Raw genomic sequence first — 70,630 nt, forward strand, 5'->3', positions numbered from 1 at the left:
GGGGCCAATCAAGATTTGACCTACCGCCTTCCCCCTGCCTTCATCAGTCTGGAGAGCTCCCTCACACCCCTGAACCTTTGCTCGGGTAGGGCTCCCTGGAAGCCTTCCCTCCTCTGCCTAGTGGGATTATGACCACCTAAACGGCCAAGGTGGTCATCTCTGTGAAACATCGCCCACTCCCAACTCCAGAACTAACCCCTCTCACGCACTCTTCTACGTTCTCCTTCAGGGCTTTCGTACGGACTATGCACATAGTTGGGTCTATGTCCTCTGATAACTTTATTGAACTACAGGTTTGTTGAATCCTTAGCAGCTATCCGGTGCTTGTCACCTACTGATGCTCAATAAATGTTTAATGACAGAATAAGTGAATGGACTCAGTTCAGTCCTCTCAGGAAGTTGGGACTCAAAGAAAGAAGGAATTAACTTGCTCCAGGTAGTAGAGCAAGTCAGTGGTGGAGCTGGGATCTGAACTCAAGCCAGGCTGAATCCTGGGTCCTACATTCTTTCCATTTCTATGTCTTCACTATGATCATCGTCATCACTGTGATCATTATTGACGTTATCACCAGCTCCACCACCATGACCTTAGGGCTACTTAAGCCTCCAATGGCTATGAGTTAGCAGGATGGATTGGAGAGGGAGACAGGGCTGCATGACCATTTAAGGAGCAGGGTGTCCTCCGAGCTTTACATGCCTTGTATCCTTTGATCTCACCTGCCCCTTATTAAATTCTGAATTCCTCGTGTCAGAGACTACTTTAATTCACCTTTGCAGCCCCAGCCCCTGGCTCGGGGGCCTGGCACCCAGCAGACCCCCTATGATGCGAGCTGAATGAATTGATTGGATGTGCTGTGTGTTTCCAAGACAACAAGCCTGTCCCATTCACCTCTGCACCCCTAGTGCCTGGCACTGCGTCCAGCACGTGGAGCACTCTGAATGGCCTCTCTGTGGTCACCAAACTCCTCATAAACCCAAAACCTTCTCTGGGGAGACCCTGGGCCTCAACTTCCTCCCTGTCTTTACTTCATCAGAAAATCACCTCCCATTTATCTCATCTTCATGGCAATTTAGCCTTCCTGGGTCACCATGTGCTTCTTGTTCTCTGCTGGAACCTGATTAGAACAGCGACTTGATCCCCTTTTAACAGCTTGTGCCCTGGCTGCTCTCCAAAGCGTGCTCCAAGCCCGTGTCAGCCTTCTATCTGCATCCTTTCTAATCCCAACAACCCAGAGGTGGGTATTAGCGTCACTTTCCAGAGGAGGAAATGGAGAAGTGCAAGCAATTTGCCTAGTAAGTGGAAGAAGTCGGACTAGAAGCACAAGTCCTGTTGATTCTTCAATCTGGACATTTTTTATTCCTCACCACCCCTAGAAATCCAAGAATTTATTTTCAATTCAACCAGCCCTTTATAAACAAGGCCCTTCTATGGGTCTAGCCTTAAGAGAAAAATATGTAACAACTTCATCCATTCTGCCTCTGTGTGTGTGTGTGTGTGTGTGTGTGTGTGTGTGAGCGCGCGCGTGCGTGCATTTGCCGCCATGCGCCAGGCACTCACACTGATAGAGGCAAGACTCATCATAATGACCCAGCAGCCACCCTTCAAGAATTCAGAGTCTAGAGGGAATGTTTTATTTTTAAATTAACATATCACAGTGTATCAGTCAAGGTCCAGTTATTTTAACAGAGAGAATTTAGTATAAAGACATGCAAGCTGGGTTAAAGTTGTTGACTTGGTGGCTGAAGAGTCAAGAAGAAAACACTTAGGAGGAGCGAGCAGGTGCCGGAGGACAAAGGGCAGAGGTTGGATTATTCACAGTAAACACTTGGAGGAGGGCACCGTGGGCCGGGGGCCCAGCCCCTGGGGAAGGGATGCTGGTTGCTGGGGCCAGTACCTGTGAGGATGTTCTGCAGGGACTGAGAAGCCTGCAAACTGGATCCAGCTGCTGCTCCAGGAAGGAGCTGCTACTGCAATAGAAGTTCGGCTGGGTGATCTCACACCCCACAGACAAAGGCTTTGGGAGAAAACAGGAAGGAGCAAGTCTCTTCTGCCATCCCAGCCCCACTCCTGCTGATGGCTGAGCAGCCTCCATCTCTGTCTTCTTTCTGTCTCCCTCTTTCTCTCGCTTTTCAAGCATGTGCACAGACCCTAACACGGGGCCAATGTGCAAAGCAGTACAGTGTAGTGTGTACAGTCCCAGCTCCAGTGCCCAGAGCTGAGAGCAGAAAGGCAGGCTTGGAGCTGAGAGGTGACACACAGGGTAGGAAAGGCTCTGCACTGGAAATCAGGGCTCCTGAATCCTTATCCCACTGTCTCTGCTAACTTGCCCCGTGGCTTGAAGTAAGTACATCACTTGACTTCTCTAAGCCTCACTTTCTTCTGCTGCAGAATAAGAAGGGTGCTCTGAACTCCTGCTTCTCAAACTGCGGTTCTCAGATCAGAAGCTTTAGAATCCCTTGGGAGTGTGTTAGAACCGTGCAGGCTCAGCTCCCACCCCAAACCCCTCCCTCCAGCACCTGACTTGGAAACTGCATCATTGCCAGACTCTCAGTGCACAGGCCGGCTTGAGAAGGGGTGCTCTGATTGTCCCTCCCAGCGAGCACAGGTCTGACTCCAATACTCATTCTGCCGTGGGAGCTGGCAAGGTGCCTAACTTCTCTCAACTTCAATTTCCTCATCTGAAAAAAAAAAAGGAGAGGGATTCCATGAAACTCACAGGACCATAGTAAGGATGAAAGGAGGTGAGACATGCAGAGGGTCCCAACACCGGCAGGGCCTCAAGATTATTTTGTAGCATCTGTTGTAGAGTCAGTGTATCAGTATGGGTAAGGACATCAGGGCAGGCTTCCTGGCAGCAATACTGAAACCGGGCCTCAGTGAATTAACAGCCTCACCACACTCCAAGGAAATTGGCATCGGAGGAAACTTTTTTTTAAAGCTGGAAATGTCAAACATTTGTTCCCTTCTCTAGAACAGACAGTGTGAACCTAGGACTGCTTTGTATTGGTTTTGTGACCTTGAAGTCATGATGACTCTTCTCCCGGGCTCAGTTCTCACATCTCTAAAATGGGATCATTTTGGGGGGAGGGTATATCTCAAACGGTAGAGCACATGCTTAGCATGCATGAGGTCCTGGGTTCAATCCTATGTACCTCCGTTTAAAAAAAACTAATAATACATAAATAGACCTAATGACCTCCCCCTCCAACAAATAAATAAGTAAAATGGGATCATTTTGCAATTTTCCCGTGGTGGACACTACTAATACAAGGAAAAGATATTTGTGTAGTCATTTATTTCTTAAAGAATGACTCCAATGCTTCTAGCCTGGGGGACTGTACTGGTGTCCCACAGTTCAGGATAGGACCTTTGGGAAGATGAACAGCCAGAACTTTGGCTTGAGTTGGAGTTTCCTGTAGGACTCCAGGCGGAGACAGCCAGTAGCAGTAGCGTTGTCTGTATGGGATGAGAATGGGGTATGTTTGTATATGCGTGCCCAGCATGTCTCTCTCGCTTGCTCAGTGTACAAATGTGATCACATCTTTGCTTTTCAAATTAACTGCTCAAGCCTCCACCTACCCTTCTTAACAAAAAGTCCAGTATCCCTCTGTTAAGAGACCTGTTTCCTTCCCAGACAGCTAAGAACTCCCTGAGGGCTCCGGGTCTCCCGGGATTGTCCGTACTTCACTGTTGTAATGATTCACCACAATCAGAAGTTGTCACTGTTCAACATCACTCCAGCTGGTGAATGAAGGCCCTTCATTTCCCCAGACAGAACCAGACGGCTAAACGCTGCTCTGGAACCACCCTCCCCTTCCCTCAGTGGATGGTCCACCAGGCCCCTGTGTCCTGCTACCCTTCGAGGCTTTTGCCCTTTCCACCAGCTCCAGGACCAGGGAAAAGATCACAGGGTCCACCTGCTGGGTGTCTCTATGTTCAGATCTAAAGGAGAAGGGGTTGGAGAGGGGCCATGTTAAAGGCCCTCCTCTCCCCAGGAGGGCTGGATTCCCATGTAAATTGGCCCATGCTCCCCTCAAATCCTCTGCTTAACAAGGGACAGACGGCTTTGCCTAAGACCCTCTTTTCCCAGAACAGTGTAGCTATGGCTGATTCTCAGTCCAGAGACGCTGCACGAAACCAAGAAGGTCAATGCCAAGGCGTCTTGCTCAGGAACTGCTTTTCTGTCTTGCGAGACTTCTGCTGCCTAAAGGGTTTGGAAGCCTCTGCATGTGGGTGATGAGTGATGTCACAGAGGCTCTCAGGTGTTGAGCATCAGGAGAGCCATGGGCCAAGGAGAGGGCCCTGAGCCCCACCAAGGCTGGGGACAGCACCAGGCTGGAGGCTGAGCAGTCAGACTAGTGGAAGGAGGGCATGAGTCACAGCCAGAGGAACAGGGTTTCAAGGAAAGAGGACCAAGAGGGCAGGGAAGAGGCCTGAAAGGGCTCCCTGGGCCAGGCAATTCTAAAGTCACTGGCGGTCTCCATGCAAGTGTGAGGTGGGGGTGCACAGGGGCCTAAGTGAGGTTGCAGTGGAACTAGGAGTGAGGAAATGAGGCAGGAGTGTGGATAATTCACCCAAGGAGCGTGTCTGTAGAAACAAGTGAGAGGTGGGGAGAGGAGGGAGGGAGGATCAGCTGTGAAGGTGGCACAGTGAAGGGGTAATTGACTTGAGCGAGGGTGGAAGGAGAGGGATTGAGGGCAAATGTGGGGAAATAACGGGAGGAGAAGGAGAGGAAAGGGAAGGGTCGGTTGGCCCTATCTTGGGTTGTCCTGTGATGCCTGCTTAAGGAGGCTGCACTTAGCCAGCAGGAAGCCCTAGAGTTGCTGGTTGCTAAACACTGATGCTCGGAGCAGGGGCTGTGCTTAGAGAAGATCCTGGGACTGGGTATTTACATGTAACCGAGCTAGAGATCTCTGGCGCTGATGGTATATCTTAAGCCAACTTAGCAAATGAATACCCATGATCTCATCAAGATATGTATTTCCACCCTCTGACTTCTCAACTCTGTCATCTCCACAACAAGCTGAGCCGTCTTCCTGTGCTGAAGAACGGTAGTACTTGCCTTAGGTGAAGGTATTCATTAACTTGGCCTGCGCTACAAAGATAAAGGTGCCAGTTTCTTTTGGGGAATCAAAATGTTCCAGATAGATTAGATATGGTGATAATTGCACAACTCTGTAAATACACTAAAAAATCATTGAGTTGTACACTTTAAACAGGCAAATTTTATCAGATGTAAATTCTATCTCATGGGGGCTGTTAAAAAAAAATCTCATGCCCAACTAATGTGCAGCCTTCTATGAAGCATCAAGCCAAGGGGAGCAATTGGTTTTCCCACCTATGATGAAAGAGGTCTGTCTTCCTGCAGAATCCAGCTCTCCCAAGCTGCCTACACACATTGCTCTCTAATGTTGACACCCTCAGCCCAGCTCTGCTAACCCATGCTCCACCAGTCCACTAGGCCAGTGCTGGGCAGAGTTTTTATTACTATGGAACAGAGTTCTGATTACAGAACACCTGATATTCACCGTGGCATCCTCACCATCCAGCAAACTGCCTAACACATGGTAGGTGCCCAGCAGATATTTATCAGATGAATGAAAGAATGACATAGCTGGAAGAAACATAAAGATTTGTGGGTTTTTTCCTCATTAAAAGTTTATTTTTAATTTTTTTATTGAAGTATAGTTAGTTTACAATGTGTCGATTTCTGATGTAAAGTATAACATTTTAGTCATATATGTACATACCTATATTCCTTTTCATATTCTTTTTTCATTATAGGTGACTACAGATATTGAATATAGTTCCCTGTGCTATACAGTATGAACTTGTTTTTAATCATTTTATATATATTAGTTAGTATCTGCAAATCTTGAACTCCCAATTTATCCCTTCCCACCCCTCTTCCTCCACTGGCAACCATAAGTTTTCTATGTCTGTGAATCTGTTTCTGTTTTGCAAATAAGTTCATTTGTATCTTTTTTTAAAGATTCCACATATGAGTGATATCATATGGTATTTTTCATGAAGATTTGTTTTTAATGTCACTAACTCTAAGAAAACTGATGCTCAGAGAGGTTCATTGAACTGAGATCACTTAGCTGAAGAGTCAGTGAGTTCAGTCTATCACGTACTTAGTGAGCACCTATATAAAGATTTATTCCGAGCACTGTGAGCAAGACCAACACGATAAAGATGAGGTCCTTGCTCTCAACAAATACAGGATCTAAACCACGCTGTGCACATATTGGAGAAGGGAAGACACACTGGAAACTGTTGAATCAGGCTCTGAGCAAAAGCGTTGTATTTCCCCAGTTTCTTTAGTCTTCATAATTTTATCCCCAATTTACAGATGAGGACATTTCATCTCAAGGACATGATACACTATGAGACGAAGATTAAGAATTTGAACCCAGATCTATCTGGTGGCAAAAATCTAAGCTCTTTTTCTGGCACTATTATAACTCAAGAAATAAAGGCCAAAGGAGTTCAAAGGATGTTGCCTGCATCTCTTGCGGAGTTGCTGAAAGTGTTTCATGAGAGAAGTAGGACTGGATCACAACCTTCGGTTTTTTTTAAATTTAAGTATAGTCCGTTTACAATGTTGTGTCAATTTCTGGTGTACAGCATAATGTTTCAGTCATACTTATACATACATATATTCATTTTCATATTCTTTTTCATTATAGGTTACTACAAGATATTGAATATAGTTCCCTGTGCTATACAGAAGAAATTTGTTTTTTTATCTATTTTGTATATAGTAGTTAATATTTGCAAATCTCAAACTGCCAATTTATCCATTCCTACCCTTGACTCCTGGTTTATTATAAGCTTATTTACTCTGCCTGTGAGTCTGTTCCTATTTTGCAGATAAGTTCATTAATGTTTTCTTGTTTTCTCTATCTCTCTCTCTCTCTTTTTTTTTTTAGATTCCACATATGAGAAATATCATATGGTATTTTTCTTTCTCTTTCGGGCTTACTTCACTTAGAATGACAGTCTCCAGGTGCATTCATTTTGCTACAAATGGCATTATTTTACTCTTTTTTATGGCTAAGTAGTATTCATTTTGTGTGTGTGTGTGTGTGTGTGTGTGTGTGTACACTGCAGCTTCTTTATCCAGTCTTGTCGAAGGACATAGATCAAAAGCTTTTACAGAAAGCCACAGGAAGGAGGGAGAGTAAGGAGATGAGCTTTGGGAAGATTAACCTATCAGCATATGTATGTAGGCTAGCTTACAAAAATGAGACCCTGGAGGGAGGGAATCAGGAAGTTAGTTGCTGAAATAATGCAGGACCAGAAATGAATGGGTGTTTGGTGGAGTTGGAAAGGAGACAGTGGTTTATATTTCTACCATGTACGTGTGTGGACTGGCTCCATCTGTGCTGTAATTATATAATTGCTGAGCACATCTATTCAGTAATAACAACAGAAATATTGGCAGAGTCCTTACTACTGGGCACTTTGCTAAGTGTTTTATAAGCACAAATTCATTACTCTTGGCAGCCTTATGCTATTATTATCCCCATTGTACAGGTGAAGAAACTGAGGCTTAGAGAGACTAGGAAACACGTATCAGGTCATATAATTAGCAATTACAGAAAATGGGACTCAACCCAGACTGGTTGACTCCACATGCTGTTACACACATGTTACATACTCAGCCCTCACAGCCATCTCTTCCTCGCTCAGCCTTCCCTAAAATAACAAGATTTTGATGGAAATTTAAGGGCAGCCTGGTACAGTGGCAAGAGCATGAGACCTGGAGTGACACAGGCCTGAATGTGGAATCCTGGCTTAGCCACTTTCAAGCTGAGTGATTTGGGGCAGGTTACTTGACCTCTCTGAACTTATTCTTTCTGTAAAATGGAGATAAACAGCCAACTTTCCATGGTTGTTGAGAAGACTGAAAATGGGGACGTATAGAATACTCTGAGGCAGCGTGTGACATGTAGTAACGTGTTCAATACATGGTGGTTGCTAAGAATAAGACTAAAGGGGCATTCACCTAAGGGCCACGAGGCTGACAATAGGACTAGAGATCAAGCCATGTGAGGGCCAGTGAAGAGCAGTGGCTGGGCTCACTTGGAGAAGGAGCTGTAATTGTCTCCTTCAAATGTAGACAGTGTTGTCAAGTGGCAAAAGGCAGGGAAGACTCAATCTGGGACCAACGAGGGTCGTCTAGGAGTTGCTAACCTTGGAACAGGCTTCTTTGCCAGGTGGTGGGATCTTGTGGTTGGAGGGTTTCCAAAGAAAATCTGTGCCACCCATCCAGAAGGGATGCTTGGCAACTGTGGTTCCCAAACTCAGGTGTGTCAGAATCACCTGGAAGACTGTTAAAGTACAGGTTGCTGGGCCCGCTTCCAGAATTTTTGCTTCTTTAGGCCTGGGGTGGGGCCTGAGCACTTGCACCTGAAATCAGTTCCCAGGTGCTGCTGCTGCTGTCGGTCCGAGTCCACCTTGGAGAACCGCTGCTCTGGAATGCAGTAGTTTCTAAATTCCGGCCCCATTTGGTGGACCCGTAACAATGTTTCCAGAAGTTGCAGTAAAGTCAGAAAAGTTATGAAATGAATCAGGTGTATCACAATGCTAAATGTGTTCAGTTTGAAAGATCCTCCTTCTTTCCGAGACGGTGACCTTCCCACTTTTCTCTGACATTAAAATTTCCTTCCTTCCATGGAAAGGTAAAGACAACAGATGGCGGTTCTTTGGTTAATTTATTTCCTGGTTTCTTTACATGTCAAAATAACAAGTTGGCAGCCCTGTAATGGTCTTCAATTTTTAAAAAATCTTTTTGGTCCGTGTACTTCTAAAATCGAGGACATGATGCTCCTGGGCATGTCAGAGGTCAGACTGAGGGGTTTCTCTAGGAGATCCCGTCCAGAGTTCAGCTCAGGAGTCTTTTATAAAGGAATTACACACCTCTTTACCTGGCTGAACAGCTGACTCGGAACATATTTGACCTTTTATTGATGCTTCAAGCGATTATGATGCCCATCTATTACGATTAAGAGCTGTCAAACCCACAACCATGCCCTCAGGGAGGCTAATTAGGAAAGGGCTGTTTGTCCCTCATTAAACCATCCAGATTGCTTCTCTGTTGTGTGTCGCAATCTGACCGCCTCTGCAATTCACTGTCACTCCATCAGCGGTTGTCATTTTTTTCCTCTACTCATTGTCCACAAAATGGCAGGCCACCAAGCTTATTAAATCAGTGGTTTCACTTTACACGTTAATTTAAGTCAGTCACCTCTGACTTTGGGACCGCTTATCTCTGCCCAGGAATGAGGGCAAAGCCTCAGTACATGATCAAAGACACTTGCCTTTTTCTGTTGGGAAATGGTAATGACAGATAATATTTAGTGGGAACTAAGCACAGGCCAGAACTTACCTAGAGCCGTTAAGTAACTTGGCCAAGGTTAATGCATGGAGGACTGGCTCAAACCAGATTCTGATTCAAACCAGAACCAAGGGAATGAAATTGTACTACTAAGCTTTACACCACCTGCCTCCAGGGGTGTTTCTGGTGAGCGGCTGGAGGTCAGAGCACAGAATAAATGAAAATTCATATATGTTATTGTTTGTATGTGATGCTTATTTAAATTTTTTTCAGGGAATATCTCTGATTTTGTTAGAAGAAACTGAAATTATTTCGATTCAAGAATCAAGCTGGGAAAGAGCTGACTTCTGAACACTGGCCCTGTGCTGGGCACTGGGCACTAGGAGACTAGGAGACAGCTCTTTCACCCCCGAGGAGCTCACAGCCCGGCTGCAAGAGCAGGAAGCAGGCCCGGGGGTTGGAGTGGGGAGCAGGAGAACGCTGTTAAAACCTTTTACTGTGCTTTGGCCTGTTGAACTACATACTTGTGGCCCTTGTCAAGGTGTGTGCTCATGCCAGCTGTGCGTACCTGGTTCACGATAGCTTTCTTAGGAGGTCAAGTGCACTTTATTCTCCTTGTCCAGCTCCCTAACCTCTCCAAACCCTGACATATCGAGGGGACATCAGTGCCTACTTTACAGAGTTGTTTTGAGGGTTGTATTAAGATGATGGGCAGACAAGTCATGCCTGATCCAACAAGTGCTCAATTCTTCTTCTTTTTCTTGTTATTATTAAGCCAGAAAAAATTTCCCTCCCTTTTATGTATTCTGCAGATCTGGACCACTCGTGAGGTATTTATCCTGTTCTACTTTGTACTGTTATGTCATGTTTAATTGTATTGTTGTATTGTATTTAAATGTAAAGCATTGAGAATTGTGCCTGACAAAGAATCACTGATAAACTGTCATCATTATGGCTGCCGTTGCTTCTTCTGCGTAAATATCTTACTGACTACACTATGATCCATGGGATGGAGGTCCTATCGGACAGTCCATCTTTCCTCTCCCAACCTGTGCCTGGCAGGGTTGGGTGCATAGCAGGCATTTGACAAATATTTTTGGAAAGCACTATTACTTACCTCATATAATTATGAAAATGCTTATGATATTCCCAGCATTTCAGTAACAGTTGTGTTTGTCCCTTTCTACAGTACTCACCTTCTGCCTTGCTCTATACTTAGTTTCTTTCATGTTTCTGTATTAATCTAAGACCTTCCCATGGCCAAGGACTGTGTCTGTATCACCTAAGACCCAGTGCAGTTTATTGTCTTGAGTTGAAGGTGGATACACAGAAAATAAGCTTCAGGGCCCCCTCACGTACATGAGTATCTCCCGAAGCCCTGGTTAATGAGTGTCCTCAATTCAAAAAGTAGAGCTTATTCACTGCAGGAGAAAGTTTGAAATGCTTTGAAACCTTACTACTCATAATTGAAAGAACCTTAATAGAGGTTTTTCTGAATTTGATAACGATCTGAAAAAATTTACATTGGCATTGACACTATCTACTTATATACCTAAAACATTTCCAAACTATCGATAATAAAAAAAGCAAATGCTGATCAGCCATGTTGGAAGAAGGACTGAATTATCATTTTATTCTGTATAAAATGATGTTATAAAGTTGCTTTCACATGAAGAAATGACAACAGAGAATATGGCCCAAAAATATTAGAAAGGTGTCTCCAGAAGTTTAAAAAAAAATACTGTTTTTCTAGATTTTGTGATATTTGTGGTATCTGTCAGCTTCTCAAAATGTATAACTTGTGATTTTTTTTCTCACTCTAAATAACTAATCATGTTGATGCTTTATAATTTTGTCTTCTTTTCCTTAAAAAGAGCATCTTGATAGGTGCTACAAAACCTGGAAATATCCTTGTTGATAAGACTGCTTTTAAAAATAAAAATCTGATTATATTACTCTGAAAATTATAATGGTTTTTCTGGCCCCCCAGATGAAGTCCAGAATCAGTACCATGGCCTGGCCCTGCCTGTCTCTCCTCCGCTCTCCTTGTTCCTTAAGCTCCAGCCACACAGGACTTCTTCCTGTGGTTCTACGGCCCTAGACCTTCCTTCTAGTAGGCTGTTTCCTCCATCTGGGCCAAGTCTCATCCCCAGTTGTTGCCTGGGTGATGTCTGTTCACTTTTCGGGTTTCAGATCAAATGCAGTTTGCTTAGGCAAACTATCCCTCCTCCCCTAGAGAAGATTTTGTTAAAATGAAGATTCTGATTCTGTAGGTCTAGGGTGGGCCCAAGAGTCTGCATTTCTGCCAAGCTCCCAGGTGATTCAGGTGCTGCCTGTCTCGGGCCCACATTTTGAGTAAGGGTCTCTGGACCTCGTGAAGGCCCTTGCTTTACTACCCTATGTTGTGTACCATGTATTATGAAGAAAATTCACTGGAACTTTGCTCATCATAACAAAAGTCTGGAAGCAATTTAAATGTCCTTCAACAGAACTGACACATGCACACACACACACCCCTATACACGTGTGTGCAAACATACACATTGGAATACAAGGAAACCATTACAAATGTCTGTAGCGTATGGTTCAGGTTTTTTTTTTTTGATGGTTCAGTTTTTATAAAGCAAATTGTAAAACTAATGCTGAGTTGATCCTGTTTGGGGAAATTATATATATATATGGTTGTGGGTCTAGAGGTATGTCTCAGAGGCTTTCATGCATATGTGAACTTTAGTTGTCTCTGGATGATGTAAAATTTGAGATGATTTTTTAGTTTCTTTTCTATGCTTTTCTGTATAGTTTGAATTGTTTAGAACATATATATGCCCCATATTTACAAAACAACAATGCTATTTTCACATAAAATACAACAAGTTATATTGTTATTAATCTCCTTCCAAGAAATATTGCTCCTGGAACAGCCATGCCTTAGTAAGGGCTAATTTGTCAGATCAATTCATAGTTTGGAAAGAAGACAACAGTGCCCAAAGGCAAAGGGTCAGGAAATGGACTCTAATAGCTTGTCCACTACACACCCCAATGATGTCCAGTCATCATTTCTTTGCACCAGACCCGGTGACCTCTGGCTCATTGTCTCAGTCAGTTCCAGCTTCAGTAACAGAATACTGTAGACTGGGTGGCTTAAGTGACAGATACATGTTTCTCACAGCATGGAGGCTGAAAGTCTGAGATGAGGGTGCTAACACAGGTTCTTAGTGAAGGCCTCCCTCTTGGCTCACAGATGGCTGCCTTCCCACTGCATCCTCACATGGCAGTGGGAAAAAGCTCTGGTCCCTTCATCTCCTGATGGGGACATTAATCCCACCATGATTAGCTCCACCCTCATGACCTCATCTAACCCTGGTTACATCCAAAAGACTCTGTCCCCTAACACCATCACGCTGGGAATTCGGGTTGTGACATAAGAATGTGAGGAACACAAATATGCAGGCCATGGCACTAATCTTTTCTCTTACTCTGCCCCCAGCCTGTAACTTTACAGTTGGCCCTCCACGTGTGCAGTTCTGAATCCGCAGATTCAACCTGCTGGAGATCATGCAGACTATTGTGAGTATTTAGTGAAAGAAATCCACGTATAAGTGGACCCATGCAGTTCAAACTCACGTTGTTCAGAGGTCAACTGTATGTGTATATATATATATATATAATGTATGCATCTCTTATGTGCTTCCATAGTACCCTATAATTCCTTATCATAGGAGTTATAGATACTTAACACATTGATTTAAAATTGCCTATTGATTTGTCCAGATCCCCCACGATGATCTGTCAGGGCAACGACTGTATCTGGTTCACTACTGTAGCCCCAGTACCTTGCATGATTCCTGCACAACAATAATCACTGAAGACTGCAGACGCAGTTAATTTCTGTCTAAAATTGATTTCTCTCCTTCCACTGGATGTTGCTGTATCTGAGGGAGCACCTGGAACTGTGGCCACTCCAGCCATCATCAGGGAAGCTAACCTGAGAAAGAGAGAGTAGGCAGAAGACAGGAAGAACCAGATCTTTCAAGATGTAATTGAACCAATGGTTTAACCAAGTCTGAGTCAACCTACACTCAGACTTCTTGCTATATGAGAAAATAAACAACATTGTTATCATAACAAAGATATCATAACATATCAAAACATAGACCAGAGTTAAAATCTCAACGTGGAGACTACAAAAACTGCTTACTGATCTTAAGAAACTCAAGGTGATAAGACAACAAAACCTTGACCATCTAGAAGTTAGCTTATAGTTTTCTAGATAAACTTGGGTTTTAGGTGAAAGCTGCACTTTCCAGGGGAAAAGAATCTCTTATTAGGGCTTTCATTAAAACAAAGATAATATTCTTAGAGAAGTTTCAGAGTCAATACACATTCAGTCCAATCTCCTAAATGTTAGCCCCATAAGCATAACTTGGAGACCCCTTTTAAAGGCCAACCCATTGGCCTCACCTGGAGAGATTTAGATTCAGTGGGATGTGATGGGGTCCAGGAATCGTCATTTTAGGCAGCATTCTGATGTGGACAGTCTCAGACCACTTCAAGAAACCCTATGCTATAACTTCTACTTTATATCTCTGGAACTGAACCACAGGAAATGGTGTTTCATACAATAACCAAGTGAGCAGATTTAAATGATGGAAAGATCCAGAAGATGGGAGCCACATCTGGGTTTCTCTATTCACCAGAATAAGACCATTGATCAGGCAAGTCCCTCAAGCTCTGTATGTCTGAATGTTCCCATTTATTAAAAACTACTCGGATTAATGTTTCTCTGCATTGCCACCCCACAGACTGGTTGTAAAGACCAGATGACCTCAGAAGCCGTACTATATAGATAAGAAAATGCTCTTTGTTAGGACTTTGGTGTTTATTGAGCTCCTTTTAGTAAGAAAAATTATTTGTGTTCATTAGGCTCTATTCGTTAAGAAAGAAATGAGGACTCACATTTTAGAAAGATCACTACATAGTCATACTGTAAAAGGGCTTTTGTTTAATTTCCATTTAACCCGAGAACTTGTTAACCAGAACATACTATTCCTAAGCATTCTAACTAAGTTTTCATGTAAATAATATACATTTATTAACAATAATTAATAGTGAGCAGACTCCCTATCAAAGGGAGCTTCCTTGGCTTGGGCAAAAATTAATGAGCCCAACAACCCCAGAACTGGGGAACGTATTTGCAAATCGTATCTCTGATAAGGGATTAATATCCAGACTATACAGAGAACTCCCTAAAACTCAACAACAAAAAACCATACAACCCAATTCAAAAATAGGCAAAGAATCTCAATATACATTTCTCCCAAGAAGATAGAGGAATGGCCAAAAAGCACATGAAAAGATGTTCAACATCACTAATCACTAGGGAAATGCAAACCAAAACTACAGCGAGATACCATCTCAACCCATTAGGAGGGCTACTGACAAAAAAACAAAATAGAAGGCAACAGGTGTTGGCAAGGATGTGGAGAAATGGGAGTAGAGTAGTCAAAATCATAGGGACAGAAAGTAGGATGGTGGTTCCCAGGGGCTAGGGAAAGGAGAGAATGGGGGATTATTGTTTAATGAGTATAGAGTTTCATTTTTACAAGATGAAAAGAGTTATGGGGCTGGATGGTGGTGAGGGCTGCATGGCAACATGAATGTATTTAATACCACTGAACTGCACACTTAAAAATGGTTAAGATAGTCATCGTTTTGTTATGTGTATTTTACCATAATAAAAATCTATTTTAAAAAGAATTCCTAGGTCCAAGACTACACACTGTGTGATTTTATTCATGTGACCTTCTGGAAAAGACAAAACTATAGTACTAAGAACAGAGCAGTGCTTTCCAGAGCTGGGGGAGGAGGAAAGGTGTGACTGCAAAGGGGTCCAGGAGGGAGTTTTTTAGGGCGACGGAACTATTCTATATCCTCATTGTGTTGGCTGTTACGAGAACACTTATCTGCACTAAAATTCACAAACTGTACACAAAAATACACAGTTTTTACTGTATGTTGAGTTAAAAATGAAATAAATTAATCAGCCCAACTCAAGGTAACTGTTTTCCTTGCCTAGATAATAGCAACCCAAAGGGTTGAAGTTTGTAGAAAGAGAAACAAAGAATGAGAAATACAGAAGAGCAGGCAGGAGGGTAGAATGAAAACACGCACCTGGGGTAAACAATCGTCCTCAGTACCTTGTCATTCCTCGCCCTTTTGGAGAGTTATCCCCTAAAGATTAGTCTTATTCACTTCTTGGGGCTTCCTCTTCCTCTTCCCACGTGTAAAACTATTCTGACTACCAGTCATTTCCATTGTTTCTCCTGCCAGGCACTGAACACTTCAGTCCAATGTTAACTTTAAGTTGAACTGTATTTTCTAGATTACCGAACACCCCAACAATACCCAGAATGGTTCAGTGCTAAGCAAAGCCCTCTCCAACAGTTCCAACATCTGAATTCAGACAGAACCAGGGAAAAGTCATTTTCCATAGTGTTCTCTTTGCATTTCAATTGCCGCCTCTTGAGTGAAGCTTCTGGAGATACTTTGTAAGACAAACCTCTAATTTTTAATTTTTTAGTGGCCACATTTTAAAAAGTAAATAAAGCAAGTGAAATCTATTTTAATCCTATATTTTATTTAACTCAGTATATCAACATATTATCATTCCAACATGTGATCAGTGTCAAAATAATTAATGAGATATTTTGCATTCTATTTTTCGTACTAAGTCTTTGAAATCCAGTGTGTGTTTTACACTCAAAGTACATCTCAGTTTGGACTAGCCAAACCAGCAGCTAGTAGCTACCGGATAAGAGAGTACAGGTCTTTCTAGATGGCTCATTTTTGAAGCCCAGTGCAAATAGCCTATCAGTATTTGAGCTTTGATCATTACTGACTGATCTTCTGCCTACATTCTTCATTCATTCATTGGTCAGCAAAGTGCCATACATGTAGTTTTAGAGGGGGCCTGGAGCTGGCTTCAAGGACCTGCAATGTTGGCTCTAGAAAAGGAATGAGAAAGGGCATTCTGGATGGGTCACCTTGGGCAAAGGCCTGAAATGAGGGATAGTGGGGTCAGCTTGGGCAAAGGCCTGAAATGAAGAAAACAGTGCCTGTTAGGGCAAAGATGACAGTCAGGAAAGGGGGGAGGTAGGCAAGGCCAGTGAAGGGCCTGGCAAGTCACCTTTGACTTCTAAAATAAGTCTTCTACACTTGCTAAAATTCCATAAAAGGCAACCGTATCTCTACCTTATTGAGATAGAATCCAAACGACGCTGCATTTAAGCTTTCGCTGGTAACAGTCGTACTCCTCTGGACTGACTGTTCCATGAAGACAGCGCCATCTGCTTTGTGCACCACCTGTCCCAGGTCCTGCAACATTGCCTGGCAGTGGGCGCTAGAGGTTTGCGGAGTTCCTTCAGCCCTTCCCCCCAGACCTCCTCTCCCCCTCGGCAGGGCGGGAGAGAGGGAAAGGCATCAGCCCTAGCCTAGCTAGGTAGCCTGGTCCTAGCCTAGCTTCAAAAACCCTCTGGAGTTCAGAGGCAGGTCTTTCCCTTCTGGGATGTTTCCTCACCTATGAATTGGGGCTCACAACACTCACTACCCGCCGCCCTGGACTGCTGTGTAACTCAAATGAATTTACAAAAAACTCCTCAAAAAATGAAAAGGTGCACTTTGTGGACTTGAGAGCAGAATGACATAACTTGCCGAGGTCAAGGACGGGTTTCCATCCTTCCTGGCCAGGATGGGTATCCTCGGCCAAGATGCAGGGTGATTGACGCAGGGAGTAGGGTGCCCCGACTCGATCCCTCGGGAGGTAACCGAAAGTGTGACTGCTTAACGGGCCTCTGGAGGAGGTGCCACTTAAGGATATGGGGAGAAGGTGGCAGAGCGGCCGTTGGCTGAGAGGTGACTCCTCAGTTCCTCAAGGTCATGACACCCGAATCCCGCCGCCCGCGCCCCGCACCCGCGGGCGCATCAGAGCGCGGTACACTCCGCCAGCCCCCGAGTCCCAGGCCACCCCCTCCCCGCACGCTGGCGAGGGGAAGAGGGTGGAGCGGCCTGACTCCCACAGCCAATAAAAGCAGCGGGTTCCTGGTCCGATCCCTGGCGAGGCTCGCCATTGGTCGCCACCCGGGTCTCGGCCCACCGAACCTTTGCGACCCGAGCCAATCGCGAGGCGGCGAAGCATTCCTCTGGCTCCCGGGGAGCAGGCGGCTGGCGGCAGTGAGCTCAGGCCAGGGCAGAGCGGGTGGCCGTGACAGGCGACGCAAGCCGACATCCTCTCCCCTGTGCGGCGCACCACCGGCTCCACGATGGAACCCGCCGTGTCGCTGGCCGTGTGCGCGCTCCTCTTCCTGCTCTGGATCCGCGTGAAGGGGCTGGAGTTCGTGCTCATTCACCAGCGCTGGGTGTTCGTGTGCCTCTTCCTCCTGCCGCTCTCGCTCATCTTCGACATCTACTACTATGTGCGCGCCTGGGTGGTGTTCAAGCTCAGCAGCGCGCCGCGGCTGCACGAGCAGCGTGTGCGGGACATCCAGAAGCAGGTGAGCGGCGCCGGGTGGGGCGAGAGCCAGGCGCAAAGTGGTGCACCGCGCGGGGGAGCCAGGGCTTCACCGAGGAGGTCTGGTGTGGACGGGATTTGAAGTGAACATGTGGTAGTGGGGGCTTCCGGAGAGGGAACAGAGTAAGCAAAGGGGTTGAACAGAACCTTGCTCCGACATTTATGGAGTGCCTACTATGTGCAGAGTACGTGCGGGTACCTGGAGGCATGTAAAGAATCGTAAGATGGGGTAGGTAAGCCATGCCCAGGTAGCTCTCACCCGGCCCAAGCAATTTCAAGGGGAGGGGTGGCTTCAAGGAGGTGCAGCTGGCACTAGAGACTGGGAAGTAGGGAGAATGATTGGGGGAAGGTGTGAGCGGAAGAGACGGGGAGGAAGGTCGGAAAGTCAGTTTGAAGCTAGGTTGGGAGGGGCCTTCAGTTTAAAGTTTACTCTGTAGCAACAAGCAGCTTTCCACGTGTTGAGAATAGAGGACTAAAGTGGGAAGGCAGCAACAGGCCAGGGTGGGCAGCCTCGCAGATCCTGAGCTAGGCGCTCACTCTTGACAAGGTAGTGTCCACCTCCCAGGAACTCTGTATGTCTTCCCTGTGTCAGTGCCCACAGAGCCAGCACCTCTGCTGCTACTCACAGTGGAGCCTTCTACTCCACCGCTGGCTTGGGCATCAGGCCTAGGCAGTTTCTTGGCTCCCTCTGCCCCTCCTTATATTCCTTGCTTACTGGCGTCATATTGCAAAGAGCTGCTGTTTCTTGCTGCCGTGCTTGCCCCAGGTGTGGCAGCCTCCATTCTCTGTTTGTTGCTGGCCAGGTGCTGCAGGCAAGATCATGAAGATGGATGTGGAGAAACATCCCTGTGAGGGATAGACCTTTGGCCAGAAGGGAGTAGGCAGCGTCTGAAAGTGCTTTACTCTGGCTTTCGTGGGCTTTGCTGGTCACAGTCACAGATCCAGAGGCCTGCCTACCTTCCCTCCTAAATGCACCCTCTTTCCCAACTCTTTCCATGTATTCAGATTCTCCGTTACCTGCTTGTCTCTCAAGAGTGTGAGCTCCTTGAAGGCAGAGACTGTTGTCTGACTCAATTCTGCCCCAGAGGGCCTGAGTCAGCGCAGCTCAGTGAGCACTTAGGAACCTAAGCTAAACCTGAGGGCTCACTGTGGACAGGAAGATGGGGGCTCTGTCAGTCCAGCCCACTGCCCCAGACCTTCCACATGCCTCACCCCAGGCCACTGATGTCCATTATTTCTCATCCTCACAGCAACCCTGGTAGGTCTTATACCTGGTACAGATGGGAAATATTGAGGCTCAAACTGTAAGTCACACGCCCAAGATGACAGAGCTAGTCGATGGGGCTGGAACCCAGATCAGCTTGATTTCAGAGCCAGAACGCTCATGTTTCTGCTTTCCCAACCTTTTCCATTCCACCCTGGAGGTCTGTTTCTGTTGCCTCACTTCTGGCGTGTTGTAAGAGCTACCTGACCAGTTGCCCATTTCCTGGCCCCTCCCCATCTCTTTTCTGCCTGCACTTAGTCCTAAGGATGACTCCCCACAGGATTGCCTCGATGTCTAGAATCTTGGCTGGCTCCTGTCAGGATCCAGCTGGACCAATGCTTCAGGCTTGATGGCATCCACATTCACTTCACATGCCCCCTACCTTCCGGGCTGCATGCAGCTCTCCCAATCCATTCCCCATACCTCTGCGCTTGTTTTAAGCCGTGGGACTGCAGAGCTGGGCAGGGGCAAGGTCTGCTTGGTCATGGAATTCCACCTGCCATCCCTTCACCCCCTACTCACAGGAATCCCTTCCTCAACATCTCCCCTCTGCTTGAATGCCTCTACTTCACATGGCACACTGGCCTCTCCAGTCGGCGGGAGGTTCTTCCCCTTGTTCCACTGTTTGCCTGACCAGCTTCAGTGCATCCTCTTCCAGGACTCTTGCTTGCAAGTGATAGAAACTCAACTCAAACTGGCTTGAGCAAAAAGGGACTTTATTGACCCAGGTCATTTACTCAGGCATGCCCGGATCCAGGATCTGTCTCCATCTTTCCACCATCTGCCATCTCTTGGCTCTGCTTTCCTCTGAGTTGACTTCATTCTCAGGGAGGCTGTCTCCCTACAGAGGCCCCAGCACTTTCTGGCTTACATCCAGTGAGCCTTGCAACCCCAGTAAAGTGAGAGGGCCTCTCCTGGAATCAGTCTTATTGGCTTGACTTGGATTAGAGGCCCATACCTGAACCGGTCACTGTGGCCAGGAGGATGGAGTCAGACCTCAGTCATATGTCCACCTCCTGAGGCAGAGGGAGAATCAGCGTCACCCGGACCAAAGGAAGATGGGAGTGTCAGAGAAGAGGAAGAGGCAATTGGTGGTCTTAGATCACAGGAACAGATGCTCACCTCGTTGCCCTTGTCCATCTCATGCCTCCTCCCATGTTCCTTGTCATCTCCTGGGCCATTTGTTCTCTGTGCTTTGTGCTCTGGTCACTTACAGCGGAGGTTTTGCAAAAGTTCCTTCTTCCATTGGCTTGGTGGGCCGCCTCTGCCCATTCTCTCCCCGCTCCGAGTGATACGAGTTAACACACACAAACGCTTAGCACAGGGTTTGGGACATCATAAGCCTCAGTAAGTGTTAGCTGTTATTCTGCTGACTATTTATATGTGCCCACTTACCCTTCCAGGCCTGAGGTCGGATAGCCCTGGATGTGAATCTGGGCTCTACCCTTCCCTGGTTATTTGACTCTGAGTTATTTTTGCCTTTAAGATTCTTCACCTGCAAAAGGAGGCTGGTCATCCCAACCCTCTGGAGTTGTGAGCATGAAATAAGACAATGTTTGACAGGCGCCTGGCACAGTGGAGGCAGCTAGTAAACGCTTTTCGTTTGTATGGTTGCTGTTATTACCATTACATAACCTATTCTAAACTTTCCAGTTAGAATTAATGTTTCCCAAGTACTTTGGTCCTGTCTTCTTGCTTTTCCTTTCTTCTGCTTCATGGTGTGGCATCACCTTGGCTCTTCTGTCAGCTTCATTAGCCAGGGAGAATCCAGAGGATGAGGCCAGTGGGCCTTTCATCATCCTGCTCCTCCCAGTGCCTGGATGGATTCAGGGCCTCAGTAAATGTCTGCTGACAAGCAAAGGCATCATTCCCAGCTCCCTCGCCTGAGAGCAGGGCTGTGAGCTGCTGCGGGGATCCCTGGCGGGGCTAGCTCAGTCTCTGTCTTGTGGCTGCAGGTACGGGAATGGAAGGAGCAGGGCAGCAAGACCTTCATGTGTACAGGGCGCCCTGGCTGGCTCACTGTCTCACTGCGGGTTGGAAAGTACAAGAAGACACACAAAAACATCATGATCAACCTGATGGACATTCTAGAGGTGGACACCAAGAAACAGGTGAGAGTGGCATGGTTCCCCGGCTCTGGGAGTACATGGGGCACTGCCCCTGCTGCAGATGGCTCACCAGGAGATGATTTTACCCGAGGGCATCCCAGGGTGGGCAGGACCAAGGTCCCTGGTCATCAAAGAAGGCTTTGCCCACCATTGCCATCCTCTAGAGCCTCACAGCTTTGGAAGAGATTGGTCATAGCCCCATCTCACAGGTGGACAAACCGAGAGCTCAGGGATTCTTTGATTGTCTGCAGTTCCACAGGAAGACGGGTGGGGAAATCATGGACAAAAATGAGAGACAAAAGGGAACTTATTTACCCCTTCCCAGTAAGGAGGTATGCTGGTAAAAATAAGGCTGTGGAGGTGGCTCAGAGAGTGGGCCTTGTTCCAAGTTTTCTGGGGACCCACTTGTTAATAGCTTTAGATGTGTGCATACTCTTTGGCCTGTCTGATAATTCTACTTCTTGAAACCTGGCTCAAAAAAAAGGAAGCAAACTTAAATCAAAGAAAGAATACAGAGAGGTTGTATCACAGATTTGCTTTTAGTCAGACAAAACAATATGCAATGATAGGGAGTTGTTAAATATGGTCTATCCACATGATGGCATTTTGTTTTGAAGTCTTGGCCAAGTTACTTAATTTCCCTGTGCCTTTTTTTTTTCTTAACCATTTTATGAACATATTCTTGACATACAGTAAACTGCACATAAAGTGTATAACTGATACTAAATTTTGATATATATCTGCACCTGTAAAACCATTACCACAGTCAAGAGAACCATCACCCCAGAAGTTTCTTCATGCCATTTTTTAATCCCTCCCTCAGGCTCCTCCCTGCCTCCTCCCCCCACATTCCTAATTTGATTCAGTTGTTGTCAGAAAGCGTAATTCATATGATTAGAATGCTTTTCAACTTAATGAGACTTACTTTATAGCCCAGAATCTGGTTGACCTGGTAAACGTTCCTTGTGCTTTAAAAAAAAAAAGTGTGTATTTTGCTGTCTTGGGATGATGTGTACTATAAGCATCAATTAAGGCAAGTTGGTTGATAGTGTCGTTCAAGTCTTCTGTATCCTTACGAATTTTCTCTCTGCTTATTCTATCAGTTATTGAAAGAATATTGAAATCTCTGCCTGTCACTGTATTTGTTTATATCTCTTGCACTTCCTTCAGTTTTTGCTTCGTACGATTTGAAGCTCTGTTATTAGGTATATAAACGTTTAGGGGTTTTATGTTCTCTTGATTAATTGATCCCTTTATCGTTATGAAATGACCTTTTTTATTCCTAGTTACAGTCTTGGCTGGGAAATCTACTTTGTCTGACATTAATACAAGCACTCCAGCTCTCTTTTGACTAAGTGGCAGCATGGTGTATCTTTCTCCATCCTTTTCCTTTTAACCTATTTGTATCTTTAGATTTGAAGTGTTTCTTGTAGGCAGCATATAATTAGGTCTTGCTTTCTTATCCGATCTGACAATTTCTGCCTTTTAATTTGGATTTAAGACCATTTACCTTGAATGTTATTATTACAAGGTTCAGTTTGAATCTGTTCTCCTTGCGCTTTATTTTCTATTTGTCCCATTTGGTTTTTGTTCCCTTTTTTTTTTTTTATGTCTTCTTTTGGACTACTGAATAATTTTGGAGTCTATTTTAGCTCGTTTGTTGACTGATTAAAGTCCTTTGCTGTTTTAGCAGTTGTTTAAAGATTTATGACGTACACTTGTAACAGTCTACCTTCAAGTCATAGTATCCCATTTCAGGTATAGGATAAGACTCTTACAATAACAGGCTTCCATTTCTCTCCTCCCCACCTTTGTGCTATTGTTGTCATCCCTTCACTTTTATATATGTTATAAATCCCACATTACATTATTATTATTAATAGTTATCTTTTAAAGACATTTAATAAGAAAAACCTCATGTACTTACCCATGCAGTTACCATTTCTTCATTCTGCTGTGTAGATCTGTATTTCCATCTGTTTCATATTCCTTCTACCTAAAGAACCTCCTTTGACATTTCTTGTATGGTGATTTTGCTGGTGATGAATCTTTCAGCTGTTGTATGTCAGAAAACATTTATTTTGCCTTCATGTCTTTTCCAATTTGTGTTGTGGTAAGATACGGGTAACAGTTACCATCTTACCCACCTTTAAGTGTGCAGCTCAGTGGTATTAAATACATGCGTATTGTCATTCAGCAATTACCACCATCCATCCCTATAACTCTTGTCATCTTATAAAACTGAAACTATCCCATTAAATGATAACTCCCCATTCTCCCCTCCACCGAGACCCTGGCAACCACTTTTTGTTTCTATGATTTTTCACTACTCCAAGTACGTCATACAGGTAGAATCATACAGCATTTGTCTTTCAGTGACTGATGTCCTCAAGGTTCATCCATGTTGTAGCATGTGTCAGAATTTCCTTCCTTTTTAAAGCTGAATAATATTCCATTGTATGTATGTACCACATTTGCTTATTCATTAATTCATCCATGGACACTTGGGTTACTTCTATGTTTTAGCTATTGTGAACAATGCTGTTATGAACACAGTGTACAAATATCTTTTCAAGACCTTGCTTTCAGTTATTTTGGGTATATACCCAGAATTGGAATTGTTGGATCACATGTTACTTCCATGTTTAATTTTTTGAGGAACAGCCATATTGGCTTCTAAGTGGCTATACCATTTTAGATCCCCACCAACAGTGCACAGGGGTTTTAATTTCTCCACATTCTCACCAATACTTGTTATTTTCTGGATTTAAAAAAAAATTTTTTTTTTAATAAACCATTCTAGTGGGTATGAGGTTGCCTTCAGTTTTGAAAGATATTTTCAACGGGTATGGAATCCCCAGTTGACAGTTTTTTTCCCTTCCTTCAGTGTTTTAAAGATGCTTCTCTATCTTGCTTGGATTAATTCTAATAAGAAATCTCTCATCCTTATCTTTGTTCCTCTCTGTGTAACATGTCTTTTTTCTTAAGGTGCTTTTAAGATTTTCTCCTTGTAACTAGTTTTGAGCAATTATGATGATGTGCTGTGGTATAGTTTTCTTTATAATTCTTGTTCTTGGGAGTCATGTAATTTTTCATCAAATTTGAAAATTTGGGATCATTATTTCTTCAAATATTTTTTCTGTTCCCCTCCTCTCTCTCCTTTGAGGACTGCTGTTACACATGCATTAGGCCACTTGAAATTGTTCCACACCTCAGCTCACTGATACACTGATCATTAATTTTCTTTTTTCTCCGTATGCTTCATTTTGGATAGTTTCTTTGCTGTGTATTTAAATTCACTACACTTTTTCCACAGTGTCTAATGTGCCGTCAATCCCAACCAGGGTGTTTTTCATCTCCGACATAGTGATTTTCATTTCTAGAAGTTTGATTTGGACCTTTTTAGTGTCTTTTAAATGTCTTTGCCTGACTTTTTGAACATAGAGAATACAGTAACAATTATTTTAATGTCCTTGTTCGCTGAGTTTAGTATCTGTGTCTATGGGTCTGTTTTATCAAAACTGATTGATTGACTTTTTTTCTCCACATTATGGGTTGAATCTTCCTGCCTCTATTCATGCCTGGTAAACTTTGATTGGATTCTACACATCAGGAGTTTTACCTTGTTGGGTGCTGGATATTTTTTTCTTAAGAGGGAGAGGTAATTAGGTTTATTTATTTATTTACTTTTTTTTTTAATGGAGGTACTGGGAATTGAACCCAGGACCTCCTGCATGCTAAGCATGCGCTCTACCACTAAGCCATATCCTCCCCCTGGTTGCTGCATATTTTTGTATCCCTGTAAATCTTCCTGCAGTTTCTTCTGACGTAGAGCTGAGTTAATGGAAAATAGTTTGATCCTGTTAGGTCTTTTTTTTTTCAGCCCTGTAAGAATAAGCTTTTATTAAAATCTTTACATACTTTTGCATTATGAAGGGGTGTCAGGAAAAATACAACATAGTTCCTAAGAGAAAATGTATTAAGGACCCTATTTTAATGTTGTCCAGAGCTGCCATCCAAAAATTCTCCAATCACTGACCTCCAATTACTTAAGAAAAAGTAATCAACTGAAATCACGGGGGTCTCTAGTTCCCAAAGAAACCAAACCTGTACACTAACAAATCACAACAGAAATTAACAGAACAAGGCTTTTCACTTTTTTACTCAAAAAAGCTTCCTTTTTTTATTTAGCTTTCTGACTCTGGGCTTGTGCTTTCAACACATTGACAACGATTTTCTGCTCCTCAATCAGGAAAGCACGCTTGATCCTGTCACCGACACATCCAGCACACATGGAGCCACCATGAGCCCGGCTGACATGTTTTTTGTTTTAGACAGTCTCATAAGAACTTTAGGTGTCACAGCACGAACTCCTCAAAGTCGGCCTGGGCACACGCCACATGCGGATTTTCGTGCCTTCCCAACTTTCTTGTTATAAAAGTTAAACAATCCTATTACCAGGGGTTCGGGACAGCCTAGTTTTGTTAAGAGGCTATATTGCAAGACAGCCTATGACAGTATGTCAAGCGCTGGATCATTCTGAATGTCTCTAGATACTGTCCTCGGGAGAGGAAAAAGGAAGGGAGGAGGGGTCATGATTTTTCAAGTGGGGCCAGGGCAGCATGTAATCTAGGCACAATTATTCCCTGCTACTGCGGCAGGACCATTCTGAGTCATTACATTACCCAGTGCCCTGTGAATCATGAGCTTTTCCCAGCTGGCTTGTTCCCTGCCCTATTTGAGCCCCTGGCGCTGTCACCTGTTATCCTTTCTGGGGGCTCTTCCTGTCACCCCAGCCTCAGGTAGTTTCCTCGTGTGTATACACTGAGCAGTACTCAGTTGAATACTCAACAGACACCCTTTGCAGCACTTCAGAGTTTTCTCTCTGGAAGTTCTCCCCTCGCCAGTACTTTGTCCTGCAAAGTCTATTCACCTTGATCTTCTGGGATCTCAACTCAGAGTGCACTGGGCTCCCCTTCCCTGCGCTGCCTAACTCCAGGCAGTTAGCCAGGGCGTCCACAGAGCTCACCTTGCTTATTTCCTGTCTCTCATAATCATTAACTTCGTTGCCTGAGGTCCACTGTATTGAAAACTCCTGTCTCATATATTTTGTCTTTTTTTTTCCTCCAGGTAGCAGGGTAAATCTGATTCTTTTTGCTCCGTCTTGGCTAGAAGCAAAGTCCACATATCCATTAAAAATCGTATTTTCCAAGAACATTTAATGGCAACGGATGATGATCGTAGCACAGTGTTAAATTCTAAAAAGACAGAAAAGTGTGTGTTATGTGTGTGTTGTATTAAAACATAAAAAATTGCAATATAGGTGTGCATGGAAAAAGACTGAAAGTAGATATACTCCGGTATTAATATTGATAACTTGGGAAAGCTTGGATGGATGATTTTTGTCTTCTTCATATGCGCTGTTTCTTCCAAATAAATGAGTATTTCTTCTTCCAGAAAAAAAAAAACTAAGTATTAAGTGTAAAGATATTTGAAAGGACAAGATTAAATACTAGCAAACCCAGTGCCAGAAACCCCAGTCACTGTAATTAAAGGCGGTGGAATGTTCTAGAAAGAGGCTATAATGTAGGAATCCCTGTGTTGATTTTTTTGGGAAGCTTTGGGACAACACCTTCTGCAGGGAGAAGCCTCCTGGCAGCCTCCTTACAGCCTCCTGTGACCCAGGGTCTCTCTTCTTGTGTCAACAGATTGTCCGCGTGGAGCCCTTGGTGACCATGGGTCAGGTGACCGCTCTGCTGACCTCCATTGGCTGGACTCTGCCTGTGTTGCCAGAACTGGATGACCTTACAGTGGGTGAGGACTCAGACAGTCCTAACATCAGAGCTGAGGGCCCACCTTCCGTCAGGCTCAGGAGTTGCCACTGTTCCATCTGTGACAGAAGTCACCCTGAGTCTGCTCACCCAGCTCCAAAGCCAGGGTGCTCATTGCCTGCCAGTCCATTTCTAAATGTTTTCAGACAGCATTTTTCTTTTCTTTTTTTTGAGGAGGGGGTGGGTAATTAGGTTTATTTATTATTTTTTAGAGGAGGTACTGGGAATTGAACCCAGGACCTCATCCGTGCTAAGCATGCAGGGTACTACTTGAGCTATACCCTCCCCGATGGGGTAGCACTTTTCAGTCTCTGGTTTGAACCTGCTTCCCTGTAATTTTGTACCCATTGCTCCAGTTCGGCCCCATGAAACACACAGAATAAGTCTAGTCTCTCTCTCCTTCTACAAGGTTCCAGGTCCCCGAGCCTTTTCTTCTTTAGGGGAGAAACCTACAGGTCCTTTAACTGTTCCCATGGGACACAGCTCCCCCCACACACACACCCCACCCAACTCCCTTTCATCAAGGTCCCTGTGAATATACACAGGTTTCTATGTTGGATCTGGCCAGAGGTGATGGAGTGAGTGCCCTTGCTGGGGTCTCGTATCCTTCCCCCACCTCTGTGGAAGCCCTCATGCTCATATCTGAGCCCCTCCTCTTCTCTCCTGCTCTCCACATCCACAGAGATGGGAAATCTCCCCTAAGTTCTGCCCACCTGTCATGCCTCCCGCATGCGCTGAGCTTCCCCAGCTCCTGCAAGGTGCCCTTTACCCAGCCCTCCCCTGACTCTTCCCCTCTACCCCCAGCTCTGCCTGGCTAATGCACATGTCTCTGCAGGAGGGTTGATCATGGGCACGGGCATCGAGTCTTCATCCCACAAGTATGGCCTGTTCCAACACATCTGCACAGCCTACGAGCTGGTCCTGGCCGATGGCAGCTTTGTCCGATGCACACCGGTGAGTTCAGAGATTGGGGAATGTCCCCACCAGCCTGCCCTGGACATTAAGGACCCCGAGAGGTGGCTCCCCTGGGGGTGCTTCATTTCAAATACATCTGTCCAGTCTGGATCTGTATCCATAACAATAACAAAGATTTTTATAGCCTCTGATATGTGCTCAGACACTGTTATAAATGCTTCATATATATTAAGGCATTTAATCCTTCAGCAGCTTTGTGAGGTGAACACTATTATAAGCCATATTTTACAGAGCTAGGAAACTAAAGCACGGAGAGGTTAATAAACTTGCCCAAGATCACACACAGCTGGGATTCAACGACCTTAGCCATTCATGACACCACACTGCCTCAAAGCCAGGCCCAAGCATCAACGCTCTGTGTCAGATGTTGTGAGGTGTAACCAAAAGCAGTAAGAGAGGCTGTTTTGGAGAAATAAAAGGCAGTTCCACTGCCTAAAGTGAGATACAGACAGTTAAGAAGCAGGACAGGGTTGAAACTTTAAATAAACACATCTTTCTGAGTGTATCTAAGGGGCCTCTAGGGTAGGAGGGACAGTGTGACCCTTAAAAGTGAATGTTTTAGAGAGCCACCAGAGTCGGCTGGCTTCACAGAATAGAGCCCAGGGCAGGACTCCAAGCTTAAGAGCTCTGGTCTGGACAAGACAGACCTCTTCCAGGATTCACACTAATTCAGCACGTTTCTTTAAACACTCTCCTGGGCCCTGCCATCTAACCTACTCATTACCAGCAGAGAAAGGAGGCAAACGATCATGAATTAGTCCAATTTCCTTATCGTCAGGACGAGAAAGTAGATGCCACGTGTTAAGCTCCTAGCACAGATTTGGTCGTGTGGCAAATGCCCGGTTTTTACTGCTACTGGCTGACAGTGTGATTAGGTGGTGGCCCAGAGGGGATTGGTTGGCCCACTTCTGCCAGTCTGCTCCAAGCCTCCTGCCCCGCTGCACCCCACCACACCCACACCAAAGGCATTCAGCATGAGCAGAGACCACACAGGCCTGTCCTCTCCGTGCAGCCCGGACAAGGCTGGACTTCTTCACAAGGAGCTCTATTAGAATCAAAGAAGCTGAGTTAGAATAGCTGGATGAGAAGCTGTCTGTCTCCAAGACAAATGCCAAAATAAGAAACGATGTAGTTAGGAGCAGAGTCGCAGAACCAGATGAGGTGTGGCAGGAGGAACGCAGGACTGGGCATTAGGCAATCTTGCCTGAGCCCCAGCATCGCTGCACTGACTTGGGGGAACCATGGGTGGGCCACGTCACCTCTAGGAGTCTCACTTTCTTTACAAGTGCGAATGTTAATGCTCTCCCTGGTCTGGGGAATGGGGGTGGAATTTCATAGCTAATCGACCAGGAAAGGCTTTATAAACTTGAGTAGTAGCCCATTTTAAGGTCCCCTGGCAACCTTTATCCTCTTTAGCCTGGCCTGGGACCCCTGGCCCTTAGTCCCTCATTTTGGAACTCTAGGAAGTGCTGGTCCTGGCCTCTTCCTGGGTAGCCTGTGGTCCAGGGACTGTGCCCAGGTGGAGGAAAGATGTCCTCTCTGTGAGCATCCCTGATAGAGAGGGCAGTGTAAGGTCAGATCTCACACTGAAACTGCAGAGGGAGGACTGAGACCAGAAGGTAGAGTCTTGAAGGTCCTTGTTGAGGCTGATGCAGATAGTGCCAGGACAAGGATTTAGCCCAGGCCCCAGGTTCTGTGCCTTGTTGACAACGTGCTGCAGTGTGGGGTCGAGGTTCAAACTCAGCTTGTGTCCACTCTGCTTCTCAGTCAGAAAACTCAGACCTGTTCTACGCTGTGCCCTGGTCCTGTGGGACTCTGGGCTTCCTGGTGGCCGCCGAGATCCGTATCATCCCTGCCAAGAAGTACGTCAAGTTGCGGTTTGAGCCGGTGTATGGCCTGGAGGCCATCTGTGACAAGTTCACCCGCGAGTCCCAGCGGCTGGAGAACCACTTTGTGGAAGGGCTGCTCTATTCCCTGGATGAGGCTGTCATCATGACGGGAGTCATGACGGACGATATAGAGCCCAGCAAGGTAGGCCAGGAGGGAGTGCCTGGGTGGGCTGGGACTGAGCCTGACCCCTGATCTGCGAGGCTGCAACCAGGGTCAGCCCACCTGGAGTTTGGACAACAGGATCAATAGTCAGTGGTCTTAGGCAGTGACAAAAACATCCATTTACTCTGCCCCTACCACCTGCCAGGTACATGGGCATCTCTTGATAGGCATAGTCTTTGATCCTCCAGCAACCCCATTTTATAGATAAGAAAACCAAGATTCCAAGAAGTCATGTAAACTTCCACGAGACAACAAAACCAAGATTTGAGGAATTGATTTGATGCCTCAGAATCCAGATTGACACCCCTTCAATGTACAGTATGTAACTTTTAATAGCCGTTCTTTCTCTATTGAGAAAGGATTTGTGTTTGTTATGAGAAACTTGGAAAGGGTACAGAAGTAAAAGGGAAAAGACTCCACCTGTATACATAACCCAAGCCAGCACTTGCTAACATGTTTGATAGATTTATTTCCTCTTTTTGATGCATAGATTTTTTTAAAGCTTTTTTAAAAAGAGTATATACAACAATGTTGAGATACATAGAGAAAAAGTTAAAGTGAATCCTTTCACCCAGACTTGCTCCCAGGATGACCACTTGTAACACAGTCTTTGAGGCCTGTGTGTACATATGTGTGTGAGTGAGTGTGTGCATATGCACATGCATACACACGCCTTCATTTTATCCCATGGTATCCCGTTGTGGCTGGTAGATAATTGACCTAACTCTGCTTCCCAATGAGCATTTATGTTGCTTAAAATGTTTTACTCTCACAAATAAGATTGCACTGCAGATTCTCCCACATCTATCCTTGACCTCTTGTAAAAGCATTTCTGTAGGAATGAGACCCAAAAAAAGAATTTCTGACCCCAGGGTTTGAGCACATTAAATATCAGTAGGTATGGCCAAACGGCCCTCGAGAAATGGGTGCTCTGTCCCCTTCCAGCAACGCGACGCCATGTAAGAATGCCTTTCCTCAGACTTCTTGCCAACGCTGGATAGCATCACTCTTTCATTTTTGCCCATCTGATAGGGTTAAAAATAGTAACTCGTTTTATTTTGCAGTTCTCAGTCACTTTCGAGGTTGAGCATCTCTCTGCACAATTTTTCGGTTTTTCTGTCTTCAGCTGTGATCGCCAGTTCAAATTGGTAATTTCTGGTTTAGTGTAATAAGCATTTCCCCATGTTGTTACATTGCCTTCATATTTAATGACTGCAGAAACGTTGCAGGGAGCAAATGCCCTGTCATCTGCTACCCCAGAGTTGTAAATTACAGTTGCATCCAGTTTTTCATTATTTTGATTAATGTAGCAACGGACATCTTTTTGTTTGTAATTTGAATAATACCTTAAAGGAGAATTAGTACATCAAAGAATAGGCACTCTTAAGGCTCTTGATCTATCTCTGTATACTTAAAACATTTTAAAATTGGAAGGGACTCTAAAATCATCTGGCACAATTACCTCTCTAAATAAGGAAATAAATACGTGGCCTCTGGGGGAAAGAGACTCCTCTGAGGACACACAGCAAGCATGGGCAGATTTAAATTTGGGTCTCTGACTCCTAGTTCGGTGTTCGTTCCCCTCCACTTCAGCTTCTAGAATTTAGCATCATCTGCAAACATTGATTGAACACCATTCCTTGTGGGCCACCAGTGAGCCCTGGATGGTTTGCGGTCCTGGAGCAGGAGTGGGACTGCGGACATCCAGCCCAAATGCCCTGATGACCCCCTGGCCCTCCCTCCTAGGTCAGGCCAGGTCAGTCAGCATGTCACCCTGCACCTCATCACCTGGCAAGGAATGTCTAGTCCTGAGGTTTTCTGACTTCTCAGAAACATTCCCCTAGATGAAGCCCGTGGCGATAAGCTGAGGGCAGCAAATGTCATCTCTCTGATATATTAGGTTCTGCCTGAGGTTATAATTGGGCAGAGAGTGTTGTACAGCTCTTAAAATGTTTGAACACTCTGACCAATTCCCTTATTTCTGAAGAAGATAAGGTCTTACACAGAGCACACCTGGTATCCATGGCAGACGGGCCAGGCCTCAGGCCACAGACTCTTGCAGACTCTCCATGAGCAAGACCCTGATGCCGGGCAGGAGCAGGGCTGGGAGGAGAATGGTAGATGTTTTAGACATGTTCATATTTCATTTGAGGAGTGTTTTGTCTAAACATTCCTGTTTAGCAGGCTGCTCAGGAATTTGTCTCTGCACGTTAGCCACTGTCTGGTGGGAGGCTCACTGTGCCCTGGGAGGAGGCAGCCCACCTGCATTTTACAGGGGAGGCCCAGAGACAGGAACTGGCTTACTATAAGTGCTAGAGCTGGAACTGGAACTCATGCCACTGCCTGGCCGCGCTGGCTGACATGTGCCCCAAGAGAGATGCACCACCTTGGGTTCTTTATCGTATCTTGGGCTTCTCTGGCACAGAGTTCCTGATGAGTCAATGAGCACCATGTGCCTCCAAGCCTCGGTTTCATCATGCAGCTGGTGCCACTGCCAGGTGTGTGGCCAGGCCCACCTGGGGAAAGGGCAGGTTGCTCTGCTCCCATTGGGCCTGACTCTCCTGTGCATGAGCAGGCGGAGGCCCACCTCTGGTGACTTTTGCCCTGCCCCACACTATCTACACTCAGACTGACTTGGACAAACAGACTCTCTAGCTTATTTCCTGGCACTCTGTGGCCCTGGTTTTCTCCCTGCAGAACGGCCTTCCAGCAGAGTGGGACTGCACAAGGGGGTAACACCCAGGTAAGCTGCCAGAGATGAGGTGCAGAGGTTGCCTTGCTCCAGGGTGGAGGGGGCAGGCAAGGGGCTGGGGGTGCAGAGGACCAGTGAGCGGGCCGGGAACTGAATACCATCCCCCCTACTTGGGGCAGGCACCATGCTTGGTACTTTCTACATTATCTTTTTATTTAGTTTTTCCTCCCCTCTGAATGGGGCAGTAATGTCTCCATTTTGCCTGTACTGAAAACAAGGCTCAGAGAGGCTACATAACCTGCCAGGATCAGCCTGGTGCATTAAAAGAGGAAAAAGCAAATTGCCAATTTCAGCAAACCATTGGCACAGGTAGTCCTACTGTTATAAACCAGTGTGTGTGCGTGTGCGTGTGCATGTGTGTGTACGTCTCTGGCATGAGGCTACAGGACCTCACTATTTCAGGTACATATCTCTGCAGTGTCTAACGTTTTCACAAGTTGTATATGTTGCTTTTGGAATCAGGGGAAGAAATTTATGGATTTTTTCCTAATAACGCCCACATTCCAGAGCGTGCCATTCAGGGCTCTCCGCCACCTGGCCCTGCCCTTGGTTTGCAGCAGGGGATGGACTTGAGTCCTCACCCTGCCTCTCGCCAGCCCTGGGGCCTCTGGCAGTCTCTTCCACCTTGATGATTCTTTCTCCTTGTCAGTGAATCAGGGACAGCCCTGCTGTACAAGGTCATGGAGGGGATAAAGAATGGACACCTCGGGTGCTGGTGACGCCCGCCTGGAGCATGGGCACTCAGCCCGTTCTCCAGCTACCCTGGGCTTGCTTGCTTCTTGCCTCTGCTCCTGTCTTTCCCTCCCTGATGGTCCCCTGGCAACATTCTGCCTCTCCCATGGGGCTTCCACTCTCTGCTTCCTTATATCCTTTTGCTGAGCCCCAGCTGAGTGTGATCGCACCTGCTCCCCAGAGAAGCTGCTTGGCCTAACATGGGCCTGTGAATGTATGCTGTTTCCAATAGGCACGAAAAACTCCCACAAAGTTTCTGTTTTTATTGCCATTTTATATGTGGAGAAACAGGCTCAGAGTGACCTGCCCGGGGTCACGTCACATAGCTAGTGGGTGACCGGGCCAGGGTCCGGCCCCAGCCGCCCCATTTAGAGCCTGTGATCCTTCCGGGCTGCTGCCCTGCCTCCCTCCGAAAGAATCTGCCCACTATTCCTTGCATGGATGGGGAAGCTGGGGCCCAGAGAAGCTGAGTCATCCTAGGGCACACAGTAGGTAAAGTCCTGAAGCATTTAGGGCTGAAGGAGACACCAGCTAAATGCAAGATTCGGGCTTGGAGACCGTGGGGGACCAGCGCCGGGGAAGCACATAGCTTTGCTCGGTGAGCTTTCTCTGCTGACAGGGGGACTGCTGTACCCAGAAGGTGTGGAGCATGGTCCAGGGTGGCGGCGAGAGCTGTCAGCTGGGGGACCAACGCGGCCCCACGGGGAGAGGACGATGACCCCACTCAGTGTTCATGCCAACACCGGCCTCATGGGAGGGAGCAGGGAAGGGCACGTCTGGGCAGAGCACTGTCTTGTGGCCGTCCCTGCTAAACACTGGCACTTCCGTTCTCTGGCTGAGAAGGACCGTGAGCTAAGCTCTCGAGACTGTCAAAAGCTAGCTATTGGGCCCTGGGCACACCACTTAACCTCCTTGAGCCTCTGCTCTCTCTGCAAGAGAGTATCCTCTGTGCTTCACCTCACCAGGCTTTCAAGAGCCTCAAAGGTGATAACAGACAGCGGAAAGAGCTCTGGAAGGGCCAGACATGCTGAACAGAAGCTGGGTATCACTGTTACGCCCTGGTGGCATCTGGTGCTTGTCTGTGGCCTGACACAGTGCCCTCTGTCATTTCAGCTGAATAGCATTGGCAACTACTACAAGCCGTGGTTCTTCAAGCACGTGGAGAACTACCTGAAGACGCACCGAGAGGGCCTGGAGTACGTCCCCCTGAGACACTACTACCACCGCCACACACGCAGCATCTTCTGGGAGCTCCAGGTGAGGCTCGGGTTTCCCAGGAGTCGCGGCTCCTCCCAGCCTCCGGGCAGGGAACCAGGGTGGTTAACATTGTAGCCACACTTCTGTCTCTAGAGGGAAAGAGTGCCTTTGTCCGAGGGAACTGGAACAGCCTCTTGCCTGGCAGCACGGTGTTTCCTTCTGCAGGAGCAGCCACCTTCACGTAAAGCAGCAGGCTCTCACCAAGCACCTGCCTGGTGCCGGAGAGTGGGGCGCAGGGCCAGGGGCTTTGGGGAACACAGACCTGTTCCATCCTTGAGCACCTGTAGCCTCGCCAAGCAGACAGACTCTGGCCCTGTGAAGGGCCACAGGGACAAGACAAGGAAGTGGCTAGTCCGACCAAGGGTTAGAGGTAGCTGTCAAGCGTGGCCTAGACATGTGAGCGAGAATTTGCTGTTGTGGGTGAAGGGAGGGGAAGCAGTGACATTGTAAATAGGGGGTTAGGGACGATCTCTAGGAGATGCCTTCTGAGCAGGGACCTAAACATAGTGGGGACAAGCCAGGCAGAGCTCAGAGGGAGAACACTCCAGGCAGAGGAGGAGCCAGAGCATGGGTCCTCAAATGGGCTGGGTGGGTTGCTTTTCTTTCCTCTTTTTTTAATTGAAGTGAAATCATGCAACATAAAATTAACCATTTTAAATTATACAATGCAGTGATATTTGGTACATTCATGGTACTGTGCAGTATCTAGTTCCAAAACATTGTCATCACCCTAAAAGGAAGCCTTGTACCTATTAAGCAGTTGCTCCCCATTCCCTTTCTCCAGACTCTGGCAACCAGCAGTCTGTGTTCTGTCTCTGGGGGTTTATGTATTCTAGACTTTTTTTTTTTAATTTGGGGGGAGGGGAGACAATTAGGTTTATTTATATGTTTGTTTATACGGCAGTACTGGGGACTGAACCCAAGATCTTGTGTGTGCTAAGCATGCACTCTGCCATTGAGCTACACCTTCCCCCTATTCTAGACATTTTATATAAATAGAATCATACAGTATGTGGCCTTTTGTGCCTGGCTTCTTTCATGAAGCATGTTTTCAAGGTTCATCCATGTTGTATCATTTGTCAGTACAACATCATTCCTTTTTGTGACTGAGTGTGGATAGACCATGGTTTGTTTTTCAAACTCATCTGCTGGTAAACATTTGGGTTGTTTCCACCCATTGACACTGTGAATAATGCTGCTGTAAATATTCATGTATAGGAATTTGAGTACTAGTTTTCAGTTTGTGGGGGTGATACATGCCTAGGAGTGGAACTGCTGGGTAGTGTGGTAATTCTATGTCTAGCTTGTTGAGGAACCACCAAACTGTTTTCTATGGTGGCTGAGTCATTTGACATTCCCACCAGCAGTGCATGAAGCTTCCATTTCTCTGCATTCTCTCCTAGGCATGTTATTTTCTGGGTTTTGATTACAGCCATCCTAGTGGGTGAGAGGTGGAATCTCATGGTGATTTTGACTTGTATTTTCCTAATGACTAATGATGTTGAGTATCCTTTCACATGCCTGTTGGCCATTTGTCTATTTTTGGAGAAGTGTCTATTCAGATCCTTTGCCCAGTTTTAATTGGATTGTTCATCTTTGTTGTTGAGTTGTAAGAGTTCCATATATATTCTGGATACCAGACCTGTATCAAATACATGATTTGCAAATATTTCCTCCCATTCTATAGATTGTCTTTCACTTTCTTGATAATGTCTTTTGATGCAAAAGAGTTTTTAGTTTTGATGAAGTCCAGTTTATTTTTTCTTTTGTTACCGGTGCTTTTAGTGTCATATCTGAGAATCCATTGCTAAATGCAAAGTCATGAAGATTTACCCCTATGTTTTCTACTAAAAGCTTTATGGTTTTAGTTCTTGTATTTAGGTTCTTGATCCATTTTAAGTTGAGTTTTGTATGTGGTGTAATGTGGGGGTCCAACTCCATGTTTTGTGTGTGTTTAGTTATCCAGTTGTCACAGCAAGGCTGCATGTTTTTGAAAATAGCAGGAATTTCCCTTGAGCTAGACAGGTGGTGGGGAATGAGGTCAAACAGCAGCCAGAGCCCAGATCATGTGGGTTCTTGTAGGTCAAAGGAGGACTTTATATTTTAGTTTGTGATAAAGAAGCCAGTGGAGGGCTTTGTGCAGAAAAGTGACATGACCTGATTTTTGTTTTAAAAGAATAATTTTGACATGGAGAGTAGATGGAGAGTAGATGGGGCAAGAGTGGAAGCATACACGGGGTCCTGGGTTCAATCCCCAGTCCCTCCTCCAAATATAAATAAATCTAATTACCTCCCCCTCATAAAATAAACAAACAAACAAAAAGAGTGCAGGACTAGAAGAAAGAAGATTTCTACTGTCCAGAGTGGGAGCCATGGAGGAGGAAAGAAGTCTCTGATCTGGGAGATACTGTGAGGGTTGAATCAACCAACAGGATTTCTGAACAGATTGGCCATGGATATGACTCGCCAGGTACGGGGCCTGAGCAGCTGGGTGACCCGAGGTGCCATTGATTGCCATGCGCAGCATGGGGGAGGGGTCTGGGAAGGAAAATCAAAAGTTTGGTCTGGGACCTGTCAGCATGAGATGTCTTCAGGCATCCAGGTGGGATGTCAGGTAGGCAGCTGACTCACTGGTATGTCAGGACTTTGGGGCAAAGTTGGAGGGAACACATACTGCTGGGGTATCATCAGCAGAAAAATGTTAATTAAGGCCTTGGGACTAGACGAGGGAGAGAGGTTGGAGAAGAGATGTCCCTGAGCCAAGCCCTGTGGATTAGGAAAGGAGAAGCCAGCCCAGGAGATGAAAAGGCCTCCATCAGTTAGAGGGGAGAGGAAACCCAGGAGAGCTGTCATCCCAGGAGCCACGTGAGGACAGTGTGTCAAGAAGGAAGATGAACAACTGTGTCCAGTGCCCCTGAGTGAGAACCGACCACTAGTCTTGGTTGTGGGAGGGTCACTGATGACCTGGAGCCATGGGGCTGAAAGCCTGATCAGTGGACTCAAGAGAGAACGTAGATGCCGGAGTGGAGATGAAAATCTGAGAAGGCTCTGTATAAAGGACAGCAGAGAAATAGGGTGGTAGCTGGAGGGGGAGATAGGATGGAGAGAAGATATTTTGGGTGACTTTTAAGAAGGGAGAGTTGACAGCATATGGATGTACGATGATGCAGGAGAGAGGGGTGCATGGGGGGTACACTTGAGGAACATGGGTGCATCCTGCGCTCGGGTGGAGAGGACACCTGCAGGCGAGAGCATGGAAATTCACCCACTGGACGGGAGGGAGGAAGTGTTCATGGTACAGTTGCTACAAACAGGAGGACCATTTGGTGGTGGGAGTGTGTGGAAGTGTGTTCTCTTCAATTGCTTCTATTTTCTCAATGAAGTAGGAAGTGAGGGTTTCAGCCGAGATGAGGAGGTGAGGGGTTGTTGAAGGACGGAGGAGAGAGGAGATATGAAATTGTCTCTTGAGAGCGGGAAGCAGATTAACTAGGGAAACACTGCGGGATTGCTGGGCAGCACCGGGCCCCTGAGGGTTCATGGTCAAGAATTTACATTGAGCTTGGCCTTGGTGGTTGTGTGGGTTTTCACACGTTCAGCTGTGTGGACGGGGCACAGAATAGGGAGAAGGTTAGATTTAACCACGGTGGAGGTTTTTCAGATGAGTATGACAAGTGGGGCAGGGTGGGAGGAGTTGGGACATGATCGTGAGGAAATCTGAGCCAGATTGGGTGGGCAGTGAGGCTGTGTGAGGCTCTCGGGGCTGAAGGAACTGATATGGTGACTTGGGTGCCCCTTGGAGTGAAGAATTGAAGTCAGAGCACCAGAGGGCCTGAGCAGCAGGAGAGTTGGTGGTGGTCAAAGGCAAATGCTCGGAATTGAAACTATGGAGATTCCAACTGAAGCATGTGGCCCAGCATCCAGTTCTGCAAGGCTGAAGTCGTCAGCCACCGCAGTACCTGACCTCCCACACTCCCTGAGAGAAATTCATGTCAACAGTGAGGAAGGAGGTGCCCTGTGCTCTGGGAAAGCTGGCAGAACAGGTCTTCAGATACTTAGATATTTTTAGGAGAATATTTTATGAACCCAAATCCTTGCACATTCCCCACTTAGGAAAGCACTAAAACCATTAAGTGAGACATCTGTTCCTCATAATTAGCAGCAACCTTCGACCGAGCTGTGTGCCTGACTACATGTACCCCTCACCAAAGTCATCTCTGTAGATGTTAAATCACGTCAGTGATAAGGTCTGTGTTGAAGGTGGCAGTGATCTGAGAATGCGGGGAGGTAATGGGGTGTGTGCTGCAGAGTTGCTGGAGGTTTTCAGAGAAAGAGAGGAGCAGAGATCTAGAAGCAGAAATGAGGGGCCAGGAGGAGCCCACTTCCCCTCCACTGACCCCAGAGGGGCACGGAGAGAAAGTGATACCACCTCAGAGGGCTGCAGGGGCCAGCTAGGAGCAAGGCTAAGAGAGAGGAGAGCTTGAGGATGGAGGGGCTTTGTTGGACCATGAGAGAGCACAGGGGAGAGGTTTGGGAGATTGGAGGACAGCAGCCAGAGGGGTCAGATTAAAGGATGTTGCATTGCTGGAGCATTATTAAGGGTGCTAGTAGCAGGCACCTAGAAGTCCGTGGTGATTAAGATAAATAGGGATGTCAGACATGAAGCAGTTACCCCCGGTAGTCTCCTAGGAGGAGGTGTCGGGTCAGTTCTAATCATGTGCTAGGTCTCTCAGGCAGAGCGTGAGAGGACAGTGGTAAGGGGTGGAGGAGGAGGGAGTGGAGGGTTCATCAAGGTCCGGGGAGCTCTGAGGTTCCACCGTCCCCTTTACTGCTACTTTGGGCAGTTTTCAGGCACAGAGAAGTTGATGGAAAGTTTCACCAAAGGACCTCAAGTCTTTCTTCGTCCCTGCCAAGAGTAGTGTTAAGGTTTTGGGAGGTGTGGTTTTGTCACAAAGAGAGATATTTAAGAGACAGGAAAAGAAAGAGGAGACCACAGAGTACGCTGAGTGCGCATCAGAAAGATAACCCCAGTAGGTACCATTAATCCTTCCTTACGTGCTAGTTGGTACGTGAACACTTTACGTGCATTCTCTCAGTCTTCCTAACGACCCTCTGAGGGTAGGTCCTAGTGTCGTCTCCGTCTCACAGGTTAAGAAACTGGTTTAGGTTATCCAGAGTAACAACTCAGTAAGGAATAGAGTATGTTGATTGTCTTTTGCTGTGTAATGAATTAACCCCACATTTAGAGGATTAGAACAACTGACACCTGTTATTTTACAATTTTGAGGGTCAGGTTGAAAAGTGATACTGCGGGCAGCTCTGGTTCAAAGCTGCAATCAAGGTGTCAGGTGGGGCTGGTCTTGGGACTGGAGGGTCTGCCTCCTGGAAGGCTCGCTCACACAGCTTTTGACAAGAGGTCTTAGTCCCTTGCCACATGGGCTGCTCACCTGTCCTCACCACAGGCAGCTGGCTTTCCCCAGAACAGGTGATCCAAGGGGGAGTCCTCACTGCACTCCTCACGGGGAAGACTGACCCCGTGTCCTCTCCCCGCCACTCCCGCCATATGCTCTGTGTTAGAACAGAGTCACCAAGTCTGGCCCAAGTCCGGCCCAAGGTGGGAGAAGACAGGAATAGCAAGGAACTGGGCAGTTTTTAAAACCACAGAGCTGGGTTTCAAAATGAGGTTCACTTTATATTTTGTGCTGTTAAACACCAGCCTGTACTGCCTGAAGTTAAAGGAAGAATCTGGAAGGTTAGGTGTTCTGTGCCCAAGATTTGCACACAGGAAGTTTATTTGGGAGAACTCTGGTGATCTTCAGCTGCAAGAAAAGGAGAAGCAAGATCCAGCAGAGGGAAAAGTTGAGGTGTGAGGCAGTCACAGCAAAGACTTCAGCCAACCCATAGGGAGCTCTGGCGTTGGGTGGCCCTTCAGAGCTGTCCCACCTTGAGGCCAGGGGGCTGGGACTTTATACCCCCACCCCATGGACCAGCTGTTGGACTGCCCTCGGAGAAGTGGCCTCACCTTGGAGGTGAAGCTCCCTTTCTGCCAAGGGCAATGCCTCAGAGAGAGGTTTAGCTGTGAGTGTCAGCAGCCAACATCCTACAGCTGGAGGGGATGGGTGCCTCCCTCAACAGGGCATCTGAGTGCAGCAGCACAGCATCTGCTATATAGAATTGCAGAAGCCAAGATGCTTCTAGAAAGAAGGAGTAATCATTTCAAGTGCATGCCTTTTTCAAGTGCTTTTTTAAGTGCTGGGGTCAAAGCCTTCTCCTTTCATTGGCAGCCCTCTCCCAGGTCCCTCTGCCCCACTGGGCCCTTCAGTGAACCAATGTGACATGGCCTGGATGCTGAACCTCTTAAAAAGCCACATTCTGGTCCACAGTCCATCCCATCCTCATTCTACATGGGCCAAGCCTTACTGCTGCAGTCCTGCCCCCAAGCCCAGTTTGGTCAGTCAGCAGGACTCGGGGCCAGGGCCAGCTGGCTATATAACTTGCAGGGCCCAGGGCAAAAAGCAGGAAAAAATTGCTGTCAGAGATACTAAATCCTAAAGGTTTCTCCTTTCTTCATGGTCCCTCCTATCAAAAATATTTGCTACTAAATTTTGTTCTAAGTAAAGAAAAATTTTGAATTTAAATTATTAGCAAGAGTTTTACTATCATCTTTTAAACTCAGTATTAGAGTGTTTAACTCTTTTTTGGTTGGAGCTGGTGGTAATTAGGTTTGTTTATTTATTACTGGAGGTACTGGGACTTGAACCCAGTACCTTGTGCATGTGAAGCATGTACCCTACCGCTGAGCTATACCCTCATCCCCTACGAGTGTTTAACTCTTCATGCATATGTAGTCATTCTTAACAGGCCACTGGAAATGCTGCACAAAACTAACTCACCTGTTTTTACTTCCCTTCCTGATAACATTCACATTTTACACACACCCTGCCTGGGCTTACTGGTAAATAAGGAAGGACTTTCTTAGAAAAGGGACTCCAGGCAGCCCTGTCTTCCCCTTCCCTTTTATGTCACCATCTTCTGCCTGTATAAGTGGTTGGCTAACACAGGGCAGTAATACTAGTAAGAAAGGAGAGGTAGGTCCTTGGTTGTTCATGTTTCTTAGAATGCTGTTGTCCCAGGGCCTGCCTCTAGGGTTGGGGGTCCTGGCTCAGGCTGAACCCCTTGGACCTGAAGGAGGCCCTGCAGCCCAGCAGAGCAGAGGAGGCTGGCAGCAGGCTGCACACAGGTAAAGGCCAAGGGCAGCCAGAGAGCAGGGGCCCGAAGAGCGGAGGGGCTGCCATGATGATCCCTAGAGTAACTGACCTTAGCGCGCTGGCCGGGAGGACCAGAAGTGAAGCCAGGGACGTGGGACCCGAGGTCACTCAGACGCAGAAGGATGAATAATGGGGTAGACAAAGACAGGAAAGCAGAAAGGCAGGGCGGTGTTTAAAACTTTTTGAGGTTGACACTTTGGAAAAAGAATGGTTCCAGCTGATACTTGTGGCTAACAGTGGACTGTTTTTAGGGGAAAAAAATGCAAGTGGCTTTTAAACATAAGGAAATGCAGTCTCATTTAGAATCAACAACAGATGAAATAAAACTACACAAGTCTCAATTTTCACTTCTTAGAATGACAGAGATGCAGAAGTTTGATACACACTGTGCTGATTGGTGAGGGTTGGGGAAACGGTGTTGTCCTGTGTTGTTTGCGAGAATATAAAATGGTCTAAGCACTTGGAATAGTATCCATTAAAATTGCACACACTGTTTAAGCCAGAATTTTCCACTTATAGGAATTTATCTTATAGATAAATGTAGGCATAAATGGTCAAAGACATGTATGCAAAAGACAGTCTTTGAAATGAATAGTATGGAAATAATCTAAATGCCCATCCATGCAGAACACTAAATAATTAGGGTATATCCATACAGCAGAGCAGAGGTCAGCAAACATTGTCTGTAAAGGGTCATGTGATAGTTGAGGTTTTGTGGACCATGGGGCCTCACTAGGAACTCCTCTGCCCTTGAAGCCTGAAAACAGCCATAGGCACTATGTAAATGAATGGGCATGGATGTGTTCCAATAAAACTTTCATTTACAAAACCAGAGTGTGGGCCAGGAGCCCTAGTTGGAGGATCCCTGCAGTACAGGCAGACCTGAGAGATACAGCGCGTTGGGTTCCAAACCCACAGCAATAAAGTGACTATCACAACAAACTGAGTCACACAAGTTTGTATTGTTGGGATTTCCGCTATGGACATATGTGGCTTTTCCAAAGACAACCAAGGGAACAATAAAAGCCAAGCTATTTACTGAGCTCCTGTTGTGTGCCAGGCATTGATGTAGGAGCCAGGATCTAACAGAAGAGACAGCAGACAGACCCCGACCTGCCTCCCTCATGGAGTGGGCTGGCGATCAGAGGAGGCGATTCCAGGGGAGTGGAATGGAGGAGCACACAGCCTCCGAAGCTTAGCATGGTGGCTTCTTTGAGAAGCCACTCCTGACCCTAGTCTGATGTGGCCCCTTTTATGAGCTGCCTCTGCATCTCTGTCTCAGCTCTTCCCACACCGTGGTCCTGTGGCCCCACTCTTCCACACCTGAGGCTGGGGACCACATCTCAGTTATGTGGGTATCCCCAGCACAGAACCTGGCTCCTGAGCTCACAGGCCCCTTGTAATTGTCTAATGAATGAAGGAATGTCCTTGACTTTTGAGGGCCCAGGAGCTGTAAGGATGGGGTATCAGGTGGACGCTGGTACCTCTCAGGAAGATGGCAGACTAGGAGCAGGGAGGAAGATTGAGAGTGGGGGCTGCTCCCTCCTGGCAGTGGGAGGCGTGGAAGAGGAAGCCCTGCTCACAGCCCTGCTCAGGGGGTTTCCTGGGAGGCTGACTTGGGCAGGGTGGCCCTGTGAAGGACCACAGGAACAAGAAGAGGAAGTGGCTTGTTCAACCTACGGTTGGAGGTAGCATCAAACTTGGCCTTAACAGATAGGCAAGAATTTTCTGCTCTGTGTATAGAGGAATAGGGAGCAGTGACATTTTAAATAGGAGCATCAGAGAAGGCCTCTCAGCAGATGCTGTAAACCAAAGGGCTCATTGTTGAACCTGAGCCAGACCTTCCCCACCTCAGTGGAGCCATCCTTGGCTCTGTGACCTTTGGGGAATTGCTTACGCTCTCTGAGTATCCCTCTTCTCATTCAGCAGCATTTATCTCTCAAACATTTATGGAATGCCTGCTCTGTGCCAGCCCCACTGACCTCAACAACTAGACCACAAGGATAGCTACCTTGTTATTTTGTTCCAAGCACTGGGCTGAGTGCCGCCTTTTTGGCATCTCACCATTCCCACAAGTTCCATTTTACAGATAAGGAAACTGAGCTCAGAGAGGTTAAGTCACCAGCCCAAGGACATCACAGCTGGTATATGCCAGAGCTGAGAATCAAACCCAGAGCTGACTGGATAAAGTCTTGGGTACCCCCACACCCCTCCAGATGGGAGTGGACCCCATCGTACTTCTGTCAAACACCGAAGGAGGCCCCTGTTCCTGGCACGTGGGGACACTCAGCCCTGCTGGGTTCCTCCTCTCAATCCCCATCCTTTGTCTTTCAGGACATCATCCCCTTTGGCAACAATCCCATCTTTCGCTACCTCTTTGGTTGGATGGTGCCTCCCAAGATCTCCCTCCTGAAGCTGACCCAGGGCGAGACGCTGCGCAAGCTGTACGAGCAGCACCACGTGGTGCAGGACATGCTGGTGCCCATGAAGTGCCTGCCTCAGGCTCTGCAGACCTTCCACAGCGACATCCACGTGAGCCAGGAGGGCACTCAGCCAGGGCTTGGGGGTGGGGTGACTGAGCAGCAGCGCGTGGGCGGGGAGAGCTCTGCAGAACCTGCCTTGGGGTGGGTGCCGATGGACCAGCCGCAAGCCTGCCACCTGCTGGAGGAAAAGCACCAACGCGGCTTCTCTGGTCCTTCAGGTCTACCCCATATGGCTGTGCCCGTTCATCCTTCCCAGCCAGCCCGGCCTGGTGCACCCCAAGGGAGACGAGACCGAGCTCTATGTTGACATTGGTGCCTACGGTGAGCCGCGTGTGAAACACTTTGAAGCCAGGTCCTGCATGAGGCAGTTGGAGAAATTCGTCCGAAGTGTGCATGGGTGAGTGAGAACCCAGGGTGGGGCCGCAGGCCCCCAAGCACTGCTCTGGGGGTAATGTGGGGAAGGCCAAGGCGGCTAGCTCCACAGCCAGACCTGCAGGCGCTGAGCGACAACACTGATTCAGGAGGGAGCTGGGAGAGATTCTGTGGAGGTGGAATTGCAGGAATCCTTTCCCATCCTCTTCCCACACCCTGCTGTTCCTCCTCCAGGGAGCACATTCACAGTCCCCCAGCTGCCTGAGCCAGAAACCCAGGGTCAGCCTGCTCCCCACCCCAGGGCCAGCCTGCTCCCCACCCCAGGGCAGGCAATAGGGGTGGTTTAGACTTGTTCAGGAGTTCCCACTGCAGGTGGGAGACCAAAGCTGAGGAGGGAGGGATTCACGACCACAAAAGCCACACAGATGCCCTGGACAGAGCATTGCTGAGAAAGTGTCCTGGAAAAAACTGGATGTGCATAACGTGGGCAAATCTCAAAATAATTATGCTGACAGAAAGGAGCCAGGAAAAAAAGAGTACTGTATGATTATATATATGTATGTATTCCATTTACATAAAATTCTGGGAAATGCAGATGAATCTCTGGTGGCAGAAGGCAGGTCTACCTGGGATGGCAGAGGGTGATGGATAACACAGGGGACTTAAGGGCATTAGGAAAGTTTGGGGGTGATGGATATGGCTGTTATTACATCAAGGTAACTGTTTCAAGGTTTTATATGTATGTCAAACTTAGGAAGTTGTACATTTTCCATATGTGCAGTTTACTGAATGTCAAAAAAGGGAAAGAAAGCAGCCTGGTGACCCCATCAGGGAGGCAGGCATGTCGTGCACCACGTTCTCCTCCTGACTCTGCCTCTGCCGCCACTCGGCACCCCAAGCCCAGATTCCCCATCTGCAAATGGGAATAAGAATTCCTGCGCCAACCTCAGCCGCTCGCTAGTTAGGGAGACTGAGAGAAGTCTTCCAAAAGCGTGTCCTGCCCTGCAGAGCATGCAGCGTTTTAGGGCTGTGTTAGGGACAGTTGGGGTCCTCTGCGTCCCTTTTGCCTCTCTGCCCCTCTGACCCCCACCCCTGAGTCCTCACCCCTGGGTCTGCTCCGCAGGTTCCAGATGCTGTATGCCGACTGCTACATGGACCGGGAGGAGTTCTGGGAGATGTTCGACGGCTCCCTGTACCACAGGCTGCGGAAGCAGCTCGGCTGCCAAGATGCCTTTCCCGAGGTGTACGACAAGATCTGCAAGGCGGCCAGGCACTGAGCCGAGCTCGCCTGGAAGGGGGTGGGCCCGCGGGCGCACCTGGTCCCCAGGGCCAGGAGGCATCCTCCCTGCTCTCAAGCTTAGCTGCTCTGCCAGATCCACACTTTCAGAAAGAAACCCCTCCAGGAATCCCGCCCAGACAGCCCCACTGGCTTGCTCCCAGCTTCCGGGGCAGCCAGGTATGGTGGGAAGGACGTGGGATTTGGAGTCAGAGAAACCAGAGTCCACTTCCCAGTTCAGCCACTCATTAGCTCTGTGACTCTGGGCGGTCACTCAACCCCTCTGAGCCCGGCTCCTCTTCTGTTGAAAGAGGAGTAATGCTATCTGCCTGTTGGCTGTCATCATGGCTTCCTGCTCAGCAACACATCTGACTATGGTGCTTGGGACTCAGCAGTTGAGTCCGGTAAGGCTCTGTGTTAGGTCAGCTGGGCTCAGGTTTGGCTGGAATGAAGAGGGTGCCCTGGGCTTGTGCTGCCATTGCCCGACAGCCAGAGGAGCTCCTCATGGAGAGAAGGAAGGAAGGTTCCTCTTCATCCCTGGGGTCTCGGGAGGGCAGCAGATGGGGTGGGCAGGCCCAAGATATGCTGTGCCAAAGCCAGGTCCAATTCCAAAGTTCTCTCTGTCGTCCTTGGTGGTGTCCTACCCCTTCCTCCTTCACGCTCAGGCCTGTGGGCTCCCCGCGGCCATTGCCTGAGTCTATCAGAGAGGATCAAATCCTTGGAGAGGACACTTCAGGGTTGACTTCTGTCCCTGCCTAGGTCTGGGACACCTGCCCAGGTAGAGTGAGTGGTTTCTGCTCTGAATTGAATCCAGAAGACCTGGGCTCCTTGGCTCTTCACCCTCGATGCCTATTGTCCCCAAGACCTGCCTTGTTGTGTGTTGGGTGTGTCCTCTGCTCCGCAGTGGGGGTGGGAGTCAGGGGGGTGGACCACACCAAGCAGGGAAATGGAGCCCACCGTTCTTAAAGGTTTCGTGAGGATCCTCACTGCTGACCGCGGGGCTGAAGAAAAGAACATCGACTTGATTTCTCACCACTCATCCCCCTGTTTTTTCTTTCTCCCCCCACCCTCAGCTGTAGTTAATTTTAGTGCCTTATAAATCCTAAACTCAGAGAAAAGTTCGCTCCATTTCCGTTCCAGAGGGAAGGGAAGCTTCCTAGGTCCCTGCCCACCCGTTAAAGCTTGGTTGTTTATGCAACTCCATCTCAAGAACTGCCCAGCCTCAGCTGAGAACCCAGAATCAGAATTGTTGTGTAAGGAAGCTGGGATTAAGTGAGTTAAGTGAGCTGTGACAGGCAGTGACATTCAGAAAGAGAGAGGGATCCCTGCCCCGGGAGCCAGGAGGCCTAGGTTTCAGTCCCTGCTGTATTGTCCACCCATGGGCAAGTCATTTGTCCGTCTGAACTACAGTTTCCTCATCTGTCACATCAGTGTGAACAGGGCAATCCAAGGCCCTTCTGCCTTAGAAGTGCACAGCTGTCTTAGACACCAGGGTTGCAAAACCCATGAAAAGCCTTGTTTGTGTGGAAAGTCAGAGGGAACATAAATGATGCCAGTGGACACTTGGGCATTGTTTGTCATTTAAGGTCAAGCCAGGGCCAGCTCTCATCTCATTTTCAGAAAGGCGCACCTGTGGTCTGGAAGGAGGCGTCAGACTTGGCACTGCAGGTTGCTACAGTCCTCACAGATTCCCGCTCTGGCTGACGAGGCTTCCCATCCCCGCCCTGGGCTCGGCCCACTGTGGTGTCTCCCCGTGAGCCTAGGCAGCCTGGCACATTCAGGGCACTCAGAAGGCAGAGGAACCACTCTTACCCATTTGGCCTCTGGAGGGGGCATAAGAAAAAATAAGAAACCTCATTCTCTCCCTTGAATGCAAAGCATGTGAATTCTGGCGTAAGCTCTCCTAGTGGGCCCATGTGCTTCTTGCTCGGCACTAAGCTGATGATCCTGCTTGCTGTAGAGGAACGGTTAACCCGAGCTAGACTAGCCCAACAGATAAGGCCCATGGTGTCCCAGTGGGGCCTCCATCCCTGGGCCTCCAGGAGTGTGGCCAGAGATGCCAGCAGCCTCTGTTGTCCTCAGTCCCAGAAACCAAAATCCTGCGCTTCACCTGGAACCTGGGGCTTGGAAGGGAGGGTCTTGGGGTCACACCAGCCTCAGGTTAGTCTTTTGCTTCAGTAATATCTTGCCTGGAAAGGGACAGTCTTCCAAGCATGCTGAGCTGAGTTACCAGCTCTTTCCTGTAGCCAGTCTTGTCACTCTCCGTCCAAGTGGTGGTTTCAGGTGGAATTAAACTTAGCACATGGTGTGGGGAGTGGGGATGCATAGAGGCCAGTGCGTGTGGAAAGTACAGGAAGAGGCCTGTCCCCTCCAGAGCCCCGAGTTTCTTGGCTGCATGGTTTTCTGTGAAATTGGGATTGTAGCCAGTTTCTTTGGCTGGAAGGATGCATAATTTAATCGGCTATTACTAAAAGGGAAGGGAGTTGGGGGGGAGTGGGTGTGGCAGTGTACGGTGTGTGATTTTTGACTTTTTCCTTAATCAAAGGGACCGTGGAGAAAGGCATGGTTCCCCCAGCAGGCTGTTGCAGCTGCAGGCGCTGTGCCTACTGTCTGGAATACTTTGTATCCCTGTGGCTGTGTGGCCACTGCTTCTGTAAAAATTAAAGTGTGACCTGGAAAGTAGCCTCTGTAGTTTCTTGCTTTGGGGGACCACAATGTAGAGGCAGACCTGGCTCAAGTGCTGGCTCTGCCACTTAACAAGCCAGCTTCTCCCTGAACCTGTGCGCCCAGGAGTGAGCTCTGAAACATGGTGTGGGGTAGGCAGGTGACAGGTGTATTAGGGCAGCGGGGCTGGGGGTGATTTTCTGCCCAGTTTTTTAATTTCTCTCGTCGTCACAATGATCTGGCATAGGTGTTCATAATATTCCTGTATCTGCAAGGTGGAGAGCAGTAGAAGAGCTCAGGTGAGAGGTGGTGGTGTCGGGTCGGGGTGGGTCTGGGCTCTTTAAGGCACCAGACATGACTGTTGGAAGCTCTGGGCTGCAGGTCTGGCTTTGTCACTTGGATGACCTAGCTTTTGGCAAATGAGTTAATCCTATTGAGCTATTTTCCCACCACTGACTGTCCAGTAAAACCCATTCCTCCCTTCTTTGAGCACACTGCTGGACTACGTTTCCCAGGCTCCCTGACCATCCAAGTGTATCTTTGTGTCAGAGTTCTCCATGTGAACAGAAGTGGTAAAAATTTCCTATGTGGCTCTTTCCCCTTCTATTATTTCGATGCAGATGATAACCAGGCCATAGGTGGTGGCAGAATCACAAATTGGAAGGAGGCTGGATCCCTGAATCACTGTAGAGAGAACTGCCTATCAACCTGAACTCTGGCTCGGTCTGTTAAGGGAACAAGAAATAAACTTTTACTGTAGCTGAGTCATTGCATATCTGGGATGATTTGTTAGAGCAGTTTAACTCACCCTAATTGCTACAGTTTGTCAGGCTTACATGAACAGAGATAGGACTTGAATTTAGTGCAATAAAGTTTTATGCAAATACATAGCTATACATGATGGACATTTCCCTAAAATGTGTGTGATGTAGGGGTTCCGTCCTAAAATCATTTGAGAGGAACCCTTTAGGAAATTCCTTTTCTAGTTCAGTTTCCCCAGTCAGGACTTCTTCATGTTCCTTGAAACAGATTTTGTAGTTTAAGCCTTAAATATCACCTTACATTTGAATAGCACACAACAGTATCTTCTTGAATCCTCAGTCCTATAACAAAAGCAGGTCAGTTTTTATCCCCATTTTACAGATGAGGAAAGTGAAGCTCGAGAAACATCGAGTACCTGCCTGAAGGGCACACTGAAATGACTAATGGTTTAAACAAAGATGCAGGCTATCATCTAGTCTTAAGACACTAAAATGCTTCTAGATTCTTGGCTGGAGCCAGCTGAGATGGGAGCTCCCGATACAGAAACAGTGAAACGAGACCCTTGGCTGAGCCCCACATGTAGTGGGGGGTGAGGGTTCTCTATATGAACGCAGCCCAGGAAGGAAGACTTCGGGGGTCAGCAGAGGGTTCTGCTTTGACCCAGAGCAGTTTGTTCAGCAGCCCATCTTGCCCAACCAGACCCTCAGCCCGGGTGGGTGGTGTCTAGACACCAACACTCATGCCAGAGTTGCAACAACTGGTTTTCCAAATTTGGCTTATATAAGAAAAATTACACACACAGCCACTGCATAAGTTAACTGTAGATGTATTTCAAAAATACACTTTTTAGTTATGTCCTGGTGTTAAGATGGCCCACAGGTTTCATCCTGCAGGACCACTCTAATCATTGCAGGTGACCGCCTGGCATGCTACCTGGAGAAAGATAGGGAGGCTTTGTTGAGGTCTAGGGGGTGGTATTTTGATGGTGCTATGAACTGAATATTTGTGTCCTGTCCCCTCCCAAATTTGTTTGTTGATGTCCTAATGTTGTGGTATTGGGAGACAGGGCCATTGGAGGTACTTAGGTCATGAGGGTGGAGCCCTTGTGATGGAAGTAGTGTCCTGAGAAGAGACATGAGACAGCCAGCCCTCTCTGTGTGAGGGTACAAGATGTCCATCTGCCCACCAAGATGAAGGCTCTCATTAGATCTTCCCGTACCTTGATCTTGGACTTCCCAGCCTCCAGAAGCATGTGAAATGAATGTTTGTTGTATAAGGCACCCAATCTACGGTAATTTATTATAGCAGTCTGAACTGCTGATGACAGATGGTTTGAAGATAGTTGAGCCAAGGAACCCAGAAATAGCTGAATCCTGCTCTGCCCATCACCCCTCCTCCCCATAGAGTTCTCTAGGGGGCAGATCCAAGGAATGACAAAGGGGAAAAATGGGGCATTGAGAGGTAATAGAAAAAAAAATATATATATATATGTATGTGTGTGTGTGTCTATATATATATCTTGTTCTAGTGAGGCGACTCTGGCTCTTGGATGGGGGCTGGTCACCAGAAAGACCAAGCCATGATTAGAAGCTGGGAACTTTCAGCCGCCACATTACCCCCATCCTCCAGGGAGGGGAGAGGGGCTGGAAATGAAATAAATACTTGATCATACCTACATGAAGAAGCTGCCATAAAAGTCCCAATATTATGGGGTTTGGAGAGCTTTTGGGTTGGTGAATACACCTACATACTTGGAGGGGGACACATTACAACTCCACAGGAACAGAAGCCCTGCGCTCAGAACCCTCCCAGACCATGCCCTGTTAATCTCTTCATCTGGTTGTTCATCTGTATCCTTTATCATATCCTTTAATAAACTGGTAAATGTGTTTCCCTGAGTTCTGTGAGCCACTCTAGCAAGTAATGGGATCCAAGGGGGAGTAGGTCATGGGAACCTCCAATTAATTGCCAAGTTAATTGGCAATAGAAGCTGTGGGTAACTTGGGGGCCTACTACTTGCAATCAGCATTTGAAGTCAGGGGCAGCTTTGTGGGACTGAGTCCTTAACCTGTGGGATCTGACACTATCTCCAGGTGGATAGTGTCAGAACTGAGTTCAATTATAGGACACCCAGCACATGTTGCAGAGAATTGCTTGGTATAGGAAAAATCTCACACACATCTGGTGTCAGAAGTATGAGGGTTCTGTGTGACAGTAAAGGAGATATAGAGGAGGAAAGATTGGGTTTTTCTAATACAAGCACCTACTATCTGGGCTGGCGCCTGAGAGCTCCCTGGTAAGTTGGGGCTTGAGCTCTAAACTGAATAATCTATCAGTGTTGAAGGTGTGCAGGGAGAGGCTGGACAGACATGGAGTTATTGGTGTGGGGTAGAGCAGTGGTCCCCAAAGTGAGATGTCCACACCAGGGGTGGGCAAGTTGACACACTGGGTTGCTGGAAAAAATATTAGTGTTTGTTTTGGTTTGGGTTTCCCTAGAAGCAGACCCTGAGACAAGGATTTGAGTGCAAGTAGATTATTTGGGAGGTGAAGAAAATGCCAGTAGGGGGCTGGAGAAGGGGTAATAGCCAATGAAGTCTGCATTATCAACAGGTTATCACTGTGGGCAACTGGAGTTTAATTGCACTGGAAAAACTAGAAGCCAGTGTAAAACTACACCTAAAGTGCACGGAAGCAAGGGTGAGGGAGCTAGGGGTCTACACTCCAACTTCCATTAGTCAAAGCTCAGGGCAGCTCCTGAAGGGGATTAAGTCCATGGCCCGTCCAACCTTCCACGCAAGGAAGCCTTCCATGGTGGCCGGAGAACCTTCCACTATTACAGGTGGATGTCCCCTCTCAGCATGCATGACTTTTGTAACATGCAGAAGTTCACTGGGACCTCACGGCAAAGCACTTAAAAGAACTGCCTGATTTAAAGTTGTTTCACAGGTTTTTCTTACAAAAGGCAAGCATTCCTAGTTTGCTGGCTTTCTCTATGGTGACAGTGGCTGTGAGTAATGTGATAGACAATAGATATCTTTGAAAATGTATTTACCCTATATGGTAAAGCAGGTTTTTCAAGTAGTTTTATTGCATACATTTTTAACTTGGTATTTTGAACTAATTTTAGACTTACAGAAAAGTTGCAATGATAGTGCAGAGTTTCTACATCCCTCTGCCCCAGCTTCCTCTGATGTTAACATCTTCTGTATGACCATAGTAAAATTATCAAAAACAAGAAATTAACATTGGCATAATAGTAACTAAAGCACAGACTTTATTTGAATTTCACCAGTTTTAACACTAATGTTTCTGTTGTTTCCAGAATCCCACCTAGAGTCCTACATTGCATTTAGTTGTTATTTTTCATTAGTTTCTTCCAAACTGTAACAGTTAATCAGGGTGTAATTAACATACAGTAAACTGCACATATTTAAAGTGCTCAATTTGGTTAGTCTTGACTTTTGTATGGGTATACCACAGCCGTTTGTTTATTTGCCTGTTGATGGACATTTGGCCTACCATGAAAAAAGTGGCAAGGAGTATTTCTGTACAGCCTTTGCATGGACACGTGCTCACCTTTCTCTTGGGTAAATAGGAGAGGAATGGTTGCATTTTATGGTAGGTGTATGGTTAAGTTTTTAACCTGCCAAACTATTTTCCAAAGTGATTGTACCATTTTACATTTTCACCATCAGTGTGTGAGAGTTCCAATTGTTTCATATCCTCACCAGCACTGGGTATGGTCAGTCTTTGTAATTTAGCCATCTTAATAGCTGGAGAGTGGTAGCTCATTGTGGTTTTAATGTGCAGTTCCTTAATGACTTATATGCACACACACACACACACACACACACACACAGTCATCATATACATATATATGGATATAAGTCCTTTGTCAGATATATGATTGGCAAATATTTTCTCTCAGTCTTCAGCTTGTGTTTCTATTCTCTTAATAGTGTCTTTGACAGAATAAACAAATTTAAATTTTATTTAGTCCAGTTTAACAATTTGTTCATACCATTCCAAAGTATGCTCTATAAAAGAACAAATACAGTTGACCCTTGAACAACACAGGCACTGACCCTCTGTGCAGTTTAAAATCAGTGTATAACTTTACAGGTGGCCCTCGGTATCTGCAGATCGTGTAGTACTGCAGCACATATTTAGTGAAAAAAACCCACATGTAAGTGGACTCACACTGTTCAAACCCGTGTTGTTCAAGGGTCAACTGTAATTAAATTTGTATCTAGGAAATTTCTGCCTCATTCAAAGGCCAAAGATTTCCTTCCTATATGTTTTTAATCTAGAAGTTTTATAGTGGTTTTACATTTAGGCCTATGATTCATTTTGAGTTCATTTTTTTGTGATGTGAATCATTGATCACAGCTCATTTTTTGCATATTGACATTTGATAGTTCCAGCATCATTTATTGAAAAAACGATTCTTCTTCCACTGAATTGTCTTTGCACCTTTGTTGAGAATCAATTGTCCATAGAAATGTGGGTCTGTTTCTGGATTCTCCATCCCATTCCTTTAATGTATCTGTCTATCCTGACACCAAATCCACATCATAGAATAAGGTAATGTTAATCGTCCAGCTTTGCTCCTCTTTTTCAAAGTTGTCTTAGCTATTTTATGTTTTTGTATTTCCATTTAAGTTTTAGGATCAGCTTGTCACTTTAAAAATGTTTGCTGGGGGTTTGATTGATATTGCATTGAATCTATAGATCAATTTTGGGGAACTGACATCTTAACAATATTCTTTTGATCCATGATCATGGTATATCTCTCCCTTTATAGGTCTTTATTAATTTATCTCTGCAATATTTTGCAGTTTTCAGTATACAGTTCTTTCACATCTTTTGTCAGATTTATACCTAAGTATTTCATAGTTTTTGATGCCATTATAAATGGCATTTTAAATTTTAAATTTTTGATTTTTCATTGCTAGTATATACAAATAGTTGATTTGGTTATATTGATCTTATTTCCTGAAACCTTGCTGACTTATTAGATCTAGTTTGCCCCTAGTTTGGCTTATCAACTAGGTGAGAATTTGATAGGATTTTTTTTCAATTGATAACATGCTTGTGAATAAAGACAGCTTTCTTCCAAAGCATCATTTCAACATGAATGAGGAAGTAACTGCTTTCTGCAAGGCACTAATACTCTGACGACTGTTGAAGTATTTTTGTCTCAGTTTCTTTTTCTATAGGGACAACACACTCCTCCATCCCACCCAATCTCTTATTGTCCATAAACAGTGAGGGAAGCTCAGGGCATTGAGACCAACCCCCACAGACCCACATCTGGGCTAGACTGAGGGGTGGAACTGATTGTTCCCAATGGCTGCACCTTGCCTGGTGGTCAGCAGCCTCCTCATAGCATTTTGGCCCTGCTGAGCTCCAAGAAGCATCCTGGGATGGAGACAGTGTGTTCCTGGAGAGGCCCTACAGTTGCCTTATGACATATACTACACTCTCCCAACTCTCTTTGGATTTTAATGAGCAGAGAGTCAAGCAATTTGGCTTTAGAATAGAAGGGGTTCCAAGAGTGTCAACCACATTCCACCCCTTTAGTCCATCTGCTGTCTGGCTTCCATGTTCATCTCATGGGCTGATTTGAATTCTTAGGATAACTGATCTCTTGTATCAAAAGATATCTGGTCCCCAGCTGTCACAGTAGACATGGTGACTTCTGGGTTGATGTCGCCAGTAAATGTCATCCCACCACCCCTCTGCCCTCTCCCAGGCGTCCCATGTGTCCCTTCTCCAAGACCACCCCCCATCCCCACTTTTATCCTCCCATTCCTAGATTTGTCTTCAGGCCTTTGGGTCCTCCGGTCACTGCAGGCTGTCCTTCGTGTGCGGCTTTAGGGAATAGGATCTGAATTATGATCCACAGTTGGAGGGTACTTCCCCTTAGTAAAAGGTGTGATTCTTTCCCTTAAAAAAACAGAGAGGGAAAAAATGGACCTGGTGCCTTGGAAGGGAGTAAGCTTCCCTCCTTGGCGGAGCGCCCGTGGGGGGTGAGCGGGTACTGCTTGGCTGTGCTTCCTAGGGGTCCTACACTGGGTGAGAGGCCAAACTGGGTGACTGGCAGAGCTTTCCCAACAAAACAGCCTGGTTCTAAAGAGGAGATTCCTCTACTTTGTACCTGGTTTGACTCATCAGAGCCCCCACATTGGTTTGAAAGAGCTTTGAATACAAAATCCTAGCACCTGAAAGATCACCTAGCCACCCTGTGAGGGGTACTGAGGACCAGAAGAAGGAGGGAACTTGCCTGAAGTCACCCTGATGACCAGAACTCCAGCCCAGAGCCCCTGCCCACAGTCTGGTGTCCCTTCCATTGCTCTGATTCTTTCCTAGGAGTGGGACATGTGAGGATTCTAGCTTCCATCTCAGGAGCCATTTGGAAGATGGCATTTCATAAGAACCCCTTTGCTTTGTGTGTCCAACAGCATCTACCAGCCATTATGTTGCACATATTTATGTGTTTGTTCATTGTCTACCTTTTAAACAAGACTTTGGTTTATTTATTGATATCTCCCCTTTACCTAGACTGTTCCTGGTGCTTGGAAGGTGGTGTTCACAAGTATCCGTCAAAAGAAGGCAGGCAGGAGCGAGGGCTCACAAGGCAAAAGAGCCCTTCAATGCCATCTGCTGGATCTCCATGCCTTCTGCCCTTCACTCCTCCCCAGTCCACTGCTCCTGGCCTGGCTCAGAGCCTCCACTCTCACTTGACACCAAGACAGCCTCCTGGTCTCTATCTGGCCCCATCCCATGCCCTTACCCTCCAATGCCACAGAACATGTCCTTAAAACACAAGAGTTACTTCCCGTTAAACCTTTCTGAGTGTCTGCAAGAAAATGTTTGCAAAACACATCTCTTATAAAGGATAGATGCCTTGAATATATAACAAACTCTCAAAACTTAATAGAAGAGAACAAGCAACCATTTTTTTTAATGTGCAGAAGAAGAGACACAGAGGAAGTACATGAAAAGATGCCCCACATTTTGTCGTTGGAGAAATGCAAATCCAAACCACAAGGAAATACACTTATTAAGATGGCTAAAGTTGGAAGGAAAAAAAACTAATAGCACCAATGCTGACAAAGATGTGAAGCAATTAGACCCCAAATACATTGCCGGTGGGACTATAACCTCGTACAGCCATTTCAGAAAATAATTTGGCACTTTCTTGTAAAGCTAAACACACACATACCAAGCGACCTAGAAATTCTACTCTAGATATTTGCCAAAGAAAAACAAAAGCATATGTCTACACAAAGACCAGCGTGTGACTGCTTATAGCCAATTTATTCAGAATTGCCCAGGCTGGAAACAACCCAAATGTCCTTTTCCTTGGAGGTGGATAAACCATGGTACATTCATTCAACAGAAGACATGTCAGCACTAGAAAGGAGCAAATTGCTGATACAAGCAGCAACCTGGATGAATCTCAAGAACACCATGCAAAATGAAACGCACATAATTCTACATACGGCATGATTCCATTTATATGACATTTTGGAAGAGGCAACACTATAGGGGTGCTGATCACATCAGTAGTTGCCAGGGGCAGGGGGAGGGGGTGGAGACTGACTACAAATGGCACAAGGAAACTTTTGGAGGTGACGCTAGTATTCTACACCTTGCGGACTCTGCACTTTTCCATCCACAGCCACACTGGATCATGGCCACCACCCTGAAGCCCAAGGCAGGGATTAACAATAACACGTCAACAAGGAGGAATTGTGAGGCTCCAATGAGAACGCTTTCATCCCTCCAGACTCCAACTGTTCTTATTAATTCTTCACTCCTGCTTTTTAAAACTTTATTTTGATTTTTAAAAAACTTCTAGGGTTGAATGATTGCTTGTTTTGGTTTCAATCTGTCTTGTTTAATATTTAAAGCAATTAAAACTATGAATACTGCATAGGTTTGGGGAGGGTATAGCTCAGTGGTAGGGTGCATGCTTAGCACGCACAAGGTCCTGGGTTCAATGTCCAGTATCTCCATTAAAAAAAAAATTTAAAGACAAAAAGCAGGGAATCAAATGGGAGTTCAGTCCCTAAATATGGAGACCTCTAGGTTCTTCTCCTACCCTTACAGCTCCAGCAGTCAGGCTTATAACCCCCAGAAGAGCATTCTCCACAACAAGGCCAAGAGAAAAATATCTAACATCACTGACATCAAACTCCCCCAGGGAAAACACCCAGCTTGGTCATCCTATGCTGAAGCCCGTGATCAGTAAGTGTCCCAGGGCCTTTAGTGGGATTTTCAGTTGGACATGAATACGTAGTCAAAGATCACTAGATATTTGAGAAAAATTGCTAATTTGGAAGATTGAGGCCAAAACAAACACATACACACACAAAGGAAATCTTGGGGGGGAAAGGACAATGTCAGGCAAGCTTGTCTAATAATATCTTCAAAAGATGAGGAAGCACTGTATCCATGAAATAGGAGCACGTTGTTACTAAAAGGAACATTCAGAAAACAAAAAATAAGTCTTAGAAAATAAAATATGAGCCCAGAAATGAATAACTCAGTGAATGAGAGAACATTCCTCATCACCTAAAAACGATCAGCAGCTCAGCAGTACCGAGGGCAGAACCAAGCACAGAGTAGGTCTCTCAAATGAATCAATCAATGAAAGAGTGTATAAGGAAATCCTTCCCAACTTCTGACCCACCTTCTGTGCCTTGCGGCACAGTCCTCCTGACCCAAGGGCCCAGTTGAATCAGGGCTTCATGAACAAGGAACCTCAGCCCCAGGGAGAATCATGCACCAGCCTGACCAACAGACAACCACAGGCACCTGTGGTTGACTTCCATTCAGTATCATTCATAAGCCTTAATTATATATGTCCATGTCTCTGCAGGGTATAAATTATTCCCCCTTTACAGATGGGAAACCTGAGGTCTGCAAGACAAAGGGTGACTCTTGGCTGGAGGTGGGTCTACAAGGAGAACCTATAATTTGTGCAGTCTGTCTTGTCCTTTTTTATTTGCTTTTTCTTCCGATTATAAAAATAATACATTTATTTTGAAAAATTCAAACATTTAAGAAATAAAACCAGATAAATGCAAAAGACCTTGGTAACCCCCCAGGTGTAACCATGGTCAACAGTGTGCAGCCTAGTCTTCCATAGTGTGTTGTCCATGCATATGGCTATGTATTTTTAAATGTATTGTTATTCTCCTATTTTTAATATTAATATGTATTTATTCTTTCAGGCAACATTTATAATAAATGTATCAGATTCCCCCACCAGCCCCCTTATAATTTGATAAAAATGGCACTAAATGTATATACTGATGAGGAAGATCACTGAGTCTTTCCATCCATGAACATGGTATTCTCTCCAGTTATTTGGGCCTTCTTTAACACCTTTTAGTAAAGGTTTATATTTTTCTTCATTTATGCCTTAAATACACGTTATTAAGTTTATCCCAATGTATTTTATTGTTTGTGTGGCTAAGAATGGAATCCTTTTCTTTTTCTCAATTAAGTTTTCTATTTGTTGTGGCTGCAGTGTCAGAGGAAACTTTTTTTTTTAATGCACTTCACTGTACTCACTTCCTTAGCTTTACAGTTTTAAAATGAAACTTCTTGGATTTCTTTAGGTAAACACACATATCGTTATAAATTGTGATGATTTTGCTCTTTCTTAGCAACATTTTAATTTCTTGTCTTATTGCATTTGCTAGCTGAATAATGCCCGTGATATAGGCATACCTGTTTTGTTCTTGACTTCATGAAAAACCTTTAGTATTTCACTGTCACATTTTGTTTTGGGCCTCCTCTTTCAAAGCTCCCACCCTCCCTCAGGATTCAAATGCCCTCCTCTTTCTCCCCTGTTCCTATCAAATCTCCATCTTAGTAGAGGTTTTTCCTTGAGTCTTTGAATCTCCATCTTAGTAGAGGCTTTTCCTTGAGTCTTTGACAACAAAGTGTGATTTAAGCCAATATATTTTCTTTCCTGGATGATGTGCATTTTAAGCTTCTGGAAAGAACTTATCCCTTATATTAATGAGACAGAATTCTGCCAAGGCATAGCAGCTGCTAAAGGGTCAGGGAGCCAGCGTGTACAACATACCTACAAAACACCATCCACAGGAAAGAGCACATTTACATGCATAATCTCCTTTAGTCCTCAAAGCAGACTCTACAAGGTGGTTACTTTGTTTACTCTCACTTTTCAGGAGAAAATCTGTCTCCAAGCAACCTGCCCCAGGTCACACAGCTAAGTAGGAGACACAGAATTCTAAGCCAGGTCACAAGAGAAATCCTGTAACTCTCACAAGCCTGAGTGTTGGATGTTTTAACAGCGGTGAAAGGGGCAGTTTGGAGCCAAGGGGGAGTAAGATGTTCAGGGGGAGGAAGTTGAAGGTCCAATGTGGGTGGGGCATCCTTCCCTTCCCTAGAGCCCTTCGCTGAGCAAACAGTATATAGGATTGGGCTTTGCTGACAGGGTGGCTGGGGAGGGGTGGCCCCACAGGAATCAGAGCATGGCACTCTTCCCAGCAACCTTCCAAATCCTTGCATGGGCATTGGTGTGGGGAAAGGGCCCTGCTCTAGGAGGGGAAGTTCTAGGGGATTCTAGTTCCAGCTCTACCACTACCAGCTGTGTGACCTGCGGCAAGCTGCTCCTCTCTCTGGTCCTGGTTGAACACTAGTCAAGAAGGCTAACCACCTAGGGCTCAAAAGGCAAAGAACATGCTTTTGCACACTAAAAGTGGTCCATATGGTTTTCAATCAAACAAGGCAGATGAATTCATGCATTTACCTCTGTTCCCTCTATTCCTTCCTATAATTCAGTAAAAGCACTATAAAGGAATTCTTTTAAATAGACACACAAGAAAAGGAGGGGAAATATCAAAGGACAAGGGTGTTAACATATTTAGGGGAAACGCAAAGTGCAAGGAGCCGTCAGCAGAGCTGAGAGAGTCAAAGAGCAAGCTGCCTGCAGTAGGGGAGCCAATGAGAAGCTTGCCAGCTCCTGCCACAAGCCCCAGGGAGGCCCGGGAATTGGAGTAGAGATACCAGTATCTCAAAAAGCAGGCACAAGACTGATGACTGAAAACAAGGGGAAACTTAGACAATCCCCACCACACACTCTTCACCCACCCAGCAGGAGACTAGTATTCAGAGAGGCTGGGGGTGGGGAGGCCAGCTCAGTGGAAGGTGGGCAGACAGGCACCATAGTGAGAATAGAGGGAGGAGGTGGAAGTCCCTATACTGATGGAGACTCCCAACCTCCTTCCCCTAAACACCAGCAACCCCACTCACCACCATCCCCTACCCCCCAGGATGCAGGATCCTTTTCTACAGAAGTTGAATGGTCCCAGAGAAAATACCTAGAAACATTGACATTGAGGGTCTCCCAACAGAATCCCCATCCCCTCACTCCCAGTAAGACAGGACAGAAGGGGGCAGGGCACAGCCACTCAAGGAATGACAGCAATTAACACCAAAATGGTGGAAGAGTCAACTCCCAGTTGGCCTTGAGGATTAAGATAGCAGGAGGTTTGACTTCTAATAGACCTTGAGCTTCATTATATGCTCATTGTAACATATTAGCATGGTGAATAACATGCCTGCAGGTGCCATGACAGTCCCAAGGCTAGCCACTAAAGGTCAGAGTGGGTGGTGGCCCAATTCCTGGGAATCCCAGCCCCTTCCCCCAGGGTAGTTGGAAGGGTCCCACCTGCAGGGGGGTGAAGCTACTGAGCCCATAAAAACTGGCAACACCACGCCTAGCAGCCCTTTTTCACTCCCTCCTCTTCGGAGATGGCCCCGCACTCTGTCTATGGAGTGTGTACCTACTTTTACTTTAACCCGAGCACCCAACCCCCACACCTCATGGCTTTTCTCTTGCCTTTTGAAACAGCCTACACCCTATGCAGTATGTATCTCTCTAAATAAATCTGCCTGTACTCAACTGTGGCTCACACTTGAATTCTTTCCTGCACGAAGCCAAGGACCCACACTTGGTGGGGCACATCCCAGGGACTCAAGACCTGGGACATGGCCCCCCACAAGCCCCACATCCATTTTTCCTTCATCACCAGTGAAGGCCTACCCAGACTCACAGCATTTTTTAGTGATTTCCTCTCAAATATGAACAAGGGAAAGAAGAAAAGGAACAGGGAAGAAGTGGAGGTAATGCAGGGAGCGGAAGGAAACTGAAGGAAGACTGTCACTGTCATCCCTAGATGAATGAACACACTGCACACATGGCACGGAACTGGAGGCTAGTTAAGGGGGGGAAATGCACTCCACAACACACGAGAACTCTCAGAAACTAAAAAAGATGAAAGCCAAATTTTCAAAAGACAATAGCAGGGTTCGAATAAAAGGACAAGGAAGATTTACCAGAAAGTAGGATAGAAAAGGCAGAAATAGGAAAGAAGGGGAAAAAAAAGAAAACCAGAGCATCAAACCAGAATGTCTACCAACGAAAGAGAGGAGCGAAAACAGACAGGAGGAAGCCACCAAGCACAAGGACACAAAAAATGTTCCCAGAATAGAAGGTCCTGAGTCTCCAGAAGGAAGGAATCCATTAAGTACCCAAAACAGTGGGCGAAAGCAGACTCACAGTAACACCCATCGTCACGAAATTTCAGAACACAAGGGACACAGAGAAGATTCTACCAGCTTCCAGAAAGGAAGGTGCAGTTTATATACAAAGGAAGGAAACTAAGATAGCATCAGAATTCTCAAACAACCATGCTTGAGGCTTGAAGGCAATGCAGCAAAGCCTTCAAAATTCCCAGGAAAAATTATTTCCAACTAAAATTTTATTTCCAACCAGACTACTGATCAGCTGTGCAGGGAGAAAAAAGAATCTTTCTCAGGCTTGCTGTCTATCAAAAACGTTACTTCCCATGACCCTTTCTAAGGAATCCACAAAACAAAGGTGTTGCTCAAGAAAGAAGATACAGGACTACTTTGATAAACCATATTTAAAAGCTGGTTTTCCCTGAGAGATCTGGTCCTCAGAATCTGGTCTCCAGGCCCTCACCAGAATTTCCAATGACAGAATGACAGAATTTCCCATTCGATAGTGCATGCTTATTCACATTTTAAAAGTTCTGAAATTGAGAATATATGGCAACTGATGGCAACTTAGGTCAGTAAAACATGGCACAGCTAATTTTTGCACGCTGTTTTAGCTATAGAATTTCATGTATTTTTTCTTCAGGCTTCACAGCAACCCTATGGGATGAGTTTTACCAACCCTGTTTTGAATGCCAAGAAACAGAATCCCCTGTGATGAAGCCACACGAGGCAATCCTCGACTGTGTGGCTTGTGGGTAGAGGAGTTAGCATTGATTGAGTTCCTTTTCTCTTTACCATCAGCTTTAAACAAGAGTATCTCATTTGGGTCTCCACAGTCCTCTGCTCATTTGACAGTTAAGGGAAGTGAGGCTTAGAGAGGTTAAGTAACGTGCCCCACCTCACACAGCCAGTAAGCATCAGAGCCAGGATCTGAACTCTTCCTACGGACAGGTGTTTGGCTGGCACTAGGGGCAGCATCTGTGTTCCCATGGGAACCAAACACAAGATGGGGGATCCCCCAGCCCAGCCCTGAGTGAGCCCCTCTGTGCCCTCGTCCCTCTGCTGGAGCTCCAGCGACACTCACTGCATAAGCCTGTCCCGGGCAGGGTCCGAGGGGTGGCGCTTGGATCCGCCCATGAACAGGGACCGGTACCGCTGCCGATGGTCCTTTGTCTCTAACAGCCTGGTGTTGAGGTAGCGACCCACACCTACGGGGTTCTGCACCGGAAGAGGAGACAGGACATTAGCAAACCAGATGCCTGGCTTGGAGACTTGATCTCAGCCACCTCGCCTCCTCACAGGCTCCTCCCTGCTCTATCTGTTAAAGGTTGAATTATGTTCCCCAAAGAGATATATGGAAGTCCTAACCCCCAGTACCTCAGAGAATGGACTTGTTTGGAAATAGCTGCAGATGTAATCAGTTAAGATGAGGTCATAGTGGAGTAGGGTGGGCCCTTAATCCAATGTAACCAGTGTAATGAGTGACAGCTCTAGAAAATCAATACACCAGCCCACCCAGAAACCCGGGTGGTGCATATGAGAGGCACCAACGGAGGGACCCAGAGAGGAGATGTAGCCTGCCCAGGGTGACCAGTGAAGACAGGAGAGTGACAGGATGCAGGAACCGGCCATCTGCACAGGATCTGTCCCAAGAGTAGACTGGGAGACATTAGAAATCAGGCACTAGTCCAATGTGAAGCCAGACTTGCCACCAACAAGGGAAAGGCCTGTCTCGCCAGGGAGCAAGCTCCTGGCCAGGGTGTGCAGACAGAGGGACACTCCTGCCCTGGAACAGGGCGAACTCAGCCTCTGGACCGGACCTCACATCGGCCCTCCCACTTTGGAGTGGCTAGCCCTGTGGTAGCAACATGGTCATTTGGCTCTTGTCTAAACATCTTATTTGGGGTCCCCAAGCGAAGATCCTCTCCCCTGCAGCAGGTACAGGCTGGAGGCAAGAAAAGGGAAGGTACGGGAGACTTGAGCAGCTGGACCTCATAAGAACCGAGTAGGGCAGGTGGGGTGTGGGCACACTGGGGCCAAGTCATTGCTCGGGAAGCGAGGAAGTGGGATGGAATGGAAAGAGCTCGGGGTCTGGGGGGATAGGGCAGGGGGAGCTTCGCGGGAAGGCAGTTAGGTTATAAGCAAGATGTTCCTAGGGAAATCAGGAGAAATACGCAGCTTAAAACTACACAGCTGTTCAAAACCAGGCAAAACAAACCTGTGTTACTGGAAGTCAGGACAGGGAGAGAGGTCGGGGGTGGCCCGGGGGTGCCAGAAATGTGCTCTTCAGTGCTCTGGGGGTGGTTCCACTGTGGGCCCATTTTGTGATAATTCATGAAGCTGTTCACTTAGAACTCACAAACATTTCTGTGTGGTTATTAGACCGCAATAAAAGATGTGCTTACAAACTGAAGGGTAGGAATAAGAAACAGGATGAGGCTGATGCCCTGTGCCATTTGGTGAATGAAGAAGGCAGACACAGGAACCCAAGAACTTGGTGTCTTACAAGAACACCAACAAACTGAAGATTGCATTACACACTCAGGATGGATGGCTGCCTCTGGGGAGTGGGGAAGAGGGAAAGAGACAGAGGAGTCCTAGCTCAACCAGGGATGAGGAATGGGCCAACTCTCCCCGCTGCCCCTGAGGCCCCAAGACAAACACAAAGAGAATGGAGGGAGCACTTCCCTAGGAAAATCAGAGCGTGGAAGGGCTCTGGGGTGATGTCCCTTTAGCACAGTGATTTTCAAAGTGTGGTCCCTGGAACAGCAGTATCCACATCACCTGGGAACTCGTTACAAATGCAAATTCCAGGCCTCACTCCAGGCATACTGAATCAGAAGCTCTGGCGTGGGGCCCAGCCACCTGTGTTCTAACAAGCCCTCCAGATGATGCTCATGCCTGCTCAAGTTTGAAAACCACTGCCTTAGAGAAACGAGACAGCGGGAGTGGGTGTTAGTCCCCAGCAGAGAAAGGAGGTGGGATCCGACTCCCTGAGAGCATCAGTTCCCAGGGAGAAGGAGGCCTGGGAGCTGCCTGCAGAGGCAAGAGACAACTTCCTGCTCATTACCATGTATGCCCCACCCAGACCCACTCACCCAGCTTCCCAAAATCATCTGATAGTCCTTTATGCCTATCCGCTTGGAGGACAGCAGGAATGGTGGCTGCTTGATGTGTCTGCATTCCTTCTCTGGAGGAAGCCACATACCTGGACCAGACGTGGCCTAGGGGTAAGGAACGAAGGCTGAAAGCTGGAGAGGTCTTGATGGTCAGTCTGGGGCCAGGGCAGGTGAGGGCTCCAGGCAGCTGACCTCACCCACCTGGCAGCCCTGGGTCTTGAGCCAAGGACTGGGGAAGGTACCCAGCCACCTCCCAACTCACCAGGAGCCCATCCTCCGGGGATGAAGGGGCCCTGAGGTGCCCTCAGGACCCATGCCACCCACTCTGTCCCCCACCCATCAGCCTGACACCTCTTTCCAGGTTTCCGAGGGCCCTCCCAGTGTGTCAGGGTCCAGAGAAATGCTCCAGACCCCAGCCTGAGGAGCAGAAGACGCACAGGCTGAGGAGCTAGAAGAGCTGGGTTCCAGTCTTGCCTCCTTCTCCCCCTTGCTGGGGAGCCTGGGCAAATCCCTCCCTATCTCTGGGCCTCAGTTTCCTTTTGTGAAATGCAAATGATGATCCCTTCCTCAGTGGCCCAGAGCAGGCATTCAGGAAACGTTGGTACCCTTTTTCATTCCTCTGGACCCAACCCCTTCCCAAGCCCTTAGCAGCTCCCCACTCCCCTTCCCGAGGAGATGGGGCAGACCCTGCTTGAAGGGCCGACTAAAAGCCCAGGGCCTACTCAGACCACTGGCTGCCGAGCCCCCAGAGAGGAGCCCACCAGTCCCATGGACAGAGCAGGTGTGTGTCCCTCTGTCCGGGCAGACGCCTTATCCACACTCCGCCCTGCGGCAGTCTTCCCCTCGGCCTCTCTGCGGGGGAGGGGGCGGGGGGCAGAGACTAGTGGCGGCTGGACTCTCCCCTGGTGCCAGGCTCCATGCCACAGGCTCTAGGACTCAACCTCACTGAATTCTCACAGACACCAGGTTTCGCTCCTGGGACAAGCGTGTGAACTGAGATTCAGAGAGTAAGAGAGACTGACCCAGTGTGACCAGTAAGTGCAAGACCAGAACTGGGAAGCAGGTAGGTCTGACACCCAAGGCGGAGATTTCCCCTGAAATAGCCACCCCCCAACCCTGCCCCTGCAGGAGAGCCCTCTTCCAAGAGAATAAGGAAGGCAGGCCATGGCTGGGGGCCACTAACTAGCTTTCGGGGACACTGGCTAAGGGTGGCCCAGTAAATTCTTTCTGTAGGGGTTTCTGGGTTGCGGGGAAGTTTTGAAAAAACTCCACGTTTCTTATTGTGACGTGAGTTCAGTTCTTCCACGAAGCTCTTGAAATTCATCAGTTCCCTGGGCTTTATTTTCTGAGAAACAGAGGAAAAAAAGGTATCTGTTATGCCAGGAAAAGCAAGAGCCGAGTTTCTGGACCCTCACCAGCAATCAGACAGGCAGGTCGTGCAGTGAGGCATCAACCTCTCCTGTCTGCCAGTGTCCCATGGCCAGGCCAGCCCAGCCCAACCTGGGCGACGGAGATACAGCCCCCCAGGAAGGGGTGGGGCCAGTCTGACAGCATCTCTAACAGCCCCTTCTGCGTGCCACACCCTGCAACCAGCTTGCTTCATCTACTTCTCGTTTCTTTCTCTCGTTTCATGGACATTTACCGAGCCGGGTGCTGTTCTAAGCAGGAGCACGAGAGTCCAAATATTTAAAAACCAGCATGATGCGGGAACCCACAGGATACTTAGGGCAGTGAAACTACTCTGTGCGATACCATACTGGTGGGGACTTGTTATTTTACATTTGTCCAGACCCACAGAACGTACACCACCAGGAATGAACCCTAATGTAAATGATGGGCTTTGGACGGTAATGATGCAGATTCATCGACAGTAACAAAAGTTCCGCTCTGGGGCAGATGATTGACAGTGGGGAGGCTGGGTGTGTAGCGAGGACAGAGGATGCATGGGAACTCTACTTTCTGCTCAATTTTGCTGTGAACCTAAAACTGCTCTTAAAAAAAAAAAAGTCTATTAAGTTTTAGATAACACAAATTACCATATGGCCTGGGCATGGGCTGTAGGGCTTGAGGAAGGTCCGAGGCCCCGGCTATGCTGGGCAGGACACCTTAGTAGCTGGTCATGAGGAGGCCTGGGAGGCCCCGGGGAGGAGCCAGGTTGCAGGACTCATTCAATGGCATTTTACCAGCTGGTCCAGAAGTATTTCAACATTCTACCTCCCCATTTCCTAGCACTCCCAATGCCCTTTACCGTAGCACCACCTCCCTGTTAACACTCTATATTGTTTTCATTCATGATTATGTTTACCTTTCCACTAGAATGTAAGCACCACGGGGGCAGGTTCCCCTGCACCTGGACGATGATCTGGCCCAAGGTATACATGAGCGAATGCAGAGTGGAGACAAACGGGTAGTGAGATAAATACTTAAAGTTCCATTGCTATGAAGGCAAAGCACAAAGTGCTAGAGATCACATAACAGAAACTTGATGGGTGCAGGAAAAGGGGCATTGAGCTAAAATTGGACCCCTCCCGGCCCTCCAGTTCTCTGCCTCATTAACAGCACTGCCACTAACCCAGCCAGCTTAGCTGGGTCTGCGGTGCCTGGGAAGTGTCTCCAAAACAGCAGGACGCCCAGGCCTGTGACGCAGAGGTCCCTGCAGGCCTGGCGGCCAGTCTCCCCTCCGGGCCTCGCCCTGCGGCCACCTGCAGCTTCTCTGCAGTTCATGCTGGTGCAGAGGAGAGAGAACTGGCAGTGAAGTCACGCAGACACCCTGGAGTTCAAGTCCCGGCTCTGCCCAGGGCCCTGTGGAAAGCCTAGCACACAGGGTGGTGCGGAAAAGAGAGGCCCATCTTCCTTCGGGGAATGCACTCCCACAGCCTCCCTGGGTACACACCTGCACAGAGTGATATCCAAAAGGCTGGGGCTTGCTTCGGTCACCAGAGAACGTGTCATAGAGGCTTCGGGTGCCCGTGGATTGTGCCAGGTACGCCTCGATGCCACTTTTGATGGTGTAGGTGCCAGGGGCCAGACCACTCCCCTGGAAGGGAGCACAGAGGACAATCCCTGCAGGTCCGTCGCCCCCTCCTCAGGGCTGCGGGGTCCCCATGCGCCCTGGGAGTCTCCCCTCAAGGCTGCACAGAAAGGCAGGTGAGGCCTAGCCAGGTAGGGGGATACCTGGTGAGCCAAGGGGGGTGGCTTGTTGGTCATCCTGCACATGAGGCCCTCAGAATGAGACCGGTTCCAGGTGCTCTCCTCCAGCTTCGTGTAGGGGTTGCCCTTCTCCCCGTAATTTCCAGGGCCTGGATAGTAGTTCTGGCCGGGGAAGGAAGGGACATAAAGGCCGTTAGTCCCACTCTTTGTGCTGCTGAGTGCACCTGAGGAAGAGATGCCCCACAGAGGGGACCGGGACTGTCAGAGCCCCAGCACTGCACTGTCGGCCTCTGAGCCTCCACAGCTGCTCAGACCTTCAGTCCCAGGTTCAGACTCTTCACTGGGGCCGCACCTGTCTGCCCAGCTTATCCCACCTGCTCCCTTCCTACATCTGACACTTCAGCCAAAGTGGGCTCCATGCTGATCCCCAAACACATGCCATTCTGCCAACCTCCTTGCCTTGGCTTCTGCCATTACTGCCACCCAAAATGCCCTTCCTGCTTTCTTGACCTTGGAAAATTCTGCTAACCCTGCAACACCAGTGTGAATGTCATCTCTCCTGGGAATGAAGTCCTCCTTTCCCTCTCACTCCAGACAGCTGCTTGCTTTGGTGGTCTCAGAAACCCCATCCACGACACCCCTGTGTCAGAGCCCTACATTTACACGAATGGGTTTCTCCCTGTGCTGTGAGCAGTGCTTGTGGCCTGGAGGAATCTGAAGTCCCAGATTCAAATCCTGACTCTGCTTCTTCCTAGCTGAGTGGCCTCAGGCACACCACCTAATTTTTCTTGGCCCCATGGGTCCATATATTTAGCATAGGGATAGTTGTACTTTCCCAGGGTAATGAGGCTGAAATGAAATAATGTTATAAAGCCGCCTGCACGTGCCCAGTCCATAGTGGGCACCAATGCCGGATAAGTCAGGGTGGGGTGGCTGTCTTTGTGGGAGGGGGCAGAAGAAGGAAGTAAGAGAGGTTGAGAACTGTGGCTGGAATGATCACCTGGGGCCTCAACTGCCAGGGTCAGAAATCTAGCCTTTGTACGTGGGGTGAGGATTTCCATCCTGCACTGTAGCTGGGTGGGTGGGTGGGTCTTTGGGTCAAGACCTGGTAGGATGTTTGCTGTTGCTTTGCATCTTTTAGCCACATGGGGTCGCTGCGTCCCCATGGATGGCTCAACCCTGCCCACCTCCAGAAGCTGCCGAGGACTGCAGGAAGAGGCATGGAACTCTGAGGTGGGGAGAGTCAGGCTACTGCAGGCATCAGATTTGCTTGCTCTCAGAGGAAGAAGGCTTCCCTTGCCTCCTTCCAGGGCCTGGGATATCCAGGTGTGTTCAGGAGAAAAGCCCCAAAGTATGAGGTGGGTACAGGCATCAGGTGTCAGGTGCTTCACAAGCGTTACTTAACATCTTTGTCCTGGAGGCTACCTGATGAGATCAAATCAGTGCCATCCGCAATCAACAGATGGGAAAACTGAGTCTCAGAGAGGCAAACCTCCAGTCAAGGTCCTACCTCCAGAAAAGGGCAGCACAAGGGTTCCAACTGCAAAATCCCTGCATGAGTTTTCTGAGCCTCTACTGATTGCCAGGCATTGTGCAGGCTCTGGGGGCCGGAGGGCAATGAGCTCATCTCCGGAGACCTTAGAGGTGAGGGTTATAACAAAGGGGTGAGAGCAGCCGCTGCTCCCTGCGGAGCTCACAGACCAGGCAGAGCCCAGTGCTGGGCGCTCTGTCAACAAAGCATAAGATATTGTTTTAGCAGGACTCTGAAGAAAGACAAGGATCCCAGAAGATAGGTGAGAGAGAGGCAGGTCCCCCCTGGTAGAGGGGCAAAGGCAAGGGGGCCGGAGCAGCAGCACCTTTGAGACAGGTTTGGTGGGAAGGAGTTAGGAAGACCCTGAAGGCTGCACTGGGGAGTCCAGACCTGATTCTGAGACATGCGCGTGCTAAGGAAGGTGACTTGGGCAATGGTAGGTGACCAGGAAATCAGTCATGAGGCTGGGCTGGAAGTGGAGAGGGGAGCGTGGCCTGGGCCTGGGTGAAGGCCGTGGGAATGGAAGGAGGACAGGAGGCAGATCCCCACGA

At 47.2% G+C, this 70,630-nt stretch overlaps 2 protein-coding genes, 1 long non-coding RNA gene and 1 pseudogene across 5 annotated transcripts in view; 2 read left to right on the top strand and 2 right to left on the bottom strand.

Annotated features, from left to right (window-relative positions):
- The first annotated feature begins 4,334 nt into the window (after window positions 1-4,334).
- On the top strand, window positions 4,335-13,470 carry LOC140700910 (uncharacterized). Of its 3 annotated transcripts, XR_012079665.1 has the most exons (4): window positions 4,335-4,496; window positions 5,025-5,568; window positions 12,835-12,914; window positions 13,285-13,470. It is a non-coding gene; the product is annotated as an uncharacterized lncRNA (long non-coding RNA). The 3 variants fall into 3 exon arrangements; XR_012079666.1 differs by having other exon boundaries at window positions 4,335-5,568; window positions 13,119-13,470; XR_012079664.1 differs by having other exon boundaries at window positions 4,335-5,568.
- Window positions 13,471-17,533: 4,063 nt separating this feature from the next.
- Window positions 17,534-46,624, top strand: DHCR24 (24-dehydrocholesterol reductase). The gene is made up of 9 exons (XM_006200529.4): window positions 17,534-17,896; window positions 21,133-21,288; window positions 26,994-27,099; window positions 27,952-28,070; window positions 29,859-30,122; window positions 34,741-34,884; window positions 44,484-44,681; window positions 44,851-45,029; window positions 46,128-46,624. Exons 1-9 carry the CDS (start codon window positions 17,666-17,668, stop codon window positions 46,279-46,281), a joined length of 1,551 nt encoding a protein of 516 aa, XP_006200591.1. The 5' UTR covers window positions 17,534-17,665; the 3' UTR covers window positions 46,282-46,624.
- LOC102538559 (large ribosomal subunit protein eL34-like) lies at window positions 25,469-25,850 on the bottom strand (annotated as a pseudogene).
- Window positions 46,625-55,191: 8,567 nt separating the features above from the next.
- Window positions 55,192-70,630, bottom strand: part of CIMAP2 (ciliary microtubule associated protein 2) — a 20,285-nt gene continuing 4,846 nt past the window's right edge. The window contains exons 5-10 of the mRNA XM_006200579.3: window positions 68,573-68,710; window positions 68,292-68,435; window positions 66,582-66,743; window positions 65,378-65,503; window positions 63,364-63,497; window positions 55,192-55,655 (exon numbers count right to left, since the gene is read on the bottom strand). Coding sequence (XP_006200641.2) covers window positions 55,583-55,655; window positions 63,364-63,497; window positions 65,378-65,503; window positions 66,582-66,743; window positions 68,292-68,435; window positions 68,573-68,710 — 777 coding nt within the window. The 3' untranslated portion in view covers window positions 55,192-55,582. The remainder of the gene's footprint in view (window positions 55,656-63,363; window positions 63,498-65,377; window positions 65,504-66,581; window positions 66,744-68,291; window positions 68,436-68,572; window positions 68,711-70,630) is intronic.

This window comes from Vicugna pacos, chromosome 13 (assembly GCF_048564905.1).
Source record: "Vicugna pacos chromosome 13, VicPac4, whole genome shotgun sequence".
NCBI classification, from domain to species: domain Eukaryota; kingdom Metazoa; phylum Chordata; class Mammalia; order Artiodactyla; family Camelidae; genus Vicugna; species Vicugna pacos.

Coding starts and splice junctions, on each gene's coding strand:
- DHCR24 (XM_006200529.4), top strand. CDS start 17,666: ATGGAACCCGCCGTGTCGCTGGCCGTGTGCGCGCTCCTCTTCCTGCTC. Junction 17,897..21,132: donor TGCGGGACATCCAGAAGCAG/GTGAGCGGCGCC, acceptor TTGTGGCTGCAG/GTACGGGAATGGAAGGAGCA. Junction 44,682..44,850: donor CCTTCCACAGCGACATCCAC/GTGAGCCAGGAG, acceptor CTGGTCCTTCAG/GTCTACCCCATATGGCTGTG.